This window comes from Macrobrachium rosenbergii, chromosome 19, assembly GCF_040412425.1.
Source record: "Macrobrachium rosenbergii isolate ZJJX-2024 chromosome 19, ASM4041242v1, whole genome shotgun sequence".
In the NCBI taxonomy this organism is placed as follows: Eukaryota; Metazoa; Arthropoda; class Malacostraca; order Decapoda; family Palaemonidae; genus Macrobrachium; species Macrobrachium rosenbergii.
The window spans coordinates 35,887,169-35,959,257 of record NC_089759.1 but is presented as its reverse complement, the minus strand read 5'-3'; the positions used below and the strand labels follow the sequence as shown (position 1 = coordinate 35,959,257).

At 37.5% G+C, this 72,089-nt stretch overlaps 1 protein-coding gene across 1 annotated transcript; it reads left to right on the top strand.

The window, feature by feature from the left end:
- Window positions 1-17,589: 17,589 nt before the first annotated feature.
- LOC136848831 (uncharacterized) lies at window positions 17,590-71,627 on the top strand. The gene is made up of 5 exons (XM_067121572.1): window positions 17,590-17,915; window positions 56,165-56,463; window positions 60,167-60,312; window positions 61,828-62,518; window positions 70,152-71,627. Exons 1-5 carry the CDS (start codon window positions 17,909-17,911, stop codon window positions 71,430-71,432), a joined length of 2,424 nt encoding a protein of 807 aa, XP_066977673.1. The 5' UTR covers window positions 17,590-17,908; the 3' UTR covers window positions 71,433-71,627.
- Window positions 71,628-72,089: the final 462 nt, after the last annotated feature.

Below are 72,089 nucleotides of genomic sequence, written 5' to 3'. Positions count from 1 at the left end.
AGTTAAATGAGACGTACGCGAGCAGATCTTAAATATACCTTGAGGCAGAGCCATTTACGTGAGGATGATATTCGTCCAGTGCCTTTGTCTAATAAATTGCAAAACCATGAAGTAATTCTGTTCTGGCGTGAGATTCAGTCAACTGGAGATGTGGTCGTTCGACTTTGCCGGGAAAAGTTGATGATAGATTTTGGGGAGAAGCTTTAACTACCTTGTGTAGACAGGAATTTAGTTAGGTATTGAGTTGTGTTAATGATCAGTCAAGCCATTTGGAATTTTTAAATAAGCTCCCATTAACGCCCATTACTCCTGTAACCGGCTTAGCACTTTTAGAGGTAAAGTCAGTTGTGAAAAATATTGCCATTAATAAAACAATAAAAATACTTCCAATAATGTCCTATCTATGATATCAATCATTTTTAATGCCTTTTTTAAATCATTTCCATTTACCTATGACCCATAGGGATAATTCAAGGACCAGTAGTAGTTCAGATTATGGGCCCATTGCTATTGCAACGGGTGCAACAAAAATATTTGAATCTTGAACCCTTGACAGGTTGCAAGACTTTCTGGTTACCTCAGACAACCAGTTCAGATTTAAGCCCGAGGATTCGACTCAACTTTGAATATACTGTATGATCTAAAAGAGGTCATTAATTATCATAAAAGTTTGAACACCCGGGTTTACCTATGTTTTGTTCATGTAAAAGAGTGCTACTGACTGAGTAAGCTACTGGAAATGACTTCCGAAGCTAATCGACCGTGGCACGTCCATTCTTATTGTTCAGCCGTTGTAGTTTTAGGTTTCCTCGCAAGCTCTGAGAATTGGGCGGGGAAGTCATCTCTCAGATTCTTTCAGTATGAAGAATGGCGTATGGCAGGTTCCATCTCGAGTCCGCATCTTTTTAATGTTTATGTGGCCAGCCTCAATTGGGACCTGAATGAACGTGGGCGGGGTGTTATCTGGCTAATACGCCAATGAATCATTTCTCGTATGTCGATGACCTCGCACTTATTGCGCCCTCCGCCTCGGCCATGAATGACCTTCTCAAAGTATGTGAAAAATATGCAAAGGATCATCATGTTATTTTCAGCACTCCAAAATCACTGTGCATACATATACTCCCGAGAAGTGTAAAGTTAAATAACTGCTTATCTACATATCTTGGTGCTGAAAAGCTTGCTTGGTCGATTCTTGAATATATTTGGGGCACAGTATCCCATCTCACTTCCATAACGATCAAAACAAAGGGAACACCTTGATAGGGGAATTTAAAGCTTGGAAATGATGTTAAATGCGTTCTATTCAAGTCCCTTTGTTACTCACTGCACTGCATGTCATTTTCGTCCGCTTAGAAAAGAGAAACTTTCGAAAGATTGTGGTAAACTATAATTATGTTCCGCGCCAGTTGATGGGGGCCTCCGTCTCACAGCAATGCCTCGTTTTTGTTTGGGTCATTTGAGAGAAGAGCTTAAACGGGCTGATAAGAACGGCTCAGTTTAGTCTCATGAAATTGGCAGAGGGGAGTTCTAGCTTCCTAGTTGGGGTTTTTGTTTGTTTAACAATCTTTAATGGATACAGTACAGTTTTACGCCTTGTATTCACTTTCTTTTAGCTCTTGTACAGTACATGTAGGTGGGTGTGCGATTGTTTGTGCGTTTGTGGTTGTGTTTGTGTGCTCTTGAATGTTTGAGATTCAGTGCAGATGTGTGACTGTAAGTTTGGTACAGAGTGATTTTAGGTGTTGCACTTTTCAGTGGAGGTGACTTTATATTGTACTTTTCCTTTTAGTATTGCTGTACTTTAATTATGTATATATTTTTTTTTACTTGTATCCCTAATCATTAATGTATAGGACTACTACTGAAATAATATACATGTATATATATACATTATTATTATTATTATTATTATTATTATTATTATTATTATTATTATTATTATTATTATTATTATACTGGAATGTGAATCTTCTTTGGACAGTAACAGTACATTTTAGCTCAGCCAACCAAAGAACGCAGTTTACTTTCTCTTCTATTGAAGCCGTGGGTCAACAGCAGTTCTGAAAAAGAAGTTTCAGAAATTATGAAAAATATTTGATAAAATAAATGATAAACAAAACTTCAGAAGAAGAGAAAAACTAGACACATCAAGCTTGCTTGTTCTTTTTACAGATTAAGTTTATCATGCACAGTTACGAAGCTACAATTATTCTAAATTGCACCATGGCTTTGTGGACATTCTGCATATGTATGTATATATATTTATATATATATATACACAGTATATCTATCTATCTATCTATCTATCTATCTATCTATCTATCTATATGTATATGTATATATAGATATATATTTAAAAACGAAATTACCTTAGTTTCATAGTACCTTGAATTGGAGCAGTCTGGTTATCGAGAAAAAACTCAAAACTAGCAGGTCATAAGCGAATGTCTCGAAGGGACGATGGAACGCAATAATTTAGCTGGTGACCTCATGAACCCTGACCTGACGCAATATTTTATCCGACCGCTTTCACATAGATAGAGGCAGAGACATTTTACTCCTAGGACAAAACTTCAACTGTGTTCCTCGTATTTCTGTGCTAAAAGCTCTACGTTTAATCCACTAAATTTCTTGGTGCAAATACCAGGAGAGAAATGGCAGTGTCTCTCTCTCTCTCTCTCTCTCTCTCTCTCTCTCTCTCTCTCTCTCGGCTAGCACTCTGCTAGGCCCGAGTTCGAGTCTCCAGCCGGCCAATGAAGAATTAGAGGAATTTATTTCTGGTGATAGAAATTCATTTCTCGGTGTAAGGTGGTTCGGATTCCACAATAAGCTGTAGGTCCCCGTTGCTAGGTAACCAATTGGTTCTTAGCCACGTATAATAAGTCTAATCCCTCGGGCCAGCCCTAAGAGAGCTGTTAATCAGTTAATCAGCTGAGTGGTCTGGTTAAACTAAGGTATACTTAACTTTCTCTCTCTCTCTCTCTCTCTCTCTCTCTCTCTCTCTCTCTCTCTCTCTCTCTCTCTCTCTCTCTCAGCTAAATACTATAAACTTATGCAATAATTTTATATGTATTTATAGCACGTTATTGTCTTGGAGAAAGTGAGCAATTTACATGTAAGAAAGTAATAGTGAATTTTTAAGTCGGAAGGCCCTTCTATTTGACAAGTGGTTTGGGGTGAGGTTGCGGCAGGTCAGGGCTCTTGACGTAATCAGTAGGACACTGGGTTCCCTCATTCTTCCGAGACAGAAATACCAAGAATTTCAAGCATGCTTTTTGCAGTTTATTTCTAGGACAGTCACTGAATGAAACGCATTTATTCTACTGAAGATATACCGCATCTTCAGTATGAGTGTGTGTATGTGTGTGTATGTGTTTTGAAAGGATATTTTTTAAAGAAATCGTAATTTTTCATATTTTCTTTTTATATTTTGTCTTTGTAGGTTATATCCCAAACAATTAGCAACTGGCAATCATTGTTTACCAAAAATATCTCACACCCTTGCCATATTTTTATCAAACGGCCCATCTTCCAGAATCCTTCCAAGAAATTCAGGCGCAGTAAGAGTCTGAAAGAAGGATGATGGATAATCTTACTGGCCCAGACTTTCAGTGGCGAGTTTCCCAGATCGTTGGGATCCCTTTACCTATACTTCCACGGGATGGTTACAACAGAGCTCCTAGAGCACATTCTCTGCCAGTAAATAAGGTGTTTCTTGATGTGCTCAGATAAATTTGCGTTTCTTACTACCTAATCGGTGCATCGCGGATGTCCAGTGGGTTTACTTGCCAAAGGCCCAGGCATTTCTTGATGATTAAAACCAAATAATGGCCAGATCAAACGTTGCCTAACTTCTCCGATTTTACAGAGAGACTCAGATATGGTGGAATTGTCAACCTAATCTCCAAATAACGATAAATGGATTACAAAATGATTAAAAGTTATTGATCGAGGCATTGTTTCATGACGAGACTCGAACAGGTGATAGATCAACTTTGAAATATGTTATCCCCGCCTCGCAACTTTGATCACGAGCGCAAAAAAGCATTTTGACTGCAAATAACTGACACCTAATAACATATTTCACTTGCAAATGATTTCAGTCTCCGCGCCAGTTTGCCGAAATCAATCAACCAATCAATCAATCCATTAATCAATCAATCGATCGCCGAGATGCGCCAGGTGACGTCGTCCATCAGGAATCGGACCACCTCGTCGAAGCCGAAGGTGTGGAACCCCTCCCCGGCGACGTCCCATCAATTAATACCGGGAAGAAGAAGAACAACTCCATCGATCGCTTTGCCATTTGGGAGGAACTGGTTTTTGCATCTGGCGCCGTTTTTCTATTTTTAAATGTCACGGCCCATCATGTAGGACTCGCACTCAGCGGAGGTTACTTGTCTTGACTGACGTGAGTGTGATTTGAATAATGATCACAAAAGAAACCCACAAAAAGATCAATGGATGAGACGACCACTTGATGACCAACAGAGGGAAAAGAGAAAGCCAAGATATAATCAGTAAGGAATGAAGAGAGAGAGAGAGAGAGAGAGAGAGAGAGAGAGAGAGAGAGAGAGAGAGAGAGAGAGAGAGTAACAACAGGAAGAACTAAATAAAGAAAAATGCGTGGAGACCGAGGAAAGAACAGGAAAGCGTAGAAGGAAAAACGAAGACAAATGCATTTCGTGTAATGAAGACTATGAAGGAACAGTAAAGAAAGAGAAGAAAATATAAGGAAATAGAGATAACGAGAGACATATAGACCCAACTGGTCGTATGAGCCACTTGGCTACACTTCTGAGTGTATGGTCACGTTCTTCTGCATACACCCCCTATATAAATTATGGAACCCTATTGTGACACCGCCCTAGCCCAGCTAGTCTAGAAAAAAAAAAAGATTTCTGAAGACTAACCCAGTGACTACATATATTCATAGCAATTAGACATTCCCCTTTTAATCAGTTACCATTAAAAGATAAAAAAGTACCTATCCTATACTCTAATTCTTTGTTCCCACAATTGCACCAAAAATAAATTCTTATTATTTATCCAAAGTTTTAGTGTTTATGAAAAACCTGCTATCAAGTGTTTTGTGGCATGTCTTATTCAATTCAAGTTCACTGGAAGTACACACAAAACTGAGGTGATCAACTTCTTGTCCTTTCTTACTAACGGATGAGTAAGATATGCTGGGATTACAAAAGGAGTCATTGGGTTGATAGATATAATTAACTCCTTTCTTCAGCTTTTCATGAAAATGCTGTGATGTTCTATTGATGTAGTTACATTACAATTAAACTTCACAGATTTTAATTCTTTTCTCATTGGACTGATTCGCTTATACTTATGGCTTTTGTTTTGTATTTCACTCATTTTACAAATAAATGGATAAGCGTCTGCGCAAGTGAAGTCACCTGATCTATCATTTGTGTCTTTAGTAGAAACTGTGAGTTACAATAGTTTACGACATGATCTGCAAGTGGACGGTACTGAATCTTTAGATGTTTACGTAAGAGCAACGGACGTCTTTTTAATCACTCCAAGTTAGCTTTCGCTCTCGTTTCATGTTTGTTACGCTTTGCGAAAGTTTAGCATCACAACACCATGTAACAGAATTCTCTGTCTGTCTGTCTGTCTCTCTTGAATTATTTTATGAAAACTTAGGCTTCAACCCTATTCCCGTCTATAGCGTAAGAGGCCACCTAAGCGCCATTCAGTCCTGAAAGATACAAGCAAGATGAGGCTTCAGATGCTGATCACAAGAGGACAAGCATCAACTACAAAGTGCTCAAAGAATGCAATTTCAGTAAGCTTCAGAAAAAAAAAAAAGATTCAAGAAAGAAAAATGATCCTGATTCACCTTGAACCTTAACCCCCTCTTCTCCTCAACGCTTTTGAGATATCAAATGCTTTATGTTTAATGAATTAAAAATCAGTCAGTTTATTTCATTAGAAATTCTTTTCGGCAGATAAACAATCTATGTAAGAAAATAAATCAGCTTTCACTACTTCGTATATACGAGAATCTATCGTTTACAAAGGCCTACACGAAAGCAGACCCAGATAATTCTCATTTTAAGATAAATCAACTGGAAAAAACAAAAATAGAAATAAAAAAGCTTTTCGCTTAAAATTTTATATCAGAGGGATTATATATATATATATATATATATATATATATATATATATATATATATATATATATATATATATATATACATATACATATACAGTATACATAGACACCAGAAAGAGAGGGAGAGTTTCTAGATACGTTAACGTATATAGATAACGCCCAAATGAATCGGGAGGACAGCTATTAATGTCCGCGAGGAATGAGGAAAAGAGCGACCGATCGATCGACCGGAGGAGGAGGGGGGGGAAGGCCCAGTCCAGCAGAGGCTTGACACGGAAGGCCAGTCAGAACAGAGAATTAATTTAAAGCTGAGAAACAACAATTCCTGTTATCGAGCAAATAACTTTATTTCAGGCCTCGCTCATTCCGCTGGGGCTCGTGGGTTTCATTGAAACCCATTGCTCGGATGAAAAAAAAAAAAAAAGAGACTCAGGTTTAGATTCCGCAAAACAAAAGCTCAGAGCCCAAACGGATTCCGCGTGCCGACGGGATCAGCTGGCATAATAACGTTCCTGGCTAAAAATCCAGATTTTAATCACTAGCTGGTCGCAGAAGCACCGTTGGCGGATGTGCAGCAGCGTCGCAGGGTAGACTCTTTATGTCACTGATGATCTATTTAGCAACTCTCGGAATTTGTTTTGTCCTACCATTTATTCGAGGTATTTCAGTTATGTTGGTATTTGATCAAGACCTTCCACGTGAGTTTCGTTTCATTGCCAATGTATGATTGATGTTCTTATTACTAATCTTGTTATTTTTCAACGTAAGCACAATTTCCCGTGACACAAGCCAAACCGACTATGAATTTGACATACCAAGCTTCCCTAGACTAAAGAGGCAAACGGCATAGCATCGAGAAGTAGTGTTATATCGACAAATAAAAGTCAGCGAATAAAGACTGGAAAATAAAAGATACGTGAAGAAAAAATAAGCTGCTTACGAAAACGCTATAAACGGTTCAGGTAATTTTGCACAAATGTTTAACTTCTGCGATTCGACAGGACACGGCCATTAAAACTTTTCCACTAGTCGGCCTGTAGTATAGGATATAAAAGTCCTTCGGGGGACTGACGGAATGGTATTATGACTCCTTAACGGATCCCCCTCACGAGGTTTGATTAGTTAGTCTAGAAACCAGCTTATACCAGCACGACACTGGCACAAGGGCAGACTAGAAGAGCAAGGTGTTGAAACTGATTAAGAGGCCCGGTATGGACTTCTGGACTTCGTCCTCCTGACCTAGATAGGCAGTCGTTAGTGCTGATAACAAAATTTTTATCCTGCAGTAACACCTCGTGAAAGATGGCAAACCAGAAAGTCTGTCGACGATGGTTTAATCGTGATTACGACACGCTGGAGATTCTAATGAAACAATGTGCAAATCAAGTGGCGGATTCCTTTTCCATCTCGTTCAGCACGAACGTGCAATTTAATGTTGTACTGCAGATTCATTATTACAATGAATAACTAATATCTCAAGTAATTAATCTCCTTGTTTATCTATTATCACTTATTCATTTTGCTATTTATCTGAAAACAGTAAAAGATGATTTAACAATCACATACTCGTCTTCTCTAGTTTTTAGAGTTCAGGTAAATATCCTTTTGCAATGGTGTAAACGTCACACTATACACAAGCATGAATATAGATAAAATATTGTGATGAATTATGATTATCCACACAATCACAATCAGGCACTTGACACTTTTATTATATTGCATTGTTCCGAGCATTTTGTGCCCCGTGGATTTTATTATAGATATATGTTGGTGTTTTTATGACGAGTCTTTTTATTATGTCTTGTATGTATTCGTCTCTCTACAGCCGTGATAACTGGGTAAGGCCCCGAAACGTCGCTTATAGAGCTATGTCAAATTGCCATTGAGCGTCTCCCTTGTACTGAATACACCGCCCATGGCTGCTGCTTCTCTCTCTCTCTCTCTCTCTCTCTCTCTCTCTCTCTCTCTCTCTCTCTCTCTCTATATATATATATATATATATATATATAGATGTATGCCACGTAAAATAAGTCTAATCCTTCGGAGAGCTGTTAATCAGCTCAGTGGTCTGGTAAAACTAAGGTATACGTACTTTATGTATGTATGTATCTCTCTCTCTCTATATATATATATGTGTGTGTTGTGTGTGTGTTAGAGAGAGAGGGAGAGAAAGAGAGTGAGTGATATCTCTTCGTCGACTATTTGCAGTTAAACAATTACACCACTGTGACAGCCTGTGTCGTTTAGTTAACAACAGGAGAAGCAAGACGGGTGAGGCCGTGAAAATGCTCCAGCGGAAATGACGAGAGGAGAGCAAAGAGAAAACGTAGGAATGAGCTACACGGCGCATAACTGGACTGGCCTCCGGTACAATTGATCCCATTCTTCTGAGCTGGTAATTGCTCGGGTTGAAAGAAGCACGTTAAAAGAAGAAGAAGAAGAAGAAGAAGAAGATTTCGTGTAGCAACTGTTTGAAGGACGACGAAAGCACATAACCAGTTAATACATTAGGCTGAAGCTTGTCTCTCGTCATGGACTGAGTGGTTACGCTACTAGACTTAACAGCGGAAATGGTTTGAATTAAAAGATATCTCATATCGAAACAAAGATCGTTTCCACCGATGTGTTATTGCTCTGGTATGAGAAAAGAATGACCCAAAATCAGTTAAGTCTAAGGCAAGTCAGAGCTTATAGTGATGAGATCACGACAGTATGAAAGTATCATTTCGTGACTGGAAATGGGAAGTGAATTCGTAACTGAATATGTGGCGCTTGACGAAAGGCTGGTCTTGAATGTCAATTGTGATATCGTCCTAACTTCATTCGCTAATTTTTTTTTTTTTTTTGTCTTTTACATCATTTTGTTGTTTTGCAAGAGCGTGTTTAGCAACATGAAAAAAATCTAAGGCAAAAAACACTGAACACGCTATCAAAATCATGAGCGCGATTTTTATGGGTATGCCATCACTCAATCACCCCTGCCCAAAAACTTTTTATCACCAAAAAAAATTAAGAAGCGAAATCATACCTCTTGCAAAATACTAGTCCCGAAATACTTGCACATATTTGTAACTACAGCCTCATTGTATAGAACCCCTTTGATGCATGCGGTGCCTCTAATAATACTTGCATGTAGCTTAAACGCTTGAATGTATGCGCTATTTTAATTTCTCGCTTCATTGAATGATAATGTCCTCCACAGCAGCTGCACGATTGCTGTTGTCTGTCTCTGCCCAAAAGCTTTAAAGATATGATTAGCAGTGATGAGTTCGTCCCAAGTAAGCCCTGTGTGGTCAGGGAGGTCTCGAAAATTGGTCTCCTCTTGTTGAACGATTTCGTAATGGGCTGTTTTGAACCTTGAAACCCAAGGATGCCATTGACTAATGGGATGTTTGCGTGTAGGCTTGGCAGGTTTTTTTTTTTGCCTATTATCTTCTGCGAGATAAGAGTTCTGTGTGCTTCCTGAAGTCAATTGCATGTACTCTGACTGGTGTCGTGCGCTGATGATGGACTTCCCTGTCAGTTGCATTGTTATTTGTATGCACAAACATCTATGTAAGTATAGATGTGGATGTCTTTGCCTGTGCATCGTGCATTTCTCTCATCCGCTTCAGTCATGATCACTACATGATTACTACATGAAACTTGGAGCTAAAATGTCTTTTCACTACTGTACTGCTGTATCTATGGTGAAGAGCTCGATGCGAGCAAGTTGAAGGATTGAGAGAATACGGAAGAAGGATGAAAATTCCACGCTCTAGAAACCACATTCAACAGTCCTCAGGTGGACTCTCGGCCAAGGAAGTTCTAGGCGCCATTTCATAATTTCAGGACCGAAGAGCAGAATAAATTGTTACTTGACAGCTCTCAAGCTGGAGAATGTCTAATACATTGCTACAGCATTCCAGTTTCTTTAACTTAATTCACTGTGTATGTGGTGCGAAGGGCGAAGTAATCAATTACTAGAATCAAGAAACTTCTATAGGCCTACTATTAAGTCATGAAACTAAAGCAACAAAGTGTCACTTCTCTAAAGCCGTTTCCCCCCCCAAACTATCTGCGTTCAATAAGAGTAAATTAACATGCTCGTAGAGGCTGTTCTGATGAAAAACTGATTCATTTTATGTTTCCCCAAAAGCTTCAACTGCATCATAAACTAATACTTGAGGCGGTAAGATTATGTTTTCATTAGAACCAAGATAATAAACCGCGATAAGTAAATAGTTCCCACACGCAAGTCTCTTTCTCTCTCTTCCTAGATACGGATATATATATATATATATATATATTATATATATATATATATATATATATATATAGTTCGTGTGTGATCTTCATGTTAATTAGCATACCCAACAGCGTTGGAAAGTTGTTGGACACAACCTCTCGTTTGTCTTGTATGGCGTAGACATTTCTTTGACAAGCTGGTAACACGACGGCTGTAAAAAAAGGCGTTACGTTCTATCAGTCCAGGAAGGCGATAGGTGTTGCCTAAAGATCAACACTGGTCCTCGACCAGCCGAACTTCAGTGGGCTAACCTGATATACAGACTTGCCAATGTTAGGATTGTGGGTTACACAAAGCCTCTTGCACTGGAATGACGCGGTTAAAGGCCAGTAAGGAGACGAGCACAGACCATGTCAGGACTGGGAGTATAAACTGCGTCCCCGTAGGAGAGTAGTGCAGTCACTGCACCTCACGTGGTGCCCTGTAGGCATTACTTAAGGGTCTTAGCAGCGTCCCTTTGGCCCCTAGCTGCTACCTCTTTCATTCCTTTTCCTGTACCTCCGTTCATATTCCCTTTCTTCCATCTGACTTTCCACCCTCTCTAACAATTGTTTCACAGTGCAACTGCGAGGTTTCCCCCCCTGTTACACCTTTCAAACCTTCTTACTGTCAATTTCCCTTTCAGCGCTGAATGGCCTCATATGTCCCAGCGCTTGGCCTAAATTCTATATTCTATTCTATTCTATAAACTACGTGATCATTCTTGGGCGCCTTTGCATCAAGGCGGAAAAGCCTCCTGTAAGAACACCTATTCAGCACTCCACTGCGACATCTACGAAGACCCCTTAGCACTCCTTGGACTCCTACTGAAGACCGAAGCCCTTCCGAAGTTCCGACCCACCTCCATGCTAAGTGTTCATTTTAGCCTTCGATACTAGCATTTTCGACATGTGATTTGAGTTCATTCTCAATTTTGATTATCCAGCATTTTCCCCTCTACCGCTCTGTTTTGCACAAATGTAGCCTTTTCGTGCAATTTAGGACATAGTCACCAAACTCCACCTCGAACTGAGAACATTTCCAGTGCTCCCACTGATTCCAAAGCTACTGAGACATTAAAAAAAAAATATTCAGAGTAAAAGCAGGCTCTATAGAGTCTAACCCAACACAATCCAGCGTCTTAGAACAACAGTCACAAAGACTGTCTGTCACCTGAAAAACAGTCGAATTAAACAATGTTTTAGAACATATATAAAAATTAAACCTAGTCTTTACATGCCCTTTCAGTATTCATAAGATTCGTTGCTGAATTAAAAAAGTTACGTCAATATTAGTTCGTTATCTTATGTAACATTTTTTTTTATCTAGATGAGAATGAAATGTCTCTCATTATTCCGTTACTATAATTCCAGTTACTACAATATTTTGGAAATCTAATGTAATTAACAGGCCCATTTTCTTACCATTTTTTTTTTATCTACCAAAGTCATTTTACTCCTGAGCTGGTGACAGCGCACACAGTTTTCGACAAGTGTCAAGTTATCCTCTTCATTAACGTAAACCAAAGGTTTGTTAGTTAAGTTTTAAGTCTTATTTAATCTATTTCTCGAAAAGCATCGATGGGAGTTTTTTTAAAGCGATAAATTTCCAGCATTTTGGCGTGAAAGAACCGTCTTCCTGGAATAGCCAAACGGTTTAGTGGTCCCAAGTTGAGGCTTATAGTACCACTTGCGTCTATTGTGACTGGTGTTTCTACATCTGTCTCATCTATTCTGTTTGGTGCTTTTACGTCTGCCTGTCAATAAAATTTTACGTTCTTTATTGTGGCTCTTGGTGAGTGTAATAGTATCTGTACGTAATGCATTTTTATTGTAGGCACCCCGTTATTAGGCCTATTGCACAATGTCAGTGACATGCTTTGCAAGGCTGGGACAGGTCTCACTGCTTGGAAAGTTGATTCCTTCCATCTATCGATCTTGAAAGCATAGAACGAAGTTTATTTTCTCAATTCCACTTCGATCTGAGGTCATCCATCTCTGATATTTGTTCAATTGCCTTCTTTTTTATCCTTATAGGTCCAAAACCCGAAGCTTTAAGGAAATGTATTGTAGTACGCACTATCAAGTTTCTATGGCGCGGTAATCTTAGGACTATTGTCGTCTAGCATGAGTTTTTTTATCCAGTCATCTTTTAAAATTTCTCTTACGACTCATATACCTTTAAAAGTACTTTTTTAACCAACCAAGTGCCAATAAAACATTTGGTCAAGGTAAGGAGGCGGTTCAGGATGTCAAGGAAAAAATACGGTGACGTGCACGGAGCATAAAATGCAACCTTACGAAATATCGAATCTGTTTTACTCTTTTCATATTTTCTTTTATGGTAATAATCTCTGGTGCCCATTCAGACTAAAGCTTCTCTCTCTCTCTCTCTCTCTCTCTCTCTCTCTCTCTCTCTCTCTCTCTCTAACATACTACGACACTAGCGATATTTTTTTCTAACAAGCTTCTATCCCCTTACTTCCACTGTATATGGGGGTAACGTAGCTTCCTTTGGTTATTGCTAAATTTCCAGATGATGAAGAGCCAGGGCCTCCTATAGGAATCATAGCATTAAACTACACCTATAAGAAAGTATGCTGACATATGCCCTAACACATGGGAAATATTTGATAATCAGGTACGCTAACCTCTTCCACCTACCTCGGGTGACGACTAGGCCTAGGCTAGCCTAGATCCTGGAGCCGGGAACCCCACTGTAAGTGGCCTAATAATATACTCTATTCAACTCTTACCTGTGGTACACAATTTAATTTTTATTTTTTTATACATTCTCGCGCTTCTCGATAAGAAATACCATTTGCTAAGCTTGCTCCTGATGCTGCCTGCGCTGCTGACTCCTTTCTTCAAATCAGGTGTCTCGCTTCAATGTGATGAAGCAGATGAGTACGAAGGACAATTAGGCAACTGGGGTGGAATGGCCCCTCACGAAGCTGCAGTACTTTCAGCTTTGCCCTAACATGATGTCATCACTTTTTTGCCAGTGATATATATAAGTATGTGTGTAATATATATATATATATATATATATATATATATATATATATATATATATATATATATATATATATATATATATATACATATATGTGTGTGTGTTTGTATGCATATAGATACATACATACATACATACATAAATATATATATATATATATATATATATATATATATATATATATATATATATATATATATATATATAACTGAATCACGAATATATGGAACGTGTTTCTCTTCATGGATTTTGTCTTTATATATGTATATATATATAATATATATATATATACACATATACATACACACACACACACATATATATATATATATATATATATATATATATATATATATATATATATATATATATATATATATATATATGTATATGTATATTGTATGTATAACTCCTTGAGCACTGATGCCTAATAAGCTGTAGGTCCCGTTGCTAGGTAACCAATTGGTTCTTAGCCACGTAAAAATAAATCTAATCCTTCAGGGCCAGCCCTAGGAGAGCTGTTAATCAGCTCAGTGGTCTGGTTAAACTAAGATATACTTAACTTTTTAACATTTATCATTCAGTCATTATATATAATAATGTATTTAGCTATTATTGGAATGATAAACTCTAAGCGGTGATCACTCCCAGCTTCGATCATGAATACCAACGATCGCTAAAAACTCATGTTTTTTTTTAAATAAATTCCAAGATCTTTCTTTATACTGAACTTTTTATATTAATTCATCAGTACAACATTTAACCACGCTAGCGTTCGTCTGCCTTTATCTGATAGTTTTCATAATCACACATACTTCCAATTTTATTTTAGTTGTGACACTGCAAGAGAGATCAGAAAGGTTTCATCAGTAAACTATGCTTTCTCCCTGATTGAAATCCTTCGACTGCCGTGGCGAAAGCGAGCCAGTGATTTTTTAAAAGGCGACTGGAAAAGTACTCTTGGAAAGCACTTTAATGGAATGATCTAAAAATTAAAAGACCAGGAAACGAAGTTTGGATTATTGAGTGAATATCGGTACCTTAGCAAACGTGAAAGTTTACCCCCTACAATCTTAATGAAACAAGGCTGAAATTACCCCTAGAGTTTCATCAATCTTCTTAGCCGATCATTTTTATTGTCTGTGTTAAAATATAAGGTAAATAAATCTTAAATAGATTACAATAAATAAGGGATGGAATAAATAAGGACGGAAGAAAATTCTTCACTATTTCTAAAATATAATTAGCCAAATATTAACAAAAAATTTGCAAGGTACTAACGCCCATTCATCAGTAAACCGCCATTACAATGCTGGCCGATTATTGCGTCGTTACGACAACCTTGATTGCAAAACAAAGCCTCACGTTTTTTCTCAGCCACAAAAACATGCATTTTACGATCTCAGTAGTTCCTCGTGCATCGAAAAATATAGGCGATGTCTTCAAGATGTGTCCGTTGGGTACACGCTTTTGTAGTCCATCGTTGTGCGTGAAATTCAAGATTTACCAAATTCTAATGGGAAAAACCCTTCTTTCTTGAATATGGAAATTTTCATGGATATGTAGATGCAAGCACCATTTGTGGGATATAAATATTGTTCTTATTATCCAACAAAATGTTAATGGGCAGAGCATTTCAACGGCTATATATATATATATATATATATATATATATATATATATATATATATATATATATATATATATATATATTCACATTTCAGTCTTGTCCTCAAGGACGAAACTCTGAAAGAAAAGATGAAAGATGTTCATACGTTGCTCTATGTTTTATCTTCTACCAACCGCTTTTTCAGACGTTAGCTCACCAAGGCTATATAGTTCCGTATTTTTCTTGACAGTTTTAGCCTTGAGGATAAGAAAACTTAGAGGATATGAGAGAATTTTTGTCTTAAAACGACAGCCCCTCAAGTTCACTAAGAATTGGCTGCTAGAAAGACTGCCAAAATACACACATACATATATATATATATATATATATATATATATATATATATATATATATATATATATATATATATATATATATATATGGACTTTAGGGTGTTACTACCAATATTTTTGCCCGCAAAGCAAAAGGTCTCAGATGAGCGCTCTCTGATAAAAATGACCCATTGTTCTTCTGTTGATGTAAGAAGTTAATTAGGTACCTGGCAACTCGACGATAGTTGTTGCCGTAACCAGGGTTAAAGTGGGCTAGCAATCTCGCATATATATGTATATATATATATATATATATATATATATATATATATATATATATATAAAATTGACAAAGACTTTATGAGAAGATTAGCAAGCTGGGAGTTGGTAACTAAGAGTAAAAATAAGCTCATAACCGCTGCCATCTACTTTATATAGCACCATCTCACTCCAGCCTCAGCAAGAGTACAGCTTATCATAATTAACGACAAGACGCCATGTTTCATCGAACTTTCCTAGAATCTGTCTTAACAATTTTCCTTAATGTTATCTACAGCGGTTAAATTGAAGGGAAACATTACCTCCCAGGCTTTGTTGTGACACGTTTCGATTAACAAAAAACTCCTAAAGTTTATAATAAGGGATCTTTCCTAGATAGCGACCCCCACGGGTTTTAACCCGGCATGTATCCACCTTTGCTGCGTGTTGAGTACAAGCCCGTTGGGGATTACGGTGAAAACATAAACAAAAGACTAAATATTATAAAAGCAATGACTCCCAAGAAAAATTAGTCCTAGATAACGACCCCCGAACTTTGTTGGGGGTCACTATCTAGGAAAGATCCATAATAAGTTTATAAGTATATAAGGATTTATTTCAAAAATGAAGCCAAGCCCAGGACACTTCAATATCTCTCTCTCTCTCTCTCTCTCTCTCTCTCTCTCTCTCTCTCTCTCTCTCTCTCTCTCTCTCTCTCCAATTCTTTGAAATCCAACTTTATCACTTCCTTCGAGCGAAGAAAATAAAAATTCAAAACCACAGACGCAAAAGTGGCCTTTGGTGCACGTAAAATGCACCTGCTTGGGGTATGCCCGCTAATGAGATCCATCTCATTTACACCAGGACGATACTTCGAAGCCCTATAAAATGTAAAACTATCCAGCGAAGGAAGAGTGAGAGAGAGAGAGAGTAAGAGAGCTCTCTTAGAGAGAGAGAAAGAGTCCCAAGACGATCGCCGACAATACCATTGTTATACAGTAGCGAACTTTACGCCTGAATCAGCATAAAATTCCGGTTAGTAGGCAGATGCCGGCATCCAGCAAAACCGTGCTCTAGTCGTAAACGTAAGTGAAGCTGACTTTGATGATGATACATTTTAGATTGTTATTACTTAACTGCATTAAGGCCGGTCCTGGCCCTCGCCCCTAAACCTACTCGCCTTGAACAGTACGACTTGGCAAAAGGTAATATCTATTCTGACCCTCAAAAGACCCCGGTGAAAATTCACTCGTTTTCCTTTCCCAGTTATTTTTTTTTTTCACCTTTTTTTTTTTGTCGTCAGCGGGAATCATCTTAGACTGTTCTTTCAGGACTGCCACGTTTTCTCCCAGTTGAGGTTTTTGTTATTTGTTTTATTTAAAAAAAAAAAGTCCCTAACAGATGTTCTCAGTTTGGTATTACCGGCCGCGGAAACTTGACGCTGATCTGAAGGCTACATATTTTGTTTTTTCTGCGAAACATGAATATGGTAATTACGTCGATGAATGAATAAGATACAAAATACAGTGGGAAATAAATGTTGAGAAAGAAACCTTAGCCAGGGAAGAACAACAAATCGACAATGCACAGCACTTTGTCTAGCAGCGCCTAAAAGAGTATAAGTCTAGTCTAAGATGTTGCACTCACATCATACCGGTATTTACGCACGTATGAACATACTCTGGTGGGAACACTCACGCGCGCACAAACACACACACACACACGACATGACTTAAGGGTCCACAGTGGTTCCCTCAATAGTTGCGTTAAAGACTATGTAGAGTTTAAAGGGGTACATGAATCCTTCATCGCCAAAGTAAGGAGGAAGAATTCCGCAAACACAAAGTGACCCCCCCCCCTAGTTTGGCCGAGCATTCTCCTCCAACCTGTTTTCTCGGAGCGGAGCGACATTTGCACTACAACACAGACATCAACAACCGAGGGACTGTCCCACACAGAGAGAGAGAGAGAGAGAGAGAGAGAGAGAGAGAGAGAGAGAGAGAGAGAGAGAGGCCTTATGCAATACTCATGAAAACAGTTAGTGGCGAGGTGTTGGTGGCAGACTGCAGAGTGGCAACTGGTTGCTGTTCGTGTGATGGCTGGGGTCCCTCCTTCCTTGCATTGCCTGGGAGGTGGTGAGGTGTTGCGTATGCACAAGTTTTTCTTCCATGAAGAGTAACAGACAAACGTCCACCATTCATCGGCGCACGGCGTTCTGCAAGGGGTCCACTTTTCGTCCAACTCACCCCGCGTCCAACTCAGCGCTGCATACTGTGTGAGGCATAAACATGGAAGGTAAGAATCTTGCGCTTTCATCTTAGGATACACATGCGCTTTTGTCATCTTCGCTTTTTGGACGAACTTCACGAAGACGTGTTTGTATTACACTCACATCCAAAAGAAATGTGGAAATGAACATAACAGATGTGATTACGCTTTTCTCCTTGCGAATTTGAACATTTTTATAGGCATACTACGTTATCTATCCAGGGCGTTGGGTTACTGGAGCAAAATCAAGAATGAAGATTTATCCCTTTTTTTTTTTTTTTACTAATCCACATTTTACTTTTACCGAAAACACTTACGATTTCTACAAACGACGAAAACAGTAGAATTATTATTATTATTATTATTATTATTATTATTATTATTATTATTATTATTATTATTATTACGGGGTACATTGTAAAAATTGCGAAATCTCTTTATTACCTAATAGATAATACATCGATGTATGAGTGGTTTTTGAAAACTTATTATTATTATTATTATTATTATTATTATTATTATTATTATTATTATTATAAACGTATAATATTATTACCGGTTCATTTACTTATGAAATTTAGAAAGTCTAGAATGTTTATTGTGTTAGATAAACAAGACATTTATATATACATACATACATATATATATATGAATATATATATATGCATGTACTGTATATATATATATATATATATATATATATATATATATATATATATATATATATATAAATATATATATATATATATATATATATATATATATATATATATATATATATATATATATATATATATATATATATATATATATATATATATATATAAATGTTTTATAAACATCAGGCCACAGGTATTGTTCAATATCAATTAACTATACATCAGGAATAACTTATACCGAAGGGGAATTATAATGGATAAGTGCAGCAGTTCTAATCCCGCTGGTGACGAAGCCCCAATCAGTTATAGTTTCCTTTGGGTGTGAGTTATTCCCGATAGATAGTGAACTGGATATTAAACGATATTTGTGGCGCTATGTCTGTTAATCTATATATATATATATATATATATATATATATATATATATATATATATATATATATATATATATATATATATATATATATATATATATATATATATATATATATATATATAGGTCTTTACATGTGCGCGTGCACGCGTGTGTTCGAACGTTGCAGCCCGTCACAGCTTAGCCTGAACGAGGTATTATTTTTCATATACATACTTGCTGTACATACACACACACGTATATGGATGTGTATATACATATATACAGTATATATATATTGTTGTCGTACACTAGTATTTCGAATTTAGTTCTTGTTTGCGTTAATGTGCAGAGGCCGCGTGGTACTGTGATCTCTTCAGTCATCACTGAGTCTCACCCTTTCAGCTGGGCCTATAACTTTCGAGATTTCCTTCTTTCACTTTTTATTTGCCTTTTCTTCCTTACTCTGTGGGTTTCTTTCGCAATCCTTGAAGAAATGTATACTCTGATACCATGAATGTATGGCGTAACTTTTATACCTATTTTCTGAGCTTAAAATTTGTGGCACTTAGCCACTTTTATTTTCTGACCATTATCTGATTTTAAGTTACAGTAAAATCATTTAATGAGTCTTTTACATTTTTTTATCTTTCTTTTTGTCAAATTCCAGAAATTCAGCGCTGTTTTTGACAGTCAGTGTTATCAAAATCTCGAAACCCCGTGATCAGTTTAGTAATCTTCACGTTCATTCATTCATTTGCATAGTAAACGCTTAAATTCCATAATTTCCGTATCCATACCATCATTGTCATCCTATTGCTTTTTTATTTCAGCCACGAAGCAAACTATTTTATATCAGTTAAGGAGATTCTAATGGAAAATAGATAAATCACATATTTCGGCAGAACTAGAGTCCTGGACTCTGTAATTCAGTAGAAATGCAGTCATTATATTTTTCTTTTATATAGTTTCTTTTAGGTTTATAAAATACCGTCAGATTACAGCAAGAAGTTATTCATATATTAACTGTAGTTTATATCATATTTCCCTTATGATTCTATCCATGCTAAGGTATTTACGCCGGCAAATAAAATTCTCTTAATCAATTATACAATGTCAAGATTCAACCATCATTGAGTACTGGCGAGCTTTCTAGGCACCCTATCGCCTCCATTTGGTAGAACAAACGCCATGAAAACCATATCGGTTCTGTTAAAATATTCTTCCGTACAGATACCACTTCCAAGAAGGAAATTTTTTAAGTAAGTTCAGCGGCTTTTAGACTAGGGGCCTTTTGCTTTGCGGGCGGAAAGTTTTAAAATACTGTTTGATGTTTCGTGATCGGCTTATGACAGTTCGCGCTGAAATATTTTTCTTTAAACAAATACTTTTACTAAAAATTAGCGAGCTTGAATTACAGGTATTTTAAAGACCATTCAAATTTGGCATGTTAGAAGAGCACCACCTGGTGGAGGCTGACTGAGTACCTAAAGGTGACATGCCACTTGCGTGTTTTCTGAACCTTTCAGGAAGTTTCAGCGACCTCCCCGCAACGTTTCTTAAATCACTAATGTGCAAAACTGACGTCACACCGCTTCATCAGACTAATGTCACAAAGTCAAGAAAAACGATTGCTTTTCAGTCTGGCATAAAATCTGGCTGCTTAATGCTGTATGTGGAAAGGAGACGCGGTCAGGAGATGCGACCTTTTAAATGAAATAAGTTAGGAATTACTGGGAATGAAAAACCAACTCTCCAAATCTGCGTCTCCACAACCAGCCTACCCTTTCCTTCGTTTGATGAGCATTATCACCTACCTCAGATTTGGTTATAACAGTTAATGAATTAACATCATTGACTTAGGTTATACATAAATCTATATATATATATATATATATATATATATATATATATATATATATATATATATATATATATATTTATATATATATTAGAAATAATCAACACACAATCACGTGTGGTACAGAAATAAATTTCTGACTCACATCAGGATTGAACCCAGGTCTTTCAATTGAAAGGCAAAGCCGTTGCCAACCAGGCCATACAAGTCATAAAAGAAGTTGGAGCTTGAGTACCACTGTACCCAAGGAATTACCTGGGCAGGCTAACTGCCTTGCATACCAGCGGGTAGTTGGGGAAAGCACACTGGTATGCAAGGCAGTTAGCCTGCCCAGTTAATTCCTTGGGTACAGTGCTATTCAGGCTCCAACTTCTTTTAAGACTTGTATGAACTGGTTGGCGGCGGCCTGGCCTTTCAATTGAAAGACCTGGGTTCGATCCTGATGTGAGTAAAAAATTTACATATATATGTATATAAATCACGGTGTGATAAAAAAATTTCATAATAAGAGCTGAGTGTTCCAAACGTACCAATGAACTATCATGGCGGAGGTGGGTTAATGCCGAGGCTAAGTACAAAATCCCCACCTGGGACGGGTAAAATAAGTATAGAAAACTAGGCATTAACTTATACCTCTCTTGATAGCTCAGTGGTAACGCCGACTGGAGTTGCTGGGTAAGTGCTGTGTCGAGGGATCGCGACCTGGCAGTACCAATCCATTTATCACTTATAAATTCCCCTTCGGTGATAATTCTCCATCGGAGATATTCCCGAGGTAGCGTGAATTTGATATTAAACGACATTTGTAGCTTCATGATTATATGTATGTATATAAATGTATATATATATATATATATATACATATATATATATATATATATATATATATATATATATATATATATACAATATATATATAAATAAATAAATAAATAAATATATATATATATATATATATATATATATATATATATATATATATATATATATATATATGTATATATGTATATATATATTATATATATTTGTATATATATATATATATATATATATATATATATATATATATATATATATATATATATGTTATTATTTACCACATTAACCAGGTTCCTTGTTTGATCAAGTATAACGTTTTAATTGCTTTGAAAAACTAGTAGAAAACACAAAAATACAAATGGTAATATAAAATTACTTCTCTAAAATCTGGGGAAATAACTTTTCGTTGTTTAAGATCATTTTGGCAGTGACACACCTAATTAGTATTTGCCAAAAATGCTATGAAACAACCCCGAAAAATCCAATAGACTTGCTAAGGAAGGTTTCACAAAATAGAAAGCCCAAATCGAAAAGAAAGAGCAAATCAGAACATAGAGAAGAATGTTAAGAAGGGAATTCTCTAAAGTCGGACATGCTGTAGACTTAAAGCTGCTTCTCCCATCTGTTAGGAAAAATAGCCATGAAGAAGGGTCCCTCACAACGTGTGTTTGGCTATTTAAGGACAAAATCTAATGCCTATCCTAATAGAAGACAATGAGACTCCGTTCATCCTTGCCGAGTTACTTATCGTTCAGCCACTAGTCCATTCACATGGCGTTCTCAAGGGTTGCTCCTCTTGCACACTTGGTCTTTCAAACATGGCTGACCTCTTCAACAGCCTTTGATATTTATGTACCTGCGTTGTATGGACATATCTAGTCATTGCTTACAGACTGAACTGAGGCCGGTCGTTTCTCTTATTCTGAACTCCAGCTCGAGTTCTGAATTAAATGATAAGGAAGACTCATTCTGCCAGGGTTTTAAGGAGATTTTCGTTTTTTTTTTGTCCTGAAATAAGAAAAGGAAACTTCTTCTTCTTCTTTTAACGTGCTTTTTTTCCCATCTTTATATGGGGTAAGCACGATGCCTTCTTTTGAAGGACTTTTGATTTGGCTTTGGGGTAGACCGTAGTCTCGATCGGCTGCCCTGCCTGACACCGCTTAGACCCCGGTAGCGTATGGTACATGTTTCATACCAGACCCAACGCCCTTTCTTCCAAAATCATCTTAGTCATTACATATTCTCTATTCATTTATGAGTGCGCCTTAAAAATCCTCTTGAACTTCTTATGGCAACCCTACCACAACAAATATCAGGAAAAAACCATACTCATTCGAAAGTCTTTCCACCAACAAATGTCCCAAGGTGGAAAATTTTTCCACGATGTTCACGGCAGTCGGCCTAGAGACGGGATACGTTAAATCCTTATGCTAACAGCGTATTCTCTATCTATGTCATGTCTCTGTCAGTGCCACATTAATATGGAAAAGGGTGTTCCACTCTGTCTCACCTTCTTCTTCCTCATAACCACATTACTCCCGGTTTCTCCTCACATGCGCCTTACTTGGTGATATAATGAAATTATCATCCAGTGTGCTACAGACTTGCTCCCAAGGTGAATGGCAATGATCAAGGCAAGATCCGCGCGCACTTGGTCTCAGCCGAGCAAAAACTTCACTGAGCTTCACATGATCATCCTCGTTTCATCTGGCGGAATGTGTCCATGTGCCGAAATGTGCCCCTTGAAGGATACCATGATGCTTTTCGGGTTAATATATACCTTTCCTAACTCGTTCACTGACTCGCTTTATAGGGGTTTCAGCCTTCTTTGTGGACAATTGCAGCTTCCCGTCAACGCCCAGAGTCAGTCGGGAATTCAAGTAGAGTTCAAGGAGCTGGAACCCCTGCGACGTTTGACTTTTAGTGACTTGTCTATCTTTCCCATTTTCCCTTCGTTGTTCCTTTTTCTAATATCCTTTCCTTAGACACATTCCCCGCTCCTTTTCCTTCTACTTTAGTTCTCTGTTACTTACGGTCCGTTACTGCTACTGCAATCGTTAATTACCAAGTTAAAAATTTCTCATCTAAATCACAGTCATTATCACAAATTCTTGTAAGTACAGACGTTTCCCCGTAACAAAGTTTCCATTATGTTTTGCGATATGTTAACCATATGGATTTTCTAAGTGCTTTGGCATAATATTAAAGTGACAGAGGACTGAAAGAGAATTTTATGTATCTCTGGTTACATATAAATTACTAATAAACATGTGTAAATGGTGATTTCTTATGCGAAAGCGCAATAGACGCCAGGTCTTTTGTCCTAAAGAACACACTCCGTGACTTTCTTGTTAGTTAAGACTGTATTTAATTTTCTAAGCTTATCAAATCTGGTTGCGCAATAAATCTGCAATGATGAAGTGAGTAGATATTGAGATGGGTTTAGAGTAAATGATGAGGTGGGTTTAGAGTAAATGAAGAGGTGTGTTTAGAGTAAATGATGAGGTGGGTTGACAACAGGAAGAGAACTCCAAAGTTTAAAGGGCATTTTTAATTTAAGACGGCTGATTACTACGACACACTTAAACGAAAAGTGCTGGACTGAAGGGAACCTTGGGACTGACTGAGAGGAGGGGGGTTGGGTATACATTGCTTCGTTTAAATCAGTGGTTCTTAACTTTTTATTGCCACACCCCCTCTAAGAGCTGGTCCTTCTCTCCATCTCCCACCACCCCCTCCCCTTGCATCTATAAGTAAAATTCCCTCCCAGATTTAAAGGAAAATAAAAAAAAAAGAGAAAGAGAAGGGGTTTCGAGGGATAGGTTGAGAAGTAAATAACCACAAAACATGACAAGCCCAACGAGTCTAACGAGAGTAGTAGACTTCGGGAAACTAACGTTACACGGAAATACTTTTGCATTTTTTCATAAACTTCTAAACATTAGTTCCTCACTCTTGTTAAGAGAATAGCGAATATAATTAGAGAATTTTTCATTTTTCCCTTGGGGCTAGCGCCTCCCCTGGAAATTGCTGACGTTCCCCTAGGAGGGCGCGGCTCCCAGGTTAAGAACCACTGGTTTAAATCGTCACTTAATGTTTGAACAACACATCGGAGTCCACAGCATTCGCTCTAATCTTTCTAATAAAAAATCATCTTTTTAATGTCATTTACTGACCGTTACCAAAACATCCTTCTCCACACAACTCTCAGCTCATTCGTTTATGATTTGCACGCCACTAGAAATTACAAAAAGTTAAAGATAAGCTTTGTGGTGATGCGTAGCAATGCGACATTATGGAAGGGAGAAGTTAAAACATAATTAACTCGGATTTTTTTGCATGAGGTGGAAAATTTGGTGGGAAAAAATACGAGCTATGGGACCATTATTATTTGTCAAGGGAGAAGGAATATTTGCCATGCAATTGACCAGTTTTAGTCTATCGGGCATTTCATATGGGCACCAAGATGGTGCCATTGTCGCTTATGGGCACTTTTCAGGCAGCTTTTAATGTTTATCGTAGCTTCTTTTGTTATTTGTTATGAAATCTTGCTTATATGATGACTGCCGTTTGACATTAGTTCGGATGAATTGTTCAAAATTTATGGAATAATTTTGGTTAAAACTGTCAAAATTTGATGACTGTCTTTCATATTAATTTGCTAAATGATTTTAAATTGTGCGAGTGCTTTAAAGGATTCTGTGTTTTATGACTGTCTGGGACTAGACATTAGTTTGTCTATAAAGCTCAGAATTTTACGACTGTCCGCTCAAGTTAGTGTGTCCAAATAGTTCAAAATTTTACACCTTCGTTTTTACATCTTTTTGGCAAATGTTTCGGTTTTAAACATTAGTTTAGCTAAATGGTTCTAAATTTTACGACTGCCTTCCGACATCAGTTTAGCTAAATGGTTCAACATCTTGCGGCTGTCTTTCGACATCGGTTTTGCTAAAAGGCTCTAGATTTTGGTACTCCCTTTTGAAATTAGTTTGACTAAAAGGTTCTCAGTTTTGGAAGTGATCTCCGAAATGAGTTTGGTTGTAAAGTTCAACATTTTGCTAATGTGTTGTTCTACAAGGTCCTAAATTTTGCCACTTTCTTTTTACATTAGTTAAGCTAAAGGGTTCTAAAACAGTCCAGTGCCTTTTGACACTGGGTTGGCTAAAAGGTTCTAAATAATGAAATTGCCTTTCGACATTAGCTTGGATGAAAGGATCAACATTTTGTAAATGTCTTTTGACATTAGTCTGGCTACAAGGCCCAACATTTTGCGATTTAATATTAGTTCGGCTAAGAGTTTTATATTTTGCAATTGACTTTTGTTATTAGTCTGACGACAAGGTTAAAGAAATTTTGAGGCGGCTTTGAACACTGGTTTTTTTGAAAGTTCAAAATTTTGCGGCAAGACTTTGATTGAATCTATAAAGAAAATGCTCTTCTAATACAGGCTCAGGCTATGGGAATGCATGCTGTCTCCTCTCGCGAGCCTTTCATCTACTTTACTGAAGCGATTTCGAAAACTTTATCGATGTAATAACCACACGAACAGTAGCGAAGGTCAGGCTAAGCATTCCGCGTGTCCCATGTACTCCATTAGCCGTAGGAACAAGTGAGCGGAAAATTTAAAATGAAATTTGAAAAACAACGACAACTTCGGCCTATTTTTTCCTTACGTTCTCCTATCCTGACATAGGCAGGTTTGAGTCCCACACTTTTTCCTTCCTCCTTCATCGTTTTTCTTTCTTTTTCGCTCATTTTTTGCCTAAGGTTAGAAACGGACAGTAGGGGACCCTTCTATTGATCTCTGCGTCGAAGCAGAGTTATTACATTTCAAAGTGCAATTGTGCACGTCTCGTTAAGGATAATTTTTACGAAAATCTGCTTAAATTGAGCTTAAAACTCTCAAGTTCTAAAAGATCTAACTAATACAAATATGAACTGGAACTTTTGACATTTAAAAAAAATCATGAAGACTGTGAACAGATTGTTAACGACAGAAAAAACTAAAATCTTAGACTAAGCGGATAGTGTTACCGTCTCTCTGATAGTACAAGAGAGAGTTTGTTTTGATATGAAAATGGAACGGGTTGTGGGGGGGCGGGATTGGGGGGGAAGGGGCGTCAGCCAGGCCTTGTTGTCTGGGTTGAGGTTGTTGGCAATGAAAATGTATTCTGACATAATTTTCTGTGAACAGAATAAATACGAAAGAAGTAACATGAAATTATCAGTATTGTGACTTTTGCTGTTATTGTCAGTACAATCGTTATTCCTACTTTATTACTATTATTATTAGCCTTCCCCATATTCCTTATTATTCCTTATTGTACAGATTCTTGCTTCCATTTATTGATATTTTCCTTCCTACTTTTTTCCGGCGCCAGACCTTGGTCAAATTGGACCATATCACTCAAATCTATTATGAATGCGAGTGACCTTCATCCGATTCGCTATGTAAAGGAAAACCCCATTTTGATGTCATATTGAAAGCAATATCAAATAGCTTGGCTCTGAATGACTTACTAACAACTAATTTTGAAAATTGGTCGTTTCTCAGGCATTTAAGCAGAACTGTCTGGAAAAACGTAACTTTCTAATCTCTATTGATAAGTCTAGGTGTGACTTATGTGATTTTGATGTATTGCTGAGGGATTCGTAAATTCAAGTCTGCAATACTTGTACAACTTTTTTGAAATGTGGCAGGATTGCCCCGTAGAGTTTCCTAGTTCTTCCCGCCTGTGAACCTACATCAGGGCCTTCGAAAGTTTAAAAAAACTTTTTTAATTTACCATTATTTCGTGTCCATGGTAAATATGCTAATGCTGTTTTACATTAATTACGATAAGCAGCTAAAACAGTTTTATCTATTATTACTATCATGAGATATCCTTAAAATGCGAACAATTTGAAAGTGAATCCAACGCGTACAAAAACGATAAAGTAATCTTATTAAAACAATAGTGATTCTCATGCCAGCAATAATGCGGATAGCGGCTGCTACAGCTATCTTTACCCTGATTAGGTCCCGTGGTTTTATGTTTCCTACATTAACTCACCAACAACAGCTTATCGTTCGTGAGTAGTTTTACTGCGGTGTTGTCGAACTCCAAGGCCTGCTACTTTTTTCTCATGATTGTCAGACAGACACTGTCGGAATTTCAAGCAGCTCACATCTTTGCTACAAACGCACCAAAGAGGAAGATGATAAAAAGTTTGCCAGTAAATTTTAAGTGGCGAAGTTCAGATCTCTCTCTCTCTCTCTCTCTCTCTCTCTCTCTCTCTCTCTCTCTGCAAAAACATTATAAATAACAATAAGCCAGACAGGAAGAATAGTAACGTCGTAAATTTTTATGGTAGCAATAGGTTATCATAAAAGACAACTCGCGCACACGCGCATGCGCGCTTACAATAAAACCGTCACGATGAAAAGACCGTAGATTAAATACGGATATACAGCTCACTTAAATTTTCAACTTGAAATTAATGAACCAAGACGAAAAATATGTAGTTCACCCATTCACATCTACATGATAATATTCTCTTATTTTTCTTTTCTGACAAGTAGTCATTCCTTTAGGTGCAAATTGCTTTGCAAAGTCATTGACCTTCAAGTCGTGTTTTATACGAAACATCAGGATACTTTTGCTTATAACTAAACTAAAACCTTTGAGTGCAGACTGTCCACTCCTTTCGGCCATTCATAGAAGAAGAGTCCCTCGCGTCTCAAGATTGAGGCTTTAGCCAAGGGAATGACTCAAATTTAAGGGCACCAGGCTGTCATTCAGCACAGCCACGTGCTGACAGCCCAACGCGAATCCAGGACTCATACCATGGTGAGCTATTACGGGTTAGCCAAGACCGGTCTCCCCGAACATGTGATACTGAGCCAACTGCTTTAGAAAACCTTGGTCGCATTCCCAATCGTTCGATTGTTTGCTCTCGCACACATACACACTTCCGTATATCTATCTATCTATCTATCTATCTATCTATCTATCTATTTATCTATCTATCTATCTATCTCTTATATATATATATATATATATATATATATATATATATATATATATATATATATATATATATATATATATATATATATATATATATATATATATATATATATATATAATCTTATTTGACCATACAGGAGTGTTCTTTTAAAATGTAGCAGTCGCCGTCACGTTCATCTTCAACTGATGAATAAAATGAAGCCCCAGAGAAGAAAACTCCTATAAAATCAAATGCTTCATTTATTCAGCAGTACGTCGGCCCCGTGCACAACTTGAACACGCACCTCGTTCTTGGATGAGCACTCAGTTTCTCTGTATGAAGGTTCTTTGAGGCCTAACTCATCTCCCCAGCCAGCTAGCAGTCACTGCCTTCCTCTCCTCTGACCCCCTGAAGCTTCTGAACTATAAGCATTTTTTACTAATTCTCTCTTTATAACCAAACCATCTCTTGTTACTCATATTTCGCGCAAACAGTTCATTTTCATTGCTAGTGTCTTTTTTTTTTCTTTCGTGATATGCAAGGTGAATATTTACTTCAATAAAGGAGGCTTGGCTCAAAAGTGCCTTCATACATTACTTCTTTTGTATCCACGGACACTTCTCTGTCCTTTCAAACCCGTCACAGATATCACAATATCTGTCTCACTTCACCTGTTTTATAATTCGCCTCTTCTCTCATCCCACTTTCGCACGCTGACTTTGCCCAAAACCCATTGCCATCCTTGCATTATCCACACTGACACTAATTTTTCAGCTTTTGTAACTTCCTTTTAGTTATTCCCTAACTCTGTTAAAAGAAACTTTCAAATTTCTTCCCTCACCAATATAAATTCTTTTACCAGTTTCTGCGCTATCTCTAATACTGTATCATCAGCAAACATCAAACGATTCTACACTCCGTCCTTAACGTTTTTTCTTAATGCTACAACTTTGCATCTACAGCTGCTGCCATCATGACATAACACACTCTTGCCTTAGACTTGCTCGACACCAACCAATTAATTTCATATTTACAAATTTTAGCCCAAGGTTCACCTTCATGAAAACTTCAAATCGCTCTTAACAAATCCTCGTACATCGTACGTCTTCGAAAAGCTCAACATATCGCCTTTAACCATTTTATCGTAGGCTTCCGCTGTGTTTATGTTTGCCACCTTAATGCATAGACCCTCCTTGTATAAGCCAAGACTGGTCTCTGAATTCCATTGCTCCTGTTACACGCCTTTGTTTCTCCATCAAAACTCTACTTTGCGCCTTCCCAGCTGCATTTACTAATGGTATGCCCATATAATTCCTGCACCAGTTTTTTCCCTTCGTACAGCAGAACACTTTATCATCCCCATTCTTGCGAAGCCTTTCCCTCGCCCCGACATAACTTACCCTCGAACATTGGTCAACCGCGCAATTCCATCATCACGAGTGTTGCATCTGGCGCTGGTCAAGTCTTCATTTTCTTATAGTTGCCCAGAAACTTTCTACTGTCCGTGTATGTATATATATATATATATATATATATATATATATATATATATATATATATATATATATATATATATATGTATATATATATATATATATATATATATATATATATATATATATATATATATATATATATATATATATATATATATATATATATATAGAGAGAGAGAGAGAGAGAGAGAGAGAGAGAGAGAGAGAGAGAGAGAGAGCATTCTTTCTGGAAAAATAATGACTATGAATAAAAGTCGTGCTAGCTTACTCTTTTGCTTATTTATTTTAATTTTAAAAAATGAATTCGGAAATGTACCGTTTATACATATCATTGGTTTATTGGGCATTATAATTGCCTTATTCTAAAATGTAGGTGAAGAATTAAATATATGAACGTAGTTATTGTCACCATGAATGTTTAAAGAACCAAATCTTGAGCCCGATGTTTGGACGAAGGATGATATCCCAGAAGCCCCAGGATTGTTTGAACTGAGAGAGAGACAGAGAAAAAAAAACGATTTCGATGGAGAGACTCTCTCTCTCTCTCTCTCTCTCTCTCTCTCTCTCTCTCTCTCTCTCTCTCTCTCTGTTTCATTCACTCTGAGTGACGTGGTGAGAATACTTTGAACAAGTTTTATTTTTGAAAAATCATAGTATATCTATTTGACTTTAACATTTATGTTTGCCCAAAGGATGATTTTTCCATTTTCCTTATTGATTTTATCACATGCATTTTGTCATGATTTTGTCCCTGTTCTGACCCTTGCCCCTAATTACTGTTCCGTGCCCCACGGAAGCCAAGAGGAATACAAAGCACCGCTTTATATTCACCGAGAGAGAGCGCATCCACTACGGTATTCGGACATTTTCACTGATTTTCTGAGACATTCATCTATTCATTCATTCAGTCGTTCATTCGAGCTTCATTTATTCGCTCGATCACGATTCATGGGTTTGTTTACCCATTCGATTCTTTCGTCACGAATGAGGGATCAGTTTCTCCTGCGTCAGGGGAGTTGGCTTTCACACGGAGGCCGATGGGAAGGGACAACGGAGATCATTCGCTAGCTCAGACCTCGCGCCACGCACTCAGGGAGCCAAAGAGATGACAGAGGCAAGAGGTCGTGCTTACTTCCGAAGGAAAGAGTTTTATATCTTGAGAGATTTTTACCCTACCACTCCAATGTGATTCTGATGCAGCGGGTGGCTTCCTCACTGATATAAGAATGAGTTAAAATGGTAATGGTCTGAGAAACTTAACGGTTTTTTAACTTTACATAGAATTCAATATATTTAATGACGCGATAGTCACCAGGCAAGCTTACAAACACTGATACACATTCACGCCCATAGACGCCCGTATGTAATCACTTCGGTGCTAGAGAACGCTGGTCTAAATCTCCCTCATTATGATTCTTTCTGTAATCACACAGACCACACATTCGTAAGGCCAAAGTTCGATTTCTTGAAAATTCTGAAAGAGTGAGGCATATTGCGGTGTAACCACGGGCTCCTGTTGAACTAAGCATTGAATTAGGGTACCGGGTGACCAGTCAGTTGTGGTGGTTCTCACTCGTTGTAAGATGAAAATTTTAGGAGGAAACGTCTTTCCTTTTCTTTTTCCATTTCCCCTTTTCAGCAAGCCTTTAGGGATGCGGGGTCGATCGGCGGGCAGTACGTGCAATGATCAGCGCACGGACCTTGCAGGTTCAAGCCTTGTGTTTGCCACCGAACTACGGTACTCGCACAGACAAGTATATATATATATATATATATATATATATATATATATATATATATATATATATATATATATATATATATATATATACAGGGAGCAGGAGCAGGAACAAACATGGCGACGTACTATAATTTATTTCGACGCGTTTCGCATTCAGCTGAATGCATCATCAGGTTCTGTATACAATAAATAACGACCAACAAAAAGTATATGAATTTGCTAGTTATCTAAAAAAATCGTTTATACACTAATTCAAATGAAAACCAAAACTCCACACAAACTTAAAAGCACGCTCAAGGCTGACAAAGTTAAAGAGGAAATTAAAAGCACATATGTTGATTTAAAGTTCAGATAAAAATACAAAAAAGATAGAAAAAAATGACAAATTTAGGATATATATATATATATATATATATATATATATATATATATATATATATATATATATATATATATTCGTGTGTGTGTGTGCTTGAGTAAATCGAAAACCGCACGGCAGACAAGTATAATACTGCATATGTTTGTCAATGTTAATGGTAGAATATGGCATAGACGTAAACGCCATAGGCCGAAGGCAATTCTTTGGTAATAATAATCCATTGCTACACTTCGCAGGGGTAAGAATGAATCTGATATGAGGAAAAACAAAGATAAAACAACCTATGCTAGTGTGCTCAGTGATAATACGCAGGAAGAACCTGCTTTCGTGTTTTTCAAATTCGTACGCTTATGGCACTGTTGGGCAACGCACCCAGGAAGACATGTTAATTCAGGCGTTTACAAAACATGAAGTCTGCTATAAACGATAACGGAAGCTGAATTCTGATTTGTCCTTGCCATACCGAAGCAAACCATGAAAGGTGCATGAAGTTTTGGGTATGATCAACATACATCTTACGTCATACATTAATTTTTTGTTTTGCGTCGCGTCCACTCTTTTTTTGGGGGCCTTCTAAATCGCCCACTTACTTTCTTGCACCATTATCGTACTGTCAAGGATGTCGTCTATTCTATATTACATGGGGCTCTGAATGTCCCAAGATATTTCAGCTTTGCAACACATTTCTGAAGGACGGCTGCCAATGTCTGTAGACGGAAAGGTTACTAGTTGCCAGCTCCAGGAGAAAGACGCAGTGTTGGTATAAGGCCAGCTTAATCTGTACAGCAAACAGAAAAACCAGCTCTGCCTTGTATCTTTAGATGACAACATGCGCTGTAGCTGACGTCATGGACAGTAAAAGAAATGTTAGATTTTGCTACTCGGCCGGTCGGTCCAAGGACCCTTTCATTCGATTTATGAGTGATGGGATCTACCTTGCTGAGAGGTATCCTTGAAGTCTGCTTTATAGCAGTCTATTGGATTTGCAGCAGTGTCTCAGGATCAACAGGCATACACAAAGAAGCTTATTTTACTCCTTAACGGTTTTGGATGTTATTGGTGTACTACTTCTCTATCCACCAGTTGTTCAGCTCTTTCCTTTGTTTCACATGGTCATGGCTGCCTCTCAAATCAAAGAATAATGTCGTCCAGAACAATGACATTTTCAAGACCCTCCACCTCTTTACCAGCTGCCTACACCATGATACTTTGAGGAAATTCTCTTAAACTCTTCACTGACCACGATGTTAACAAGCTGCTCAGAATGTGAGAGCCTCCTGAATCAGTGCAGTTTTTCCCAGCCTGAATTCTTCTGCGGTTTATCCGATCCGAGGTTCGTTCAAGGTCTGACTGAGTTACGGAATTGTCAGTAGGCCTAGGTCTTTACAAGGTCAGCGTCAAGGACAGATTTCTTAATGAATTCATAATTAAACGTCACCTACCTACCATTTTACCTACAACAGTGTCTGTTTGCCCATTAATATGTGTTTTGAACTTTCTCTGATGATTTCTGTCATTTTATTAATATATTCTTTCTTAATCTAAAAACTCAACATTGTCGGCACAGCTTATTGACTGCGAAGAGACTGAGGATAACTGACAAACTCCTCATCAAAATTTTATAATGTTACTTGCGGACAATATTGCTGATGTATAGGCTAACATGTCAGCACAGAGTTTTAGCATAGGAATTCCGTTACCCAATGAAGAATGGGAATTGCGAAAAATATGCCAGAACAAGTTGAAAGGGCACTTTAGGAAACCACTACAATTAACAATGAACCGGTTGGCGTTAGAGCTGGCAGCACCGCACACAAAGACTTGATAAATTAGGGAAAAGTTTTCATACTTCGCGAAGTCCTTCAGACGAGTGTGAAGGTGCTTCGGACACTCGGGAGAAAAAGTTACTATTTATTTAACGAGTTTCGACTATCGACCGTTGCCAAACGTATGTTGCGATGCGTCTCTTCGTTACGAAGTCTGGGGAACTGGTATACGTACGAGATGCTCAAAACGAGAATCAAGGAGTTTTACGGATATAGCCTATAACTGTAAGTGTAAATATAAAAGTTATATACCGGTTTATTTCCAGAAATTACACAAACACACACATATTGTATATATGTGTGTATTTATATATACGTGCATATATATGTGTATATACATACATATATATATATATATGTATATAAATTATATACATATATATGCACGTATATATATACATGTATAAAATATATATATATATATATATATATATATATATATATATATATATAGATATATATATGTATAAATATATATGCATACACACACACACACACACACACACACACACGAACCAAAGAACCCCCTCTCGGACAAAATAACAGCCAATATTGTTACTTCTGAAAAAATTTGAGAATTGATAAAATTGAATTGTTAAAGACTGTAAGTTTGTTTTTAACGAAAATTATTACATTTAAAAGATTGCAATGGAGTTAGACAAGTTAAATCATCTGTTACATGCTGTTAAATTCACCATTGATCAGATGTTTTAGTTCAGAGAAGAAGCCTTGTGTTTGGAGTTATCAAGAAACCTACCGACGTCTGTTCCTGTATTCACTATTATTCGAATCACCATGTCAGTGTAAAACTAAGTTTTTTGACGCATGTTTTTAAGAGCATCAAGGATATGCATCCGGAACTCTTAGACGCAGAATTTTGTAAAATTCATGATATATGAATTATGTTCCATTTTAACAGACAAGTCTTTTCAGAAAGCTAAAACCATTTTATATTCCAATAAAAATAAGAAATCTTTTGTGAGCAAAAATATTTTAACGCTGCATTAAAGATAAATGCTGATTTCAAGAATTCACTGACAGTTCAAATTTTTATTGTTCGTAACTCTCCAAAACAATTTAGCGGTTGTATTTACAAGATTCCTTGTGTTGGACATAGCAGTAAATATCTGGGTCAAACTGGTAAAGAACTGGACTGCCGTTTTCAACAACATCGTTATGTAGTTCGAACAGGCCAATGGACGAGTGCTTTATTTGTACGCACGATTGATTTTAACCACTATAGACTGAAAAACTCACAGAGACCATTTTTCGTAACAATATTGTTAAAAGAAATATAATTGAATCTGCTTTTATTAAGTATTTTAGTAATCAACCTTTGAACCTTAGTCCAGGTCTTTTTAAATGAGATAGTAACCTTGCTCCTAAAATTGTAAGGAAGTACAGTGCCACCTCTTAGCGATTGCTTGTTCTACTAACTGTAGTTTAAGTTCTTAAGGATTAATTGCATACTCATCATATAACGCCTATAGACACGCGTATTTTTATATTCCATGTTTATATACATACATATATATATATATAATATACAGTATATATATATATATATATATATATATATATATATATACATATATATATATATATATATATATATATATATATATATATATATATATATATATATATATATATATATGCAGTAAGTCACCAAAATGTACGTGACTTACTGCAGATATATATATATATATATATATATATATATATATATATATGTATATATATATATATATATATATATATATATATATATATATATACAGTATATGTGTGTGTATACATACATACTCATAAACATAGATTATGAAAATACGCGTGTCTATATGCATTTATATATGATGAGTATACAATTAAAATTTCTTATCTGAAATTCAGTTGTTAGTCTACTCTGATAAGACTATTGTTTTACTCCGAGAATGATTACAAATGAAGAAGTATCAGATAAATCTGTTCAATTCTGCAATGGGGCCTCGTCCTTAATTATTATGTACTTACAAAGATAACAAACTTCTCTCTCTCTCTCTCTCTCTCGTTTTTGAGATCAGGATTTATTCAGGGGAAACACGCATAAACTTCTTAATATATAAATGCTAATTCGAAGTGAATTGAAGGAAGGCATGCTTTAATTCTCACTTGTAGATGCAATTAATATGAAAATTATATACTGATATTTCACTGATAAAGCAAGACAGCCGAAGTTAGAAGAAGAAAAAGAAGAAGAAGAAGAAGCCTGAACAAGATCATGGGATTATTATGACATAAACACTGACTAGAAATAAAGAGCAGAACAAGTAAAGTTGATAAACAGAAGTACGTGAGGAATGAAAAAGAAAGCAAAGTAAAGGCTAGAATTAGCAACAAGCAAACTGAAGAGCCGTAACTGAGAAAAGTACAATAAAAAAAAATGAGAATTAAATGCCTTAACAAGCTTTTTTATCTGCCACATGTACAACATTCTTGGTTGCATGAATGATAAGTAAAAAAAGAGATGTATTATGTAAGCGTAGAGCCTAGCATTATCTCTGCATGCGCCTCATGTTGTATCCCCGCAAAAAGAAGAAGAAAAACAATAAAGCAACTTCTGCTATCAAAACATTCGGTTCTCAGAAAGCATTACTCAACCGCTCGCTCTTGTACAACATTCGTCCGAATGAAAGCCGGGGCATGCTCGGGGAGGCTACCAAGACAGCGATGAACTACACAACAGCTCAAGTGAGCCACAGAGCAAGAGAGGAGCAGAGCGAGAGAGAGGGAGCCGTTTCCAAGGCAAATCCAGACTATTTCTACTGCCACTGAATAGCTCTAGGAAATGTTTCGTTCTCGTCTGACTCGTCAAATCTTGCAGGAGCCGATTCGGAATCGTTGCGGTCCTCCCAGCTCCGCTTTTTTTGTTCTTCTTCTTCTTCTTCTTGCGTCTTTGCATGCAGAGAGTAATTATGTAACCAGTGAAATTTGAGGGTCAGTCAGCTCTGGGGGAGCAACCCGTCCTTATCCTTCTCCGCAACATCTGAGGGAAGGGTCTTTCTATCTGCTTGAAGGACTCGCGGTTGAATGTGAGGGGAAATGTCTCAGACATGAGTTTGTGGTAACCTTTGACAGAGAGAGAGAGAGAGAGAGAGAGAGAGAGAGAGAGAGAGAGCAGCTGATATATCACAAATTAGCGTAGCAATTACTGAGGTCATCGACACCACAAATACTTTCATCAGGAAATAAGATTATAAAGCTCTTGTCACGTAGCAACAACATAATCTTCATACATATTTATAGAGAGAGAGAGAGAGAGAGAGAGAGAGAGAGAGAGAGAGAGAGAGAGAGAGAGAGAGAGAGAGAGAGAGACTTTCCTCTCTTACAGGAGGATATAACTTACATGATTTGTGAGATTCATAAATGAATAGGTAGTTATTTTATCTTTAATATTTCTCCGATTTACCATTTTGATAGCCACATTATCAGTGCACAATAATTAAAAAAAAAATCTTGAATCCCTCAAAAACCTAGACTAAATATTGGTCTCAGGAAACGCAGCAATTCTGATAATTAATTTATGGAAAGTGAACTCTCTCTCTCTACAAACCTTATTCTAATATGGAGATAACGCAACTATTTGAAGGTTCGCGAAGACGGTAATTTACAACTGAATAGGAGAAACGATGCTAAGAGTAGAATTTAAAAAAGGAAGAAGAAGAAAAAGAGCCAGGCGTTGCGTGTATGCGCTTGAATGGCAGTGGTGAACACCAGACAGCAAGTTGTAAGTATATAGCCTCAGGGCCTTCATGAAGTGTGGCGCAGAATATAGATTCCGTCATGCAACTGAGAGGATGCCCTATCATTCCTTCACCCTAGATAGAAAAAAATAAGAGGCCCCATGAAAAAAGGTCTCTCTTTGGTATGTGGATTGAGGTGTGTCTTCCGGTACTTTCGTGTTATTTCTCCATTCTTCTTCTCGTTTTTTGTGAGGGGGGACTGCTGTAAGGCCGTTCGTCATGAGTTAGGCAACGCATTTATCAGAGCAAGAAAATGAACCGGAGAAATGGGATGGCTGATTCATGCTCACTGTTGTAAAAAAAAAGTGTTCAACAGCAACACAATTTTCCTTTTATTTTATTTTATAACTGCATATAAAGAAAATAATTGGTAAAATGATTAAGTACTTTATATGTGAGGTCATTAACACAATGATAGCAACAGAGCGCAGTTAAATGCACATAAAGCAAGCAGCAGAATGAGCCCTAGACAACAGCTCAAGCTTTGAATCAAGTCGCATAGCTCGTTCCACTTTTTCTGGTTTTGACTTTGAGTTTTTAGGGCATAAAGGGCATTAGTCTGAAGGATTTTATGACTTCTTTTTTTGCTTTCTGGATATTGTGTCAGACATGCAGGACCAAAAATATAAAAAAATACAAAAAATAAAGAATGTGGAGTCGACACGACGTAGTAACCGGTCAGAAACGTTTGACTATGATGCAAGCTTTAAGATAATAGAACTTGATAGACAACGTATATTCCAAAGCATAGCATGTCTCAACAACTGATTGCATTTCTCCGTCTTAGGTTTGACACAAAAGGCCATTGGAGTTTGCTTGCGCATAATAATCGCGATAAGCATGGTGTCCGAGTGCTGTAAAAAACGGCTGAGGTACTTTCAAGCAATCGTTTTGGCCTCATTTTACAAAGAATTAACATTGTGACTCACATGGACTTTCTGGCTAACTTTTGTCATTGGTTCGTCAGGTGTATACTTATGTATCACAGCACTGCTGTCATACTGTAATTGATGCATTGCTATTAAGATTATAAAACAAAACCAGAAAATTTCAATATACTCTGCAATTTTTACAGACAATAAGGATATTCTACTGTGCCCGAATATGAGAGTAGCTGTTTACTGTAATGTTTTTATAAAAAAAAAATATTACTACTTCATTCAACTTGATATCAAATAATGAATTCCAAGTATCAGATATCGAACAGAAGAACGAGCTCTTCTAACGACAAAAACAAAGAATGGGTGCAAATATCCCGTCTTGGTAAGTAGCACGGAGTGAGAGCGTAAACCGGACTCATGTTACGCAGAAATCTTGAAACTTGCCTTGACATTCAGAATCTGCTTGGCAAAACAGTTGACATGTAGCCATGTTAGATATGCTAATTTTATCTTCGATCGTCGATCGAGAATAATTTAGCTGAAAGCCAAAGCACTGAAATTACAATAATACCAAGTTAGACGAAGCAAATTTGACCCGGATTTTCGATGGTTGCTATCGTCCAAGCAGGTTTTTTTTTTATTTTAAATAAGGATCCGGTCTTTTTTTAATCCCCTTCCAAAGTTTCTCCTGGTCTAAAACCAGGCAAGTTGGCCATCCACTCGACCTTCACACGTAGTAAATTTGCTCATCTACGGGAAACATTCTAGAAATCTTGGCAAAAGTTTTGAGTTCAGACTCTTTCAGTTTCATTTTTGTGAAGCTTGAGTTGGTTATTTAGCCTTTTCACTATCAACTTCGTAACTTACGGTAGAAATTTAATATTATGGTTTGATCCCATTCGTAGTTATTCAAGTTACCAATAGCAGAGATGCCGATGGTGTTTTATAGGCCTATCTTTTCCGATTCTCTATAGAACAATGTTCTTGAACCTTGGTGACATGATCGTAGGCCTACCTACGACTTCGGCCTTTCGTTTTCACGCAACGAAGGAATAGGTGAGATTAGACTTATTTCCTTCCTGTCGCATGTAAGCCAGACTCCATTTCTCACCTTACCAGTTTTTTTCGACCTGAAAACTTCTATACTTTCACCGTAAGGAAATACACGTTTCGCTTAGAACAAGGACGAAACAAAACTGAAGTTGAACAATAGACTAACAGAAACTGAGCTGCCATGCAGAACGTCGCTATAAGTAAACCCCACACATTCACAGAATTAAATGCCTGATTTTATTATTATTATTATTATTATTATTATTATTATTATTATTATTATTATTATTATTATTATTATTATTGTGTTTGTTGTTGTTGCTGTACAATAATTATTTGTATGTATTGTCTTATAGGGCCAACAGCCATTAAATCGAGCCATCACAGGATAAACGATCACGTACGAAAGATGAAGAATAAACAAATAAAAATAAATATATCAGCAAACAGAAATATACATACATGCGCACACAACTATTATTATGAGTTAAATAACCTGAGCAACTGTAATGGGCCCTTTGAAATCGCGTTACAGTCCACTGACATGAATTAGTCAAACTTGCACATACATACGTACATACATACTCTTAATATATAAATATATATATATATATATATATATATATATATATATATATATATATATATATATATGCAAATGCATACATATATACATACAGTATATTCATGCATACGTATACAGATAGATATAAAACTCATCTCCTGGGGTACTTTGTGTATTCACTTATTAATGCTTCTAAAGAATTTCATTTTTGCTTGCTTCAAGCAATGTTCAGAAAACAAAAACGACGAATAAGCGTGTAAAATAAGCTGACCCTGTCAAGTGACAGTTAAGTGTTCCAATAAGTGTCAGTCTTGGAAAGTGCTTTTAAGACCCCAGAATGAAACACTTGCTCAATAGCTATGCAAAACAAACCTCACATTCTCGAGTCTTTTAACAGAAAACACATACGTACTCTTAGTAACATTGTAAACGGTAATTCCATTCACAGACCACTCGAAGAATGAATTTCATAAGTATAGCCGTCATTGCCTCATAATGTAAGAATTTGACGTGTAGGCCTATGGCCTGTCATTGTCTTGAAATATAAGAATTTGATGTGTAGTCCTATGCCCTGTCGTTGCCTCAAAATATAATAAATTGACTTGTAGGTCTGTGCCCTGTCATTGCCTCAAAAAATAAGAGTTTGACAGTAGGCCTAATCTCACAATGATATCAACATCTGACATGCAGGATCGGTTATGTAGGCCAACACCAATTTTACAGACAGAATGATCCAAGATCTTCATAATGATATATAATTTAATATATCTTTTGCCGGAGATATCAAATTCGCACTGGTAATCATATGGACTGTTAATTAGTATGACGTCATTCCAATTTCGAGCGCTAGCCAATCACTGGCGTGCAGTGGGCGGGGCTTAGCTACAAAGAGCGGTGGATTTTGCTAATATTTGAAATCTAAATTGCATGTATTATTTTTACATTCAAGTCATAGTTTTCAAGAGTTGCTTTTATTTTTTTACTTTTTCGTTTATAGCATAATCATATTTTACAAGAATAAGATTTCCAATTAATGCTCCTTTTTGATGGTTCTCTTTTGAAAAATATGAAATATCTCAATTACGCAGCGTGATAGAGTAATATTTTTTTTTACAGAAAGTGCCTAATTTTTCACTCCCTCTATTCTGTTTCAAGAAATACGCTGTATGAATATTCTAATTAGCAGATGATAAGCGACATGAATTTAGTATTGCACATAGATCTAATAATACCTGAGAAATTTTTAGTAACTATTATTATAAGATGAGATCTAATAATACCTGAGAAATTTTTAGTAACTATTATTATAAGGTGATTCATTGTCAGGGTCTTCAGAGCGTTTTGAATATTTTACTTCAATGCATTTTTGTAAATAGACTTTTAAAGAATATTCCCTCAGTCTGACTCCTTGAAAAAGTAATTATCAGCACTTTTATTTCAGCACGATTGATAGCCTTTTCAAAGACCCATCTTCTTGCTCAGTGTAAAATAGTTTTTATGGTCGATGACCAACTTCACGTACAAATACTGTATGTAAACTTAAAGCTGTAAATAGGACGAAATATCTGTTAACTCTTCTTCCTCCAACGGAAGCTAAAAGAATCAGTTTTTGTACAACATAAAAGCAAAAGAAATATTCGCAAATTTTAGAGCAAAGATTACTGCTTTTTTCTCTTCCTCTTGGATATTTCCATATATCGCAACGAGAGCATTTTAATAGTTCCTGTTCCGCTGGATATTACCAATAGCCTTTATTTTGGGTGATGACGGGTAATTTTCAAATGTTGCAGAAGAGGACGATCAGTTTTGCGTCCAGCCCGTCGTTTTCCGTTTACGACCGGGAGTTCGGAATGAGAATTGTTACGAAGGCACAAACTTCCTTCAAAATAGTCTAGGCTACACGGCAAATTCAAGAGCTCAGGTATGGCTGTGCGCTTGTGTGTGTGTGTAGTAGTACACGTGGCTGCGCGCCCAAGGACATAGGAACGTTGTGGCTGAGCCAGCTGAATGCATTTTGTTTGTACATTTTTCAGGGCATAGAATAGATGTTAATTTGTAAGAAGAGGCAGAGTGTTCTGCAGAGGAATAAGAGCGTATCTGCTGATGACATTGTTTGCGATTTCAGCTCGGGTCAACGGTCACGAAAATTATTAGAATCGTATCAACCACCGTGCTTTTATTGGGAGAACATTTTACTCATTTATATATATATATATATATATATATATATATATATATATATATATATATATATATATATATATATATATATATATATGTGTGTGTGTGTGTGTGTGTGTACATACATATATACAATATATATAAATATATATATATGTGTGTACAGATATATATATATATATATATATATATATATATATATATATATATATATATATATATATATATATATATATATATATATATATATATATATATGATATATGTATGTATTATGCTTGTATATTGCATTCAGCTCATTTCTTGAAACAGAATAGAAGTAAAAATTAAATACTTTGGGTAAGAAAAATAATCTTTCTACGCTTTATAAACAAAAAACGCTGGTTGCAAATATCATTCTTGTAGAATTTTACAAAAACTGTGAATTGACTGCAAAAATAATACATGTAATTCACATTTTAACTAGTTAAATGATAAATTGGACATTACTGTTATACTTATGAAATTCATTCTTCGAGTGGTCTGTGAATGGAATTACTGTTTTTTTAATGTTACTAAGACTACGTATGTGTTTTATGTTGCAAGACCTTAGCTATTGAACAAGCGCTTCATTCTGGGGTCTTGAAAGCACTTTCCAAGACTGACACTTACTGAAACACTTGGCAGGAGTCAGCACATTTTACACGCTTATTCGTCGTTTTTGTTTTCTGAACATTGCTTGAAGCAAGCAAAAATGAAATACTTTAGAAGCATCAATAAATGACTACACCAAGGACCGCAAGAGATGAGTTTTATATCTAGCTGTATATTTATTTATATAGTATGTATGTAGGTATGCATATACATATATGTATATATATACATCTATATATATATATATTATATATATATATATATATATATATATATATATATATATATATATATATATAAATTTCTGACTCATCATCAGGATCAACCCAGGTCTTTCAGTTGAAAGGCAAGGGCGCTGCCCACTAGGCCACTCAATTGAAAGAACTGGGTTTCGATCCTGATGTGAGTCAGAAATTTATTTCTATTCCACACGTGATTGTGTGTTGATTATTTCTATATATATATATATATATATATATATATATATATATATATATATATATATATATATATATATATATACATAACCTTTTTCCATTGTACTGATGTTCCTTAATGGAGAGACCAGATGAACAAGAAACCAAGCGTCATTATCTAGCCCGGGCCCGATCGACAAACGTGAAAGAGAGCGTCAGAACGAAACTGGGACTTGACCTGAAAGTGCGAGCCAGGGAAAGCGAGAGGAGGAAGAGAATTCGGAAGCCCGTCGGCAGAGAGAGAAAAAAAAAAAAAACCAGTTGCCATGCATTTCGTTGTTAGTGCATTGTTTCATTTCCGAAAATAACTCAAGCTTTCGGCATGTTCTTGGTCTCCAAACGAAATGTTCCCATGAGAGCAGGAACTACCTGTCGCGGACGTACAGTAGGTAACCGATCTTCGACGAAGTAACTCTACCCACTTACTGATGAACACTTGTTCCTGCCTGTGTGTCAGCGAAATGTTATTTCATCCTTATGCTACAGGGGACTGATAGGTGTGACCTACACCTATCCTGCGGTCTTCAGGTGTGACCAATATCGCCGTGAAAATATTGTTGATGTGACTATTTACTTTCAGTTACAGTTTGCGTCGATTATACTTGTTGGTCGTTTTGCTTATTTATACATAATGCCCGCGCACATATATTTATACATACATACATATACATAATTATATATGCAATATATATATGTATATATATTCAAATAAATCTAGAAATACCCCTGCAGATTGAATTCATCATATCTTGGGAATAACTTACAACCTAGAGGACAAGTAATTAATAAATGAATCTGCTCGACCAGGATTCGAACCTGGGCCTTTGGTTTGCATACGGTGATATATTGTCGACTTGGCCTTTCGGCTGTCGAGAGAAATGTAAGTTGCTATCGGCTCTTCTGTAAGTACGCCTCTCCAACAATAATCGAGGTGATGAGATGTGTGGCCCACTTACTGAGAATAATATCTTTTGGTTTAATATTTAAACATTCCTTCTTTTCTTGCTTATTACATATTTTGACGCAGCGTCTTTAAACAGCGAATTCTGATGTATAATATAAATCCGCAGTTCCTACTACCCAGAGACATTGCATTTCATATGGTAGTTTTGTTTGGTACCGTCAACAAACGGAACTATTATATGAAATGCAATGGTTCTAGGTTGTTGAAACTGCGGATTTATATTATACATCAGAATTCTCTATTTAAAGGTGCCATGCCAAAATATGTAAAAAGCAAGAAAATACGAAGACGTAGATAAAATTTCAAGACTATCGAGACGGACACACGAAAGCTCCAAAGTACAGCTCAAGTCACTAAAGCAATTCTCCCCCACCCCCGCCCTACACACACACACACACATACACGTCCAAGAACCTTTTTTCTGAGATTTACGATCTGCAATTTTCAGTGCAAAGTCAGGGTTCTATACTGAAACCGCTAGCAGAATTTCAATTCGGCCGAAAAAACTGCGCTGTTTTGGCCCCAAAATACAATTTCAAGGGACGAAATATTTTCATTCTATCAGAGTGAGTGTTCTGTAATAGATTAATAAATTTCTTCATACGCTTTAAACAGCGGCAGTGTGCAGCCACAGTTTTATAACAAATGTGTCTATGAAGTCTAATTTAACTTTATTTTTTATTTTCAGCTTTTCGCATTTTCTCCTCACTACTTTCATTACTGCATTTTAAACTGTCAAATTTTTCATTACCGTCTTTAAACTATAATTTATTAGGAATTTATTACGACGATAAATACCCTTCTTAGCACCCTTAGTTTGACTACTGCATTACAGAAAAAACTAATGAAATGCAAGTGGGCAAGACCCCCTTTTCAGCACCGAAGCTGAGGACCTTGATGAAAGGTTTTTCAGCGTAACCGTCCCAATAAATCCCCACTTCCTCGTCGTTTCGCGAAATTCCACGGTATCATCAAAATGTCAAATAGTTTCCTCGTAATCAAGGGGGGGGGCGTTCATTGACAATTTTAGTACGTTTCCCCTCAAAAACATCAGCAGTGGCGTCCAGACCCGCTGTTCTTTGTTGCTCGGAAACTTTTGCAAACCCTAGTTTCTGTCCAGTGGAAGCAAGATCAAAGCAACATACTTCTGGAAGAAAACTTGTATCACATCCTCGGCAGATAAAACGCAAAGTAAACTACACGATGCCATTTTCCTGACAAACAGCTTCTATTTTCCCGCCCGTCTCCGCATTTGCGAGAAACAACAACAGCAACGGACAACTGCAAAGCCTTGCTCCTGTTAGAGGGGGGGCCGCTGAACTCTCGAAGGTCAGGAAATCGCTGGAGGTGATACACGTGTAACTTCGTACTGCGCCTGTCACCTTCCACGCCGTGTTTCTCCTCGCTTCTTCATCTGTCATCCATCTTCTTTCTCTTTTTCCGCCAGAGACGTTCTGGCCTCGAATGCTGGTCAGCCTATCTCTCCGCCAATCTCTTTTGTTTCTGCATTTCTGCAGAAATTCGACGCGAAAGCGGCAGCAGGACGAGTCAGTGTCGTCCAAGGACGCACATGCTGGCTTTCGGGTCTTCTCGCTGCGATTTGATTTGCCACGATGGGTTGTCCTCTAGTAAATAATGTTAAAAAGCTAGGTCGCTGAGTGGATTGTGCTTCTCATTTCCACATATTCTCTTTTATGTAAAATGGCCGAGTGGAACGCATCCTTCACGAAAGAATCTTGTCGGCATGATGCATTTTTCAAGGTCATCGAATGTTCAGTAAAAAATACTTTCAGTATAGCTAATGCCTAAAAGTCATGGACTGATCCACTTAGATACAGTATAAACAAAATGTATCGCTGTGTACCTTTTCCCCAGTCACATTTATTTATTCCTCTCTACGTTGTCATTTTTTAAGTATATCTCATTTTCTAGACAGCGAGGGATTCCTTGCGGTGTTGGAAAATTTCTATCGTAAATTACAGCATGTCAAATCACTCCCTTCCTGTCTATTGGAATCTGTTTCTTCAGGGCATGGCTACAATACCTTTTTTTTTTTCAAAGAAAACGAACGATATTGTATACAGGAGCCTAGCAGCAAGCAGCCGTGAATGAATTTATTTGAATTTTTTGACAGAATTCAAACAGAATTTGGAATACAGATTTTCAAAAACTTATTCTATGAACAATGACTTCTTTCTTGCGCGTCTCATCCAGATGGCAAAGACAACAGCTGATTGGCTTCTCTCGCGGGAAAATCTTTTTGGTGATAATCAGGACATATTCTATGATGATTTCCAAACAGGGTTGCTTTCTTGACCTCTCTTTATGTGCTCTGGCGTCATCCTCGCGCATGCTTTTTCCTTGGCTCTTAAAACAACCTATCTTTCAGTGGGTTGCTCTCATCATTTCTGTTCGCTTCCGAATCTTCGCACCTCAGACCTAGTAATCATAAAGTAAATAAGCTACTTGTCTCCGCGACCTCTGCACTCAAAAAAAAAAAGAGCATAATTCAAAGAATAAGGGAAGCTGTTTTATACTGGCTTAGATTTTATTATTCTCTAAGGACTCCTGGCCTCCTGAAGCATGGTAGTTCTTGGCTATTTTGCACTGACACACTGTTGTGGCATTGATTGTGAAAGCTCTGAAGCACTTTCCGTTAAATGCCCAAGTAACGACGTGAGGGCCAGACTGATTACGGTAACTATCGTCTTTCCAGCCCATGTTATCCTGCTGAGGGGACAGATGAGTAATGTAATTATTTTCTTACCACGATCCTTGAAAACGATGCAAATTTTAGTTCTGATCAGCCTGCCCTTTATGAAATTTAGGGACATAATTTAGTATTAGAATTTATTCTTAATCATTATTGATTACCTCTACATTCTTAGACATCAGTTATATAAGCCATTCACTTTACAGAAAAGATCCTACTAAATCGTTTGCCCAAAAGTGGAAAAAATGAAGCAGAGACAACAGGAGATGAGATTAAAACACAAAACTGATATTTAATTTAGGAAATATATCCACAAATTGTTCGAAAGGCAGGAGGCGTTTTAATGTACCATGACAATCTCATTTAATCTCACGGGCATCAGATTCTACAACAACCACTAATTAATTCCTGATCATGTTTGCTTTGATATTTTAAAGGGTCGGTTTTTATTCGGGGGTAATTAGAAGAATTTTTTTTTTCGTTTTGCTACACACGATTCTGTCGACTGATTTACTTCCTCGTTAGAGCTCTTTGATGTTGTAACGCGAGATTGACAAGACGTAATGATTCGCGATTCATGCAGTGTGTAATAGATGAACATAACGGCTTCTATTTGCTTTTTATTTTAAGAGATTTTTTAATGTAAGGTAATAAGACTTCGTACTAGCGAAATGATGATTAGATTTAATTGCTTTCCTATTAACTGTTACTCCCATAATTTTTTTCTTGTTAACCAAATGTTTGTTGTCATTCTTTCAAAGATCTAACTCGCTGTATAGGTTGAAGGTCTATATTCTTCCGAATGGATAAATGGGTTCACGTCATTTTTTTCCCGCATAGTAACAAAATTCTGCGAGGTAGAGAGAGAGAGAGAGAGAGAGAGAGAGAGAGAGAGAGAGAGAGAGAGAGAGAGAGATCAAATATGTCCAGGGAATAAAAATCGCAACGTACAAATATCATGAAACAGGTAAGTGGAGGTTTTCATGTCGTGTGATGTGGATATTTTTTTGTTGCGTTCTCTTTGATTAGCTCACTTGCGTTCTCTTTGATCAGCTTACTTTAAAGAGAATCGACACCAGCTTTCAAAAGCTGTTTCGTGTACTTTGAAATTCTTCTCTTTAACGATCAGGAATCCTTTGAAAGTTCCGCTAAGCACTGAGTATGGAGTTAACGTTGATAGACTTGGTTAGTTTCGTATAGATGTGCAACGCTGTGCAACACAGTCCTAGCACTAGACTCTGGTTGCAACCTTGTCTCGCTCTGCGTCTTGTTGAAGGAATGCTTTACTCTTCAGCTTTTTTTTATTTACTAATTTTTTTATATTTTATACCTTTTTCTCCTTCACTGGCCCTTTATTCACTTTCTCACTTTGTTATGCATGTTTTTTGCCTAAAAATCATTCATTTGAAAAGAGAATATTGCCACTGATATATATCAATATAGTAAAACATATACACTGAAGGTTTCTTAGATGTATTTAATTATGATCTCGTGAGTCAAGTCGCCTTCCTTCCCTTTCGTCCTGATTTTGCTATTGATGTAACTACCCTCAGTGTTATTCCTTTATTTAGCAGAGATTATACCGAGGTTATTGGTTTTGGCAGAATATTTTAGGGGAAGAGTGTATGACAGAAGTCACTGATTTCAAGATTTTACCTTGAAAATATATTATACATACGTATACACACAGAATTATCTAACTGGCATTATGTGAATCTGCTCTTGGTACGATTGTCTAAATTGGACCTGACGTTAAAATATCTGCAGCCGATGGCACTGTAACCAATGATGGGTTCTGAGCAATATGAGGAGCCATTAATCTCGGTGATGTAGGAGGCCGATAATTACTGTCTGCTAAAAATAAAAGTAAAAAAAGACACCGAAGTTTCTTCGGCGCAATCGAATTTTCTATACAGCGTATAATGCTGTATAAAGCTATCAGCTACTGGAGCTTACCACCGGCCAGCGTTCAGTTGCTCCCCAGACGCACGATCCATGGCTAAACTTAAAACTTAGATCAAATAAAAACTACTGAGGCTAGAGGGCTGCAATTAGATATGTTTGATGACTGGAGGGTGGATGATCAACATACCAACTTGCAGCCCTCTAGCCTCAGTAGTTTTTAAGATCTGTGGGCGGACGGACGGACAGAGCCGTCACAATAGTTTTCTCTTACAGAAAACTAAAACTTAACGTGGAGATTTCCCGACGGTCGTGAAACAGTAGTCATTTCTGATCAACGAACCCTTGTTTTGACATCCTAGTAGAATCGCACTTTCCAACAAAACTTAAAGAGACACTGCCAAACCTCATCGATCTTCCACCATTTGATGAACGTCTCTTTGTTTAAATGATCCGCTCTCTGGGAAAGAGAATGTGCATCTTACGAATAATTGAACTTACGTGCGCCCTTTTTTTTTTTATCCTATATTTCCATCATCATATATTTGTAATTTTACTTCTCGACCCCCATCTACTTTCATTTGCAGCTGTTGTTGTCATTACGTTCACTTGAGTGACTACATAACCAAAGGTGATGTCCCACCTGTAAGCTCTGTTCCTCAGAATCCTTGTTATTCACTCTGCTTGTATTTGTACGCATATAATTACTTAAACGAAGCCTTATACGTCGTATGTCTACTTATTAAACAGTGTATTCGAGATAATTAGCTTAATGAGCAATAACTACTAGAATTTAAAGTACGCATGCAGAAAGTTATAAAAAAAAAACTTGGATGATGTAAGTTGATGAGCTCCATGCATAAATTTCAAGCGGTGTTGCCAACTGGTCTCGCCTCCTCATCATCAAGCTTCTTCTCGAGACGCCTTTTGTGACGTAGTTAATGATATGCGTCGTTCTTCTCCAAAGGCTGGATCTTTATGGGTACTTGAAGTCATTCAGACAGCCCTGATGCCTTCGTACCCTTGGCCCAAAGCACAACGACTCTCGCGGCTTGGCTACTGAGACTACAAACTGCTGTAACCTTCCCGGAGTCCCTCAAGGCAGACAGCTGAGAACCACTACAACTACACAGATACTGCACACTTACCATCTCGCTGGATTTGATAAAGTGCTACATAGAATACGTCCTGTAACTACGTGGGAAAACAAAGTTCAACTACCGGGGCACCTCTAAGAACATTTAATGAGACCATCCTGAAGCCAGAATTACTGTTAAATGGTGTTACAAGAGCGAAACCAAAGGATGAAAATGACGTATGCCGAATGCCGTTTAAGTCGCAAGAGGAAATGTGTGGATAAAAACCTCCCTTATTTTAGTGACTGGTTTGAAAATCTATAAGTCTTATTTTTCTTCATTGTGATAATCCAATTACCCACCTAACTATTGAATATATAGTATATAGACAGGAAGAATACACACACACATTATCTATCTATCTATATATATATATATATATATATATATATATATATATATATATATATATTGTTTGTGAATGCGTTAATTCTGTTATAGATTATATGTATTCAGATTTGATAATTTTCTTTATTTTTTCCATTCATGCATGAGTACAGTAATATCAAAAATTCTAATAATTATCTGTAGATCTTCCATAGCCCTTTCAGATCGGTACGAGATGTAATTGGTACACCCTGGAATACCTTACAATTTCTGTTTCTTACACTTGGTAATGCTGAACGCTGCGGATACTCAGAAATCCTTCTGTGCTGTTTCCAGCGCTCTGAGGCTTCTGCCACTCCGCGCACGACCTCTGAGTCACCCCTTCCCACGCCCCGTAGGGGGTCAGTGCCGTTAGTGCACCTCATGCGGTGCACTGTAGACATTACTAGAGGGTGTTTGAAGAGTCCCTTCGGCCTCCAACTGCACACACTTCACCTCCAATCTCCCCGACTGTTTTTTCTTGGCATAACTGTGGGGGTTTCTCCCAGTTCCACCTTTAGATCCTTGCACTTCATTTCCTTTGTTTCTGGATCCTTTTATTTTGCTGTCCAGCCACTCCAACTCCCTCTTTTCATTGTCTTGAGAGCTGAATGGCTGAAAGTGGCCCAGGGCTTGGCTTAGTTCAATTTCATAAATCACCTTTTCCCACGTTTCCGTAACCAATTCTTTCCCTTTACTTCAGATTTTGGCAGTTACCACACTTTTCAGGTTCCATGAAGAGATTTTGATTGCCAAACTAAAGGTATGCTATTTTTCTAATTTGATATATAGCCGTACATTCATTGAATTATAATACAAAAAAGACGAATATTCATCTAATAATAAAGAATTTAATGCAAAACTTACTTCTCGCAAACGAAAAAACATTATATTACGAATATTTTAGATTGTAAAGAAATATACACTTGGTGTAGGTAATTAAAACTATCGCCGAAATCATTCGAACTTGACATATATTCTTAATAAACAAGACCAAATATATTACTCACAAGTGGAAAAAAAAGGAAAAGAAAGGCAAATGCAAAAAAAAAAACATAAGAAAATAAAAACATCAAACTACAAGCAGATGAATTCAGATTCTTCCGCGAAAATCAACGAAACCTCGAAATGAGAAACATTACTGCTATTTTGTGCCCGGAGTAAAGAGAGTGGAAACGAAAAGACGTCGCAGTTAAGGCTGCTGCGTCCTTTGACGTAGGCTACGCTTTACTTTTCACTCCCCTTAACTTTGAGGTGGAAGTGAATATCAGTGGCCTTTCTACCCTGGAGTAACGTTCACTATATACTGAAGGTGTGATCTTACGAGATACGCGGTTTAGTGTAAGTTGCAGGAAGAAAGTTTTTGTTGTTAAATAGGAGCCCTCTGAGACAGATAACATTCTGTCAGTTTCTGAGGAAATGCCATTTAGCAAGTAATTGACAAGACAGGGAAATGAGTAGGATTTAATTGTGGAAGATTCGAAAATTCTCCTTATTTAAGAGCAAAGATACTGAAGGAGGCTGGAATAACCGATACGGAAAAACATTTTCCAAAGCTTCAGAGCAAGAAAAATAAATATTCTCCGAACAGTAGAATTCGAGTATTGAAGAAAGCAAGAAAAACAAAGTGAACAATGTAAGTTGCTGGCTAATGCGAGTAAGTTCGAAGTAACGACATAGATATATTAACTCAAACCACTGTAGCCTAAGACACCTGTATAAAGGTTTCAAGGTGACCCCAGAATAGGTGAAAGCTCGGAAGATTAAAAGGAGGCCGAGGAAGTGTTAACGTAAATACGCACGCTATCTTCAGGCGAGGTTTAGTTTTCCATTTCTTTATTCATATATATATATATATATATATATATATATATATATATATATATATATATATATATATATATTTATATATATATATATATATATATATATATATATATATAAATAGCAATGACACGAAGGAAAGTGAAACGACGGAGTGGTGCTAGGCCTTTCGACTTACTGTCCTTTGCTGAATGAAGGACAGTAAGTCGAAAAAGCTAACAACACCACTCCGTCGTTACACTTTCCTTCGTGGCGTTGTCTTTATTTGTATATTCATCACGTTCCAGATTTTCGTGATTCAGTAATGCATATATATATATATATATATATATATATATATATATATATATATATATATATGTGTGTGTGTGTGTGTGTGTGTGTGTGTGCTGTATTTATTTATTTATTTATTTATTTATTTGTGCATGTGTGTGTTTATGTATGTAGGCACATACGCAAACTGATGTATGTCATCTCCTATGTCTATATTAAAAAACACTTTCACAGGCTAGAAATGCATCTGCTAATCGCAATGATATAAGAAATATCAATCAATTTAAATTTTGGCACGCCATATAATGCTCTGTTAGGAAAGGACAAAAGCGTCCTACTCTGAATTTGGCAACTTGAATACAGCGTATTTCATCTGAATTGGTGGGTTGTTTATATTACAATAATGTCAAATTCAGTAGCAAAAATTTATATTTTGCTCATGTTTTTCATTGTCAACAATGCCGTTATTATCATCACCATAGTTATCATTATTATTATTTCTGCAAAAAGTTCCTCCAGCAGACACTGTATGCATTAATTCTCCAGCGCAACTGCCTCTCTTTTTATAATCGTCATCTTTCTTTCTTGCTAATCGTTTCTCCTCATCACGCAGTGCAAAAGTTAAATTTCTTAGTGAGGAATGAGTAATGCGCACAGTAAATAAAGTAAGACATGTACTGTGTAAAATCACATAAATGAGGCAAATTGCTTACATGCTAAAATAAATGAGGCTAATTCCCTTCCCGCTTAACCACTGTCTGCATCAGGCACTGCACTTTACGTGTCAGTTGTACTTCCTCGTAGAACATAGCCTATGACAGTCAATTATAGATGGTAACTAGATGAAAATACGGTCTTGATTTCGATAGCGTTCAAGATTTTGACCGATTGTTGATTGTCAGGCATCACAACTGCCATGTGGCTGACGCCGACATTCACGAGAATTGCGACGCTTTTCGAAACAGTCTTTCGTTGTCGTAGATTAAGCCGACGTTATAATATCAGCACGGGCTCTTGGTCCTGGAAACGCCCTTGAGTAAAGTTTAAGCCTGTGAAAGAACCACTCAGTATTATTCAGAGGGAGAGGAAGTGTTCCGGGTGGAACCTGGTGTGGTTAGAGGAAGCCCAATAGAAAAGAAAAGTGAATTTTTGCGTGAGAAAATGCACGAGAAAGTTGAGGACGCGGTAGTTTTAGATCAAGAGGGCCTTGTACCAGCACGAGCTCTTGTTCCTGCGGGCCATCAAGACTAACTTCTGAGGGCCGGCATTGATCCCGACTCAGGAGTCAGACTGGGTAATCTTCGAATAAAAATTAAACCTCCGGCAGGCATAATTATTCTAGCTTTTGTAGTCGTTGTTGATTATTCTGATTCCCAAATTCTAGCCCAGTCCCCGAACACCAACTAGCCATTCCTCGAGCCACTTTCTCTCTTTACAACTGTCCCAAGTAATTAAGTAGCACTGGTCCCTTACACAATTGTTTAATCATTCTTGCTACGTCATTTAACTGCCAAGCAAACAACATGACTTTGCGAACTTAGCAATTCATTGTATTGTAGTCCTGACTTATCGTTACGTTGTCATTTTGGTGGTTGTATCACTTGGTCAGTTTTTCTCTACGTTTTGTGACGTAAATTCTTTGGTTTGTGTTATTGTTTTTTTTTGTGAGTGTTTTTTAACTTCATTTCGCATATCAAAATCATTTTAGAAGTGGTCAAGTAATTACTATTTAGTTCGTAGGCTCGGATCTTCAACTTCCTTTTTTATTGTGCATTGTGCACCTTTGTTTTTCTCTAACGCTAGTGTGTTATATTTTGTTATATATATATATATATATATATATATATATATATATATATATATATATATATATATATATATATATATATATATATATATATATATATAGGGTAGCGACATAATATCTTGATATGAGGATTTTTGTAGTTTGAACATGAAGGGAAAGTTGTATGTGTCATGTGTGTGTACCTAGAAAAAGCGTATGATTTCATTGATAAGCGTAAGTTTCGAGAGTGTTAAGAACATTCATTATGAAAGGTAAATTATTGAGAGTATATGTAAAAGTTTTCACCGAGGAGGTATATCTGTGTTCAAATATTTGACAGGAGAGTGACTGGTTTGGTGTAAAAGTGTGCTCGAGGCAGGAATGTTTTAATGCCTGGGTGCCTTTTTAACTCCTTTATAGATGGAGTGAATAGTGAGATCAGTCGTTGTATATGAAAATGGGAGACGTAATGAAGTGGAGAGCAGCTACTGTTTACAGATAATACCACAAAAACTGTATAAATTTGGGAATGATTTTTAACAAGAGCATTTGCAAAAGGAGAATATTGAAAGTAAATGAATAGGAATAAGAATAAACATACGAGAGTAAATGGACGCCAAGAAGATGGAGCAATGAGCGTTGATAAGTGGGATGAGGAAAGTGGAAGCGATTGACGTGAATATGGTAGATGACGGTAGAATGAAAGAGACCGAACGTCCATGGAATCCATGGCGGGAATTTATGAGGGAAATGTTGACCCGACTCGATTTTACTGAGGTGAAATGAGGTTGTTGAGGTGAGGTGTTGCCACAGTATATATGTGATATAAGAGAAACTGAAAAGGCGAGAAGTATGAAGATATGATATGTAGACATGGTATGAAGGTTAGTAGAACTGAAAGGATTGACCAGACAGTTTTGACACGGTTCAGCCTTACGGGATCTCTCCTAGATAATGACCCCCAGCAAAGTTCGGGGGTCGTTATCTAGGACTAATATTTCTTGGGGTCATGACCTTGATATTTACAGTCTTTTGTTGATGTTTTTACGGTAATCCCCAACGGGGGTCACTATCTAGGCGCAGTGGTGGAGGTCTTTGAAAATAATGACTTTCAAATTCAGGAGGTTTTAGGGTGGACGGGCAAAAGGATGAGTGCGTGCAGTGCTGCGTCGATTTGCTGTTGATGAGGCGTTTGTGTAGATATGTGGAGCAGCTAATACTGTGGAAGTTTCCTGCACAGAGCACTCATCTCCGATTCAGCGGTTATGGTATGAATGCATTAGTGGCCGTGTTTTGGTCTCCTCTGGAGTCATCTTAATATATGATTGAGTGAAGAGAGAGAGAGAGAGAGAGAGAGAGAGAGAGAGAGAGAGAGAGAGAGAGCACGCTTTCGTTGATACGCAGCCATCATTCATGACTTTACATTATGTAACGAAAAATGACATAAAGAGCGCTGCATCATTTTTGAATCCTTTCGTGTGATAAAATTCTCAAAACTAATCAAAAATAAGCCTGTAATAACAGGCACAGCACATACATCAAACATGTTCCTCAAAACCCTCGACATTTCTAACGATGTTTTGACCCAATTTCAAACCTTCCTCCTCTTGCCTTTCAGAAGAGCACAGCGGAAGCAAAAGGAAGCCGCCATCCTGTTCCCGATGCAGCAATCACGGGAAGGACGCCCCCCTGACGCACCACAAGTGCCCTTACGAAGAATGCGACTGCCTCCTGTGCAAGCTGACGTGGGCCAGGAAGATCGTCATGCGCAAGCAACAGCAGCTGTGGCGCCACCGGAAGGAGACGCAGAAGTGGGAGGAAGCTGCTGCTGAGGCTGTGGGAGGTGGAGGGGGTGGAGGAGGCGCTGGCGGCGGCGAAGGAGAAACTGAAGAAGGCGGAGGGAAGCAGAGAGAGAAAGTGAGTCACAGATTTAGGTTTTCTTTGCTCGAGGATCTCTTTAGCGTTCAGGATAAAGTATTTGGCCTTCTTTAGATTCGACTATAGCTTATAGATGGTAAATGATCACCTGTTTCATCTAAGTGGATGATGGAAAGGGAGGAAAACGAGGAAAATAAAAAAAAGGAAAGTGAAAATAAGGATTATGATCTAAAACCCGAGACTATAAAACGCGGAAACGGCATATCATTGCATTGTAACACAGGTATCTTTTTCGGCATTCTGCTCACAGATGACATCTCATCGTTTCTTTGATATTGCGGATCTTTCACATCCGCGATCTCCGTAAAAACGAGGACTAGGTCGTTAAGGCAAATTTATACTCACCTTTCAGCAGAAATAAAGTTCTTGGCTAAACATTGACAAATATAAGCCTCCTTTAACATCAATTCAAAACGTTATAAATTTGTTATACGAGCTGTACAGCAGACCCTCAGAAACCGCCTGTGACACGAACTGGACAGTCGTGATCCCGTTAAATAGTTGTTCATTCAAGATCCTCTCGTTTTAACTAGGTTGATTAGTGATCATTTAACCAATTTCTGTAAAGTGGACTGTATCATAGCCCCTGCCCTATGCTTTCCCAGTCACGAGTGCAGATTCTTTTGCTTGGACTCACAATGGCACACATTCTTGGACAGGAGTCCAAAAGTTGCTCAGTAGACCATCGAGACAATACCTTCCTCTTCGGTGATATCTTCTTTGCTCCCTTCTTCCCTCATTTTGAATTCAACATTTTTCTTCTTATGCCGTGCACGGTTCCATGTCGAAATTATTACTTCTAGATATTATAAATCACTTTAATGAGACCTCTGGGACCTCATGTTGCCAACAGCCTTATTGTCACAGTGATATTTTCAGTGTCACCCTTCCAAACCTCCTTTGCTGTTTCAACCATTGTACTCTTATAAGTACTGTAACATTTTCATCTGTGCCTTTAGGATAATTAGTAAAAGGCAACTCCCCTTCTTCTTGCCGAATCTGGGAGTTACTTTTGTTCAATTGTTATCGGTTTAATATGCCAGCCTTCACTGTGTCTAGTCTTGTGGACTGTACTGTATATAGACATTTTTAGATATTATCAAAGTTATTTTTTAGTTAAACTAAATAAAAGCGGTGCCAGGAATATTCAGTCTCCAGAACACACGGTCTCAGAAAATTCGGTCTCAGAAAATTCTGTCTCAGAAGATTCGGTCTCAAAACTACATTGAATACTATTGTCAAAAAACGATAGAAAGTAATTTCATGTCCTTTAACACCATTTCAAAAACGCAAAGAAAAACTACAATTGCTTATTCAAGATTAATTCAGACATAATGTTTATTTTAAGCATACAAAAACATTAAAGAATTTTCATGCAAAAGATAAGAAAACTGGGTCTTTCAGTATTTAGCTCACTGAAACTGAGCTGTTTGTACAATGACCTTTGTATTTCTTAACAAAACTATGCTATTATTAAACCTAACTCAATAGTAGTTTTTGTTTTCAATATACAAACTTTATGGAATACCATCTCTCAAATTTCGAACTCGGTTACAGTACCCATAGCAATGGCTTCGAAGTAAATTGAATCTGAAAGAGGAAAAGAAAAATTTATCGACGAAGAAGATTACGTATATGATTTTCATATGTCCAGTGGGGACAACATACGGCTATTTTGGCGGTGTGAGATGCGTAAAACATTTCTCGAATACATACGCAAATGCGGGACGGCGAAAATGTGATTGTTAAGAAGATTAAACTCTCATAATCAGTCTTCTACGTCAGCAAAAGTAGAAGCCCGAAGTGCTATATCAAGTTCTGATTACACATGCATATATCTGTGGAAAAGTCTTCCCTGACAAAACAGAAGCTACTTATGATGAAGCCTTTATGAAACTTAAACACCTGCTGCCAAATCTAAATCCCGAGGAAGTGATGATCGATTTCGAGAAAGCACTTTGCAATAATATCCAAAAACATTTTCCTAGTTGGATGCTTCTTCCATTTGTGCCAGACCGCCTATCGCCGAATTTGTGATTTGGGTTTGAAGCGTCAGTATAATACTGACAATAATTTTTCGCGTTCTTGCCAACCGAAGAAGTGATTGATGCTGGTGAGGAACTCTGTGAAGACGAATTAGTACCGATGGATTTTATTACTTTGAATTAACATATATCGGTGCAATCCGTGGACGGCGGCGTTGACGAGAGGCTCCTTTATATCCTATAGTATTTTGGAATATCAGAAGTCGTGTTATGGATAAACTGCCTCGCACAAACAATCCATCAGAAGATTTCACTCAGCCGTAAGACACTCCACAGCAAGCAAAAAACCCATCATTTGGATATTCATTGATGGCCTCAAAAAAATGTTACATTTGCAGCTGGGAGAAAGGCAGAAAGGCCAAATAAAAAAAAAAAAATATGAAAAACTTGACAACCGTATTGGGACGTTAGTAGAAAAGTATGATGGAAGCAACCAGACTGAATTTTTAAGAGCTATTGCTTATAACTTACAGTTTTTTTGAAAAGATTTATGGTGAATACAGATTTTAAATCACTGTTTTATTGAATTTATTTTCTGTTTAATACTCAATAAATGTTCTCAAATTAATCTGCATGTTTTCTGTTTAGTACCCTATAAACATAATCATCATGTAAACTAAACACAAAAAATAATTTTCCGAGACCGAATTTTCCAGACCAAGTTTTCTGCGACCGAATTTTGTAGCCACCATAAAAGCTGCATTCAAGTTCCTTTCTTTGTAAACAGGAAATCTATTGGAATGTCAGATTTCAGAAACGCATCCTTGTAATCTTCACCTTTCAAGTTTTAGAGTTACTGAAGTAAGAACGGGCGAGCAGTATTGGAAAAGATTAAGTTGTGAAAGCCATGAATCTAATTTCACTTTTATCACTGCCAAACTTACGCCCATTCTTTTCTCACAATGAAGGTTATGTAGTCATGTGAACACTGTCTAACAAAGAAACTGCAATAACGGAAAATCTCGGCCCATCGAGTGACAGTTCGTAGCTCTACTGACTCACCCAACAAAGAGCTTTTTTTTTTTTTACTTTTTTGTGGTTTTCATGTTTTCCTATTCAATAGACATCGCTCGATGGTCACCAAAGCATAATACTGCGTTAAAATTTCTGGATGAACTTTTCGATTTCTTTGCTTCACTTTTCCATTTTACATTATATGTCCAAATTGACTTTGTATTCTTGTTAAGGGTAATGTTATCTGAAACGATTATGCAAGCGAGCCAGAACTTATTGCTAAAGAAAGGATCAGAAAGTAATGCGTTATAAAGTAAAGAAAATTTGGCTTTTGTTTTTTTTCTTTTTTAATATTGGCATCTCACATTCATGTTTCCCCTTTTCTAAGATTCTGAAATATCATTCTTAAGATTCTGAAATATCATTCTATCATTGCCTGTGAGATTCCAACATTTCGATGGGTTTGGGTAATCGGAAAATCTCTTATCAAGTTTCTTGATTGTCCATGACTCTAGATTTGCAATGTCGCTATAATGAAATACCCCACCATTTCCTTGATTTTTTTTTCTTCAGAAATGAGGAGAAAATGGAGATTTGTATTCCTCTAATAAAATGAGCACTCGTAGGAATGCGGAATAAATCTTTGATATTGAAAAATTTTCTTTTTGTGCTTTTTTTTTCAGTACTGCGACATGTGCAGAAACCACGGTGTCCTGGTCAGGAACAGAGGTCACAAACGGTCGTGCAAATACGAGAGCTGCCCTTGCGATCTCTGCAGTTTCACGCGCAAAAGGAGGCAAATTATGCAACTGCAACAGAAAGTCAAAAGGTAGCTGCGCTGAATCTCTCTCTCTCTCTCTCTCTCTCTCTCTCTCTCTCTCTCTCTCTCTCTCTCTCTCTCTCTCTCTCTCATCTCATGTGTACCCACAGATAGCATCAGGAATTTCCACAGAGAATACCTCGCAGTGTATGAAGTTGGAACCTTTTCTTCAAAGACAAAAAGCCAAGAACGTGAGATTGATCGTACATTTCATCCGAGAGTCAAAAAATTGAATTTCACCCAATCGTTTCATTCAGCTGCGTTAATTGGTTTTTTCTCGCGTTGGTAAAATATCTCGAATGAATATTATTGTTTTGCTTCATGACCCAAAAGGCAACATAAAATTCTAGCTTTTGCGAGGTTCCTTTGTGTTTTTCACATAACATGCCACCTGTACCACGGGAAAACTGAAATACTGGGTGTAAATTCTCACTAACTGCGTCTTTATATCGAAAGCATTTTCAAAGGAATGGTACATGGTGGTAGAAATTTACAACATATATGCTACGGGAACATAACAAGCGAACATGTAGACCGTTTGAGGTGTTCATTAGCATATATGTTGTCAATTTCTACCACCATGTAACATTCCATTGAATATGATTTAGATACAAAGACGAAACCAATTAGGATTTACACCCAGTGTTTCATTTTCCTTGTGGTACAGGTGCATACATAAATCACGTGTCAGTGTGATTATAACCGCCATATATATATATATATATATATATATATATATATATATATATATATATATATATATATATATATATCGTTGTACATTAAGGCTGACAATTGGAGAACATAAGCCAACTTTCCGTAGAGATAATTTGGCTTAAGCCACAATCTGAGTCCCAATCCTTAGAACTATGTGATTACCATTGGGAGAAATTTTAGAAGCAATAGTTTTCCCGCTGGGGAAAACGAATTAAATCAAGCATAATTCACATTCTTATGGCAAATAAAGAACAGAACTCCCTCCGCTGGCAAATGCAGGAGACGGGAAAACCCTTTAATGTGGATTTTTTGTGGAAGTATGTCATCATGACAAAAAAGAATGCCTTAACTATCGATAGTTCCATGCAACTTCGCCAATGGCCCTCTTCACAAGAAAATCTTCTCGATTTCTCTGTTAAATCTTTTAAAAGCAGTTTAATTTCATTTCTCGTTTGTTCCCATGTGTTCGCTTGTATATGCAACTCTCTTAATTTGTAGGCACTCTCTTCTTTTCCCATTTTATATGTCAGGTACAGTTTTATAGGTTTATTTTTTCGTTTTCTCCAAAGCAAAAATCATCCATAAACCAGTAAGAGAGCCTTTACACTGGAATCTTAAATCTGATTCAGGAGGCATTGCCTACTTGTTTGATTAATCGTATCTGTGCTACGAAACGTTAGGGTTTACTAAGCAAAGGTTCTTATCTCAGTGACAAAAGAAGAAGATTAAACAAAAAGTGGCCCATCTCTTATTAGAATGAATACTTGAGACTAGGGACAACGCGTAACCCTGAATTTGACTTTCCAGATCGAAAATCACGACGCAGCAATTCCAGGAGGCAACAGAATGGGTGGCTAAGCTAACAGCGGAGCTGGCAAACTTAGGGATAGATGACGTCCCTATGTCAACATTAGTGACACCTATGGCGCCTACTTCTAACCTCCCTCCTCCGCACGGCTCGTTCCCTCCTCCTCATCCTCCTCCCCCTGGTCCTCCTCCAGGACCTCCTGTAGAAGGCGCCTACCCCTCGAACCTTCCCCCTGGACTCTACCCGCCTGCCCAGCACCCGATTGAGTCTTTCCCTCCTCATCAGCCTCCTTCCTGCAGTCGCATGGCGACGAGACCTTTCATGTCAGTGGCGCCCGTCTCTGCGGCAGAACATTATCCTTCCACCTCCTACTCCATGGATCCTGGCCCCTCTTGTTCCTCTCCATCCACCTCGTGCGCTGTAGCAGGGACGGTGTCCGGGGCATCCTCCTACGGGATGTCTTCCGCCAACATCCACCTGCCGATGGATTCATCGACTTCCTTCGCGTCCTTGTGTCCTCCTTCGCCGTCGTACACCTCCTTATCCGCCTCTCCCCTGTCTGACTATGACCCATCCTACCCAGGATGCCCTTCGCCACTGCTGTCCTACCTTTCTACCGACAACCCCAATCGCGAGATGACCTCCATCCCACAGCAGTCGTGCGCCATGATCAGCAACGCTCAGTCTTCGGTTAGTAACAAGCAGCTTCTTTTTGGTTTTCATGTATGTTTGTTTTTTCTTGATTTTTTTTTGTTTATTATTATTATCAAGACCATTGCCAGGCATTTCTCAAAACTGTCATAATTTTTTTTTTATGAGTCCACTGAATGAAGGAAAATGGGCTGCGGGGTTCGTTTCACAATTTTAGTGAAGAGTAAAAAAAAAAAAAGTAAGGCAGACAGTACTGACAAAAACTTTGCTATTGGTAGTGTAAGGGAGATTACTCAAGCTACGCAACTTCAGCTGCTTCGCATAAGAACATCAACGATGTAACTTTATCAATAAATCTGCAAGCAAAAGACATTTACAGCGTTACTCCACGCGGCTGTTCTCTGCATATTCGACCTTCCACGTCCAGTAATTAGGTTGTTAGGGGCCTGACTGAACAGGTACGCCAGTTTATCTTCGTAGAGAACTGCCCCGGCTGCATTCCTTGGCTCAAAGCCATCTGGCCTCCATTAAACAGCATGGCTTCGTTTTAAATGAAATGACTGCTTGCATACGTAGAGCCTCTAAGACACGTTTCCTCTTCATACCGTACTCTCTCTCTCTCTCTCTCTCTCTCTCTCTCTCTCTCTCTCTCTCTCTCTCTCTTTTTAGAGAAAGGGATCGGAGCACAGTGCTGAGCAGCGCAATTGCTATCTGGAGCGGTAGCATTGTTTGGAACGAGTTCCAGCCGCCAAATTGTAGAATCTGGAATCCAGAAGTGATTCATCCGGGCAGGGTGCAGCTGATGTAAAAGGCTACGTGACTAACATTTTTCTTGACGATAGACTATGATAACAGTGAGGTTCGATTCTCACATTTATGAAAAAAAAATTAACCAAACCAGGAGTTAAAGAAAGGGAAAAGAAACCGACTATTTATGCTTGAATGAGACGACAAGTACAGAATAAGAATGACAACGAAATATTGTCAATGGAAACTAACAAATCATATAGACCGAAGGCTACAATTTCTCCTCACTAATTCTTGTTGATTGTGCCAGCTACCATTTGAGAATAATACCAAGAGCTGGAACTAGAAGGCCCCGCGCCGAATTTTCCTTGAATGCATTCCCACCTACGTTAGATAGCGGTAATTTGCGAAAAGTAGACTGGCAGACGAGTACAGTCGCAAGAAAGACGTAAGCAAAGAAACAAGAACGTGAGCACACCCACCCGCTTTCACATCAAAGGTCACAACAGCAGCAAGAAAATTAAATGAGTCGATGCAGGATTTATACGAAAAGAGATGCTCTAAAAATTCAGAGAGTGCACGCAAGATACACCGTAATGCTGAGGATTCAATGAGGAAATTCCACAATAATAAAAAAGTAGAAGACTTTTTCATGAGAAACCAATGGAAAACCAGTCATGTACACCTAGGGTTTCTCATAAGAACTTGTCACCTGAACTTTAACGATCACAGATGTATAAGTATTTAACGAGAGAGAGAGAGAGAGAGAGAGAGAGAGAGAGAGAGAGAGAGAGAGAGAGAGCTTGCAAGAGTTCAATATCCCGAAATCATAGGTGAGTTATACTACAGTATACGTAGAGTTGCCGGCGTGCTAAAGTTGCGGCGGGTGTATACTGGCAGAGTTGCCATAAAGCTGTGATCAATAAATACCTAATAAATAACAAACGTCTCTCTCTCTCTCTCTCTCTCTCTCTCTCTCTCTCTCTCTCTCTCTCTCTGTGTGTGTGTTTTGTTAGCTCTTAACAACCGTATTTTTTTTTCTATTTTAGCCTTTATTTTCAGTCAACACATTTCATCCAGTTAAATGCTGGGCATTGAAATAGATGAAACTATAGTAAACAGAAAAGGAATGATTTCCTTTTAAATTTGTCCTGTTAGTATAATCTAATTAGCTTCCAAATTATTAATTTCCGATGTATAGGAACGTCCTTGTTTTAGCAATCATGAATCAAACAGGCGGGCGGTAGAAAGATTCATACAACCACCCAATCTTTGCCCGACGAAACAGCCAGTACTTATCCTTGCTGTTAGCAGAGCTGGTGTCAAGGGGCTGTTTCACACAACGGAAGCGCGCGCAGACTTCGGCTGGGCAAAATTGCCGACAACATGGAAAAAGATGCAAGGAAATGTTCTTATGTGACAACACCTGTGGTAGACATCAGTTTATAATGAATTATGCTTATGCTTTTATATTAATATTTTCGAATTAAACTATTTTATATTAAAGCTTCGAAATCACTTGATGATTACCCTGTAGTTTAGGTGATATATTTAGCTCTTTCCTTTTATCAATAACAATAATCAAGAAAAGCATACAGTAGGTAAATCATCTTTAGAATGATCTTGAGTTGTCTTCAAAAGCGCGAGTTTCATGAAGGCTATCTTGACAACATTGAGTCATCAAAAAAGAAAATCAGAAATTACGAGAGGCGAAAATCTTTTTGATATAAAAAGCAAGCGTGTCCGTATCTCTTTTTCATAGATATCGGGAAAAAAGACTTCATGTTTAGAGATGAAGTTGTCCACCCTGGTCCAAGTATTTCTCTATACTGCACTGGCCCCTAAACGGGTCTGCAGAAGGAAGGGTACCTTAGTCCTTCCTACCTTTTGGACGGTAAGTAACATCCCTATGGTCGAGATATGCCATTTTATCTCTCGTTTCATTACTGTCATTTTTCTGCCAAAAGGTTGTCCTACGGGAAAGTAACATAAACTTCCTAGAAGTAAATTTACGAAGCAATGTTGCAAAAATCTGATAAGCAAATGAATATTCAATCCGTAACAAATTACGAATGCGTTCCTAATAGGCAGCCATAAAAAAAAGGGGGGGGGGAGGCCTCGCATAAGTAAGATCACGTTACAAAAGACAATACGAATTATCATTCATTTGCGTTATCGGTGGGATGATGTAATACTTCTATGTAAGCAGTTGTTGCAACAACATCCATCGGTTGGTTAGCTTCTCAGATGAGGATACGGTGTTACAGCAAGCCTCCTGCATGATCAATCGAGTTGTACAAATTTTCTTCGCCTGCTCACTCACCCAATAGCGACTTACTCTGGAGTCATCTTAGGTCAGCTGTAAATGCGGATCTCCCAAATCTACACTGAGAATCTTGGCTAGTTTACTTGATGCGAGTTCCAGTAAAGATTATCTTTCTTTATCATTTCTCATCGTTCTGTGTAAAGGACGTTGCGACACAGAATGGAGGGTGTTTTGCGCAAGACAATGCAAGCTCGGTCTAGCGGAGTTTGGTGATGCAAGTACAATACTCGAAGGTGCGAGAGAGTTATCTTGTTGGAGACCCTCTGTTGCGTCTTACGTATTTGCATAGACTGACCCTGGTTTATTTCTCTTTTTGTTTCTGTTTCGGCCTTGTTGTTGTTGCTTTTGTTAAGACCAAAACTATTATGAAACCGTTTGTACTCCGTGCAGAAGTAGGTTCACTATCACGAGCGATTTTAGAGGCCTCCTCTCTCTCTCTCTCTCTCTCTCTCTGTATGTATATATATATATATATATATATATATATATATATATATATATATATATATATATATATATAGAGAGAGAGAGAGAGAGAGAGAGAGAGAGAGAGAGAGAGAGAGAGTAGCGTATGTAGATTTTTAGATGGACGAATAAACGGATAACATTAGTAGTACTAAGCCCTATTCGTATCACAAATACATAATAATTAGTATAGAAGCTGCACAAACTTCAAAATATTTTTCATCATAGATTAAGAAAAAAAGATCACTAACAGTTTCATAACAAAGTAAAAAAAAAAAAAGTGCTGAAGGGTCATCCACTATTGGCAGAAAAAAAAATTACCGGAACGTAAAAACTGGATAAGTGATTTTTCAAACCACCTCGAAGTACAGTTTCTAATACTGATTTATGATACTAGCAGAATAATGGTAAAAAATAATGATAGAAAATAATACTTTTGGGCCCGTAAGAATGACAGAATATTTAAGTTTTATTAGTCAAGTACAATCGCTCGCTCGTAATTCAGAATGAAATATTAAGACCTCTTTCGAATAGCTTCCAGCTTGTATAATACAACCAGTTACAATCAGTAACATCAAGGCAGAAGCTGCCCAATGCTGTTTACAGATAAAGATAAAAGTCCACCGGAAATCATATTGCAACGCCAAAGAAAAATAAACAAACTTCTCGTCGTCACAAGTCATAACTTGATCAATTTCTGATGTCAAAATATGCATATGTATAGCTACACAGACGACATCAGCTCTCTCTCTCTCTCTCTCTCTCTCTCTCTCTCTCTCTCTCTCTCTCTCTCTCTCTCTCTCTCTCTCTCATATGCAGCAGAGAGTTTCGTCACCATCATAAATGATGAGGCTCGATAGATCCATTTGTGATTCGTCTAAGGAAAGGCCTTTTCCTTGTTTTTCTTGGCACCAATCTATTGTTCAGAATATATTTTTGTACAAAAAATATTTGTCATCCTTTCCTGTGTCTAATTACAAAGAAAATAACAGAAGTCTGTCCCTGTCAACATAATTAATTGTACAGATGCACGTATATATGTGTGTGTGTGTGTGTGTGTGTGTGTGTGTGTGTTAGAACCTACTGGTCACATTTTACCAGATACGCACGTTTTTGTGCTAACCACAATGCCCTCTTCACTTCTCGATTTCTTCACACTTTGGAAAAGCTTGTAATTAATAAGCTTAGGTTCAAATGTAGAAAGAGATGAAGAAATTCTGATGTCCGGGGAAGGTTCGAACTCGCATACCTCTGATGTGAGTTCGAATCTTCCCCGGACACGACAATTTCTCCATTTCTTTCTACATTTGGCTTAAAGCTTAGTAGTGAAAGGCGTTTCCAAAGTATGAAGAAATCGAGAAGTTAAGAGAAGCCTTGTAACTAGAGAGATATGTATATATATGTATATATACATATATATATATGTATATATACATACATACATATATATATATATATATATATATATATATATGTATAAAGATAGATATGCGTGCATATATATATATATATATATATATATATATATATATATATATATATATATATATATATATATATATATAAAATAAAAAAATTGAAGTGAAGAAAATACCAAAGTCAAGCATTCACCCTTGAGTGTTACAGTAGTACTACCTTCAGCTCAACTGCATCCTCACGCTGCTCTTGTAAACAAAAAAGTAAAACTAAACAAAAACCTGATTATCAAGTCAAAACCCATACTACTGAGAAAATGTCATCCCCTTAACCATTATTTCAACTCTGGTCTGGGGATGAACTCCGTTACTAAATGACCCCGGTCCAGTTCTTCCTTCCTCCCATGTGAGGAAATAATATGCCACCGATGTTTAGGAAGTTTAGGATGTTCCTACACTGGACAGGAAGAAGACGAAGCACGCAGGACCAGTCCAGTCGAGTCTAGCAGTGGCTTGGGTTGTTGCCTTTGTAATTACTACCCGGGTTAGTACTGAAAATGGTTTTACCTGCTTTTTTTAACATTCCCTCTTGATGGTCTCTTGATGGTCTCGGGCCAAGAAAATGGAGGGGATTGTACAGCATGGGGTTAGCACCTGTGTCTTGTAAAATTATTATTATCATTGTGCAAAATTGATTTACGACGCTGAGCCTTACAACATCCTTCGTAGTGGTTTAATGAGAATGCAATGGTCACAGTGAAGCCCAACACTTACTGAAGTGAGGTAGTTATTTCATAGAATTATTCTTTTTCACGTGAAATTTGAGACTCTTCCTGTAATTACTGTTAAGACATAAAAGCCGAGCTGTAAGTTAGGTGTCTATCATATATAAACAAATGAAAAAAAGTTCTGTATTTTATACTAATTTGGCTACTGATCAAGCTTTTGAAGTTTGTCAGCTATGAAGCATCGAATTTTCCTTTGCCAATGTCACATTTTTAGTTTAAAGTATTTGTGCATTAATTTGTCTGCATTACATTTCAGTCATTTTAATCCTTAAAGACCTTTCCATGTGTCAGTGACATTTTCTTTTCTCATAGTTATCTAATAAGAAGAAGTAAGTAATAAGTAACAGGAGTCTTAGAAGTATCATATATTTTTTATCAATTAGTCAAGAAATCCTTTAGAAAATTAGTGCAAACATCTTACCAAATGCCCATCCATTTTATTAAGTTTCTGCAGTAAAGTCTTGTTGTATCAGTTTCCTCATGCACTGACATATATCACTGCCCGAAAGTAAAACCGAAATTCAGAACTGTCACTTCTCCCAGTGAGCTGAATTTCGCCGTTGCAGAAGATACCCTAAGACGGGGTTGCCTGGCAGCGCCGTTTGTTATTAACGGTCTTCTCTCTGTTTCAGGTTTATCCCGAAGTAATGCAAAGTAACTCTCAGCTTTGAAAGATTTTCATGACGCTGATGCTCAGAGAGGAAACAGACTTTAGTCATTCCAAAATACTGTGATACAGTCATAAGATTTAGCTCATTTCCTCTGCCTTTGCTCAATCAATATTATGTGATCGCCTGTGCTTTACTTGGAAGGCTGGATCTTCTGATTTGAAATGCCGTGTCGTACGAGGGGAATTTTCCTTCTTTGTGATGGACTTTCACTTTATTAAACAAGCTACAATAAACATAAGAATCTTTTCAATTCATTACCCATATCCTCCTCTTGTAGTGGATCCCATTCTGCGCCAGAAGTTACTTTTTTAAAGACACATTAGTGAATGCAGCATCGTGATGGTCCCGTCCTAGAGTCTAAGTGCTTTCCAGTACCGCCACTTCGTTCCGATGACCCTCTTCTTAGGTAGCATATCAGGTCTCACATTAAAGAAGTTTTCGTCATAACTTTGCTCTCTACCTGTACTGATTTCATCATATTCATTCCAATGCGTAATGGAGCATAGAATGATCGGGAGTTGAATGGTCATTGTATGAGCCCCAGAGTGAAAGCTTTCCTGATTTTTCCCGGAATAGTCATTATGATGTGCAAGATATTGTTCAAATGCTTTCCTTGTGCTTGAAATAGCCTCCATAGTCATTTTGATTCCTAAGGCACTTTCACGTTTCCTTAAGTAAAAACCAAACTTGCTGAGTGATATGAAATATCCTTTCAGTAATAGTTATCCAGATTTTCATGACTAGATTACTGTGGCACTGTTAAGCTCCTGTGCCAATAGTGAGTTGCAATTGCAAGAGGAAATATTCAATCTCAAGACTCAAGACAGAAAACTTGAACGTCCTCAAGTATTGTGTTCTTCCAAACATGTTGACAATCCTTTTAACCACAGTGGAGATGCAAGTGGTGCTAAGACTGTCTCAGAAGAAGGTCAATCACCCTCCACGGGCACCAGATAAAGAGCCTGTGGGTGAAACACAGAGTAAATGGCCCACGCGATTTTGTTTCAGCTACCTCCCGTCAGTCAACAGCCCATGAAAATCTTTCTCAGCTGCTTTAGTTACTTTGCCAACTGAACTTTCTCCTTACACTGAAACACTAACGACCTTTAACAAACAATGAATAGCTACTTGCAACCTGATTTCAAGTTCAGCCAGGAACACTTAAGTAGCTATAACCTGTGCTGCATGAACGTACTACTGTAAGAATGTCCATTATTTTTTTTAAACATATACTAAGATGATCTATATCTGTCTTTGCAGGAGCCATTAGACTGTAGTGATCATCCAATACACAGTTCTAGGTCTCATAAACATGTTCATAACAGACTTCAAGAACATATTGAAAACCCTAGTATGTACAGTAACAGGTCCTTATATAGCAACCCTCAAAGTACTCACCGTGGTTGGCCCACTGAACCGCGAAATATAGAGGAAATGACCCCAGAAACTTACTGGGCAGGACAAAGAAGAAGGAGTGAGGGAGTCATCCTGCCAACTTACCAACACAGTCAGAGACGAAACAGTGACAGCATTTTACAGGGAATTATCTATCGGCCAAGTCAGAGAAGGAACAGCGACGGGGTCATCAAGAAGTGTTATGGACAAAGCCAAAGAGGAAACAATGACCCTGTCATTCAAGAAGGCTATATGCAAGAGGACAGGGGACCTAGTGAAGGTGAACCCCAAAAGCACTTCAAGTCAGACTTAAGGGACAGCAGTGAAGGGGTCATTGAGGAAGGCCACGAGACAGAGAACAGAGTAAGAAATATTTATCCTCTAGATCAGAGAAGAAATAGCGACGGGGTCATTCTCACGAGACACAGGCTGAATGAAAGACGGAACAGCGATGGAGTTATTAAGAAATGCTTTGCTCTAAGTCAGAGAGGAAACTTTGACAGGCTTACCCAGAGGCATGTGATGCACCCTATGGAAAAAAGTGACGAGGAAATCCACAGTGGCTACAGGGAAAATGAAAGACGCAGCAGTGATGAAATTAGTCAGGATAGCTATGGGATTGAACACAGAAGAAATAGCATTGATTTTGTACATGAAAACTATAGATTAGGAGAAAGAAGAAACAGCGACGATGCCCTGAGAGCCTTTTATTGTCCGTGCCACAGGAGTGATAGTGGGGAAACTATCCCTGAGAACTGGCAAGGCCAGAGAAGAGACAGCGATGAATATATCCAAAGAAGTTTCCCTTCGAACAAAGACCACTTCTTCGAGAATACTTTGAGGAGAGAACACGAGGTACTAGAAAGACTCAACAGAACTGTACCCATAATCGATGCCAGCATGCCTTTCAGCTCTGATCACAGATTACACTACCCAATTCGACCGCCAATGAGTGAGGATGAATGCCAGCAAGCCACTGGCATTCAAAAGGATGCCAGCGTCCCGAGAACAGATGACAGTGACACTATGATGAGCTGGAGCAGTCATCAGATTCATGACGAGGAGCACGTTCACCCTCAAGAACAAAACGATGAAGAAATGGAAGGACCGCTTGATCTGACAACACGTTCATCCGCGAGAGATTGAATATTTCCCCTTAACTGATTAACAAACCCAGATAAACAATCTTTATGATATTAATATTTCAAATGAAGGAGGGATACGTCTTAATTTAACTGTTGTATATCACTGATTTATCAAAGCAAGTTTAGATTAACAATAAATATCTGTAAGTAATATATAAACAAGAACAATAAAAGCCAATATATGTAAAAAACTCAACGATTTTTTCAATGGGACTACCAAGTGATTTCTTTATCTAAGGAACATTTAATATTATATTTCTCTAGGCAGTTTTCAGCACATGACGCAAAACAAACCTAAAAGAAGAATTATATTTCAGCTATAAGTTATGGCAGAATGGCCTTGTCATCTACCCACTTAGTATGTGAGTACCTTTCACTACTGAAGGTTTGTCGTGAATAAATGAAATGGGGATAAAAACTCTCATTACTTAGTGGTTAAGTAATAGGAAGTATTATTGTTATTAGCATTATCATTCCTCTTGTGGATAAGTTGATGAAGTGGATTCTCACATCAGAGGACAGTAGTTCTAGACTCACCTGGTGCAGAAAAGAATTGCTAATGTTTTGAAGGTTACGTTTCTGTACTGGAGGGGAAGAGGAGTTTTTCCCGAGTGCTATCTATAGACCCAGGTGAAATGAGATATGAGTTTTTGGTTAA

Excerpts from the sequence above, each read along its gene's own strand:
- LOC136848831 (XM_067121572.1), top strand. Across the intron at positions 56,464-60,166 it reads GAGGGAAGCAGAGAGAGAAA|TACTGCGACATGTGCAGAAA; the intron begins GTGAGTCACAGA and ends TTTTTTTTTCAG. Across the intron at positions 60,313-61,827 it reads CTGCAACAGAAAGTCAAAAG|ATCGAAAATCACGACGCAGC; the intron begins GTAGCTGCGCTG and ends TTGACTTTCCAG.